Source organism: Peromyscus maniculatus, chromosome 11, assembly GCF_049852395.1.
Source record: "Peromyscus maniculatus bairdii isolate BWxNUB_F1_BW_parent chromosome 11, HU_Pman_BW_mat_3.1, whole genome shotgun sequence".
NCBI classification, from domain to species: Eukaryota; Metazoa; Chordata; class Mammalia; order Rodentia; family Cricetidae; genus Peromyscus; species Peromyscus maniculatus.
The window spans coordinates 64,030,818-64,094,437 of record NC_134862.1 but is presented as its reverse complement, the minus strand read 5'-3'; the positions used below and the strand labels follow the sequence as shown (position 1 = coordinate 64,094,437).

At 51.2% G+C, this 63,620-nt stretch overlaps 1 protein-coding gene, 2 long non-coding RNA genes and 1 other non-coding gene across 4 annotated transcripts; 2 read left to right on the top strand and 2 right to left on the bottom strand.

Moving 5' to 3' along the window:
• The first annotated feature begins 4,418 nt into the window (after positions 1–4,418).
• On the top strand, positions 4,419–7,176 carry Ier5 (immediate early response 5). Its single transcript, XM_006985648.4, has one exon. The coding sequence runs from the start codon at positions 4,782–4,784 to the stop codon at positions 6,180–6,182; it is 1,401 nt and encodes a 466-aa protein (XP_006985710.2). The 5' UTR covers positions 4,419–4,781; the 3' UTR covers positions 6,183–7,176.
• A 3,181-nt stretch (positions 7,177–10,357) lies between these two features.
• Positions 10,358–12,682, bottom strand: LOC143267811 (uncharacterized). Its single transcript, XR_013043341.1, has 2 exons — positions 11,953–12,682; positions 10,358–10,633 (listed from the first exon to the last, which is right to left on the bottom strand). It is a non-coding gene; the product is annotated as an uncharacterized LOC143267811 (long non-coding RNA).
• Positions 12,683–14,111: 1,429 nt separating this feature from the next.
• On the top strand, positions 14,112–14,218 carry LOC121821481 (U6 spliceosomal RNA). The gene has a single exon (XR_006062301.1). It is a non-coding gene; the product is annotated as a U6 spliceosomal RNA (small nuclear RNA).
• A 3,458-nt stretch (positions 14,219–17,676) lies between these two features.
• LOC143267810 (uncharacterized) lies at positions 17,677–21,577 on the bottom strand. The gene is made up of 2 exons (XR_013043340.1): positions 21,311–21,577; positions 17,677–20,076 (listed from the first exon to the last, which is right to left on the bottom strand). It is a non-coding gene; the product is annotated as an uncharacterized LOC143267810 (long non-coding RNA).
• Positions 21,578–63,620: the final 42,043 nt, after the last annotated feature.

Sequence of the window (63,620 nt, the reverse complement as noted above, 5' to 3'; positions counted from 1 at the left end):
GTGATTTGGGGGGAGAATTTTGTTCTTTCGAGACAGGGTCTTGTAGTCTGTGTAGTCTTGGGTAGCCTTAAACTTCCACTGATCTCCTTCTTCTGCTCACCCCAGCACCTACCTGTGTGGGGATTACAGGCACGCACCGCTATGTGCTGCCACCACACTATTAATGAGGCATTTTACGTTTTCTCCTTGATACTAAGTTCCTGAAACCTGCTGTGTATTTTATATGTGTCCCACACATCGCTTCAAAAATAAGACACAGTACATGGGTTCTTGGGAGGGGAGGGGCGGGGAACACATCCTGTTTTGATTTTTAAATTGATTAAAGTCAATAAAACGAAATGCTTAGTGTCTTCGGTTGTACTGGCCACATTTCATAGTCACTGCACCCCACCTTTCTGGCAGTAACAGCTTCCTGATTCCCAAGTGCTCGGTCCCTTGAGAGATGGATTCTGGAGAGTCCATTTTGTTGGCTCAGGATTAGAGGAAATCCTGACAATAGCCGCAAAAGCACAATTACAAGTTAGCTGACATTTGCTAGGCCCCCATGACGTGCTAGGTCCTGATGAAATAAAGAGGATAACCATAGCAACAGGTAAGACTTCCTAAGTGCTTAGATGGGCCACAGCCTGTACTAAGCAGCGCAGGTATCTTTATTAGTCCCATTTTACACAGTAGACTGGGGCGCAAAACTAGGGTGCAGTTTTCCCGTTTCACTAGAGGTGAAAGAACATTTTGAAGCTCACATAGAAAATAAATAGATCGAGGTATTACAGCCCAGAGCCTCACACACTCAAGTTTGGATCCCGACCAACAGCTCTGCGACTTTGGGAAACTGACTTCCCTTCTCAGAGGCTCAGTTTATTCATCTATAATGCCTGTAAGCTGACCATCACGGTGCCTGGTGGGCCTCAGGATTATTAGAGATTCTACATAAGTAATCCCTCTGGACATACTGCCATGGCCGCTCTAACTGTTACAGGGTCGGAATGACCCCTGTCCAGTGATGGGACATTTCCCCCAGCTCCTTCCCCTTCCTGCCTGTCCTACAGGAGCCTTCCATAGGCATTGAAGGGCTTTGGCACCTAGTCTGATTGTTGGTGTCTGTGTCCCATCTGTCACTCCGTATTTTAACTACCCCTGTCTTTGATGAGGGTACAGGCTGGGAGGGGTACTGGGCATAAAAGGAGGAAGTAAGTGATAAGGGCAGTCGAGAAGGAGTATAAAGTACATGGGGCTAATGGTGGGATAGTTCAGCTCAGATGGGCCAGAAAGACTTCTCAGGCCCCATGAGTAACCTGTGTATATCGGGCCGCATCCCAGATCATCACTTCATCATTGGGGTTTTTTTGTCTCTTACATGCGTGTGCGTGCGTGCGTGCGTGCGTGCGTGCGTGCATGCGTGCGTGCGTGTGTGTGTGTGTGTGTGTGTGTGTGTGTGTGTGTGTGAGTGCGGCTATGATCCCCTATGTACGCTTATAGGGAGGCCAGAGTCAAGCATCTTCCTCAATCACACCCCACCTAATTTATTTTTTTTATTTCTCTGGCAATTTCCACACACAAACACAAAGCATTTAGATCACATTTAAATTCCATTACCCCTCTTCCAACTCCTCCTGGACCCCCACATCCTCCTCTGAACTTTATCGTCACATCCTCCTCATCTTCAACCCACTGAGTCCAGTTAGTGTTGCCCATATGACCCGGGTGTAGGGCCACCAACTGGAGCACAGGCCACCCTACCAGGGGGCATTTCTCCCTCCTTCAGCAGCCATCGCTTGCCAAAAGCTCCTCAGCTTGGGGTGCGGCCCCATGGGCTTCTCCCCTATTCATGCTGGAGTTCCACCTTATTTTTTGAGATAGGGTCTTTCCCTGAACCCGGAGCTTGCCATCTCAGCTAGACTGGCTAGCCAGTGGGTCCCTGGAAGCCAGCTGTTCCTGCTCCCTGGCCCAGGGCTATAGGCATGCATCACTAGGCTTGGCTTTCTATGGGGTACACTGGGGATCCGAACTCTGGTCGCTGTGCTAATGCAGCAGCAAGCCTTGACTCACTGAGTCATCTTCACAGTACCCCCCTTTCTCACTCTTTCCAGTTCTGTCTAGTTCAGGCCTTCTCAATAATCCGTTGCCTCAACGTTCACAGAGGCGTTACAGTTGAATGGTCACCTGCATGCCGATTGTTGTAGAATCCATCCTGTGGTTCTCTTATTACGGGGAAATCTTTGGTCCCTGTGGCCCCATCTCCTCGTCGGGGCATCCACAACTTACTTCCATCACCTTGGCAACCTGACAAATGAGATACTTACTCCCTGTGCGCTCCATCCTTGCTTGGAGTCTGTGGATTCTACCTTAGGGCTCTTCAAATACCTCTTCAAACCCGCTTTCCTTACTCCCGTTTTCATCCGTGGTCCTTCCTCCTCCAGTCCCTTCTGTTACTCCCAATTCAAGTGTGGGGGAGCATGTTCTAATAACTGAGGTGTATTGAGAGTGAACACATACATGCCAGTGTTACGCTAGGAGTTTCGCATGTGTAGTAAGTGTTTTGTTCTCACAATGCTCTAAGAGGTAGGCACTGTTACTTTCTCTATAACCAAATGAAACAGACTGAATCAAAGAGAGGCGAAATAACTTTCCCAAGGGCACTTAAGCCAGTAAGAAGTGGAGCTGCGATTCTGACCGCAGCAGCCTGTCCTGGTAAGCATTGTTTTACAGTGAATTAAAGGCTCTCAAACTTGTCCCCGTTGATTGTGGGAGTCTGGTGAGGCCTAATGCCTTGGCCCTTCCAAGATGCTTCAAAGTCTTATTAGGAATATCTGGACCCCCAGGAAGCCCGACTATTTCCAGGTTTATCAGAAAAATTGGGCGGGAATAGGGCTGATGTCCTGGGACTTTTTTAATAAAATCAAAATAAGCACAGGCCTTTAGTCCCAGCACCGGGGAGGCAGGGGCAGGCAGATCTCCAAGTTCAAGGCTAGCTAGTTCCAGGGCAGCCAGAGCTACACAGGGAAATCCTGTCTTGAAAAAACAAAAACAAATAAATAAATCTTAAAAAGGAGTGCTGATAAGAAAAATAAAGCTTTGAAAGACCCAGGTCCTATACCTGCCCAGGGTGATTAGCCAACTCACTGAGTCCGCTCAAGATGGATTGTCAGTTGGCCTGTAAGTTTAAACAAACTGTGCTAGACAGGAGCACAGGGTATCACTGTACACCTGTCCAAGTACCACTTATTATGTGGCATCGAAAAATGTATCTATGAGATGCCCTGTTACCTGATACACTCTCTGTGTCTCCCTGAATAGGTCATTTGTAATGCAGTAAGCTCTATCAGCTCACTGAGCTGCTCTCCTTAGGAAATCTGAAGAATGCAGAGCAAAGTCTTCGTTGCTATAAGGGTGAGTGGTCAGGATTAGATGTTGACTTGGATTCCAATATTCAATAAAAATTTGGTTTTGTTTTTGTTTTCTTCAAGACAGAGTTTCTCTGTGTAGTTTTGGTTCCTGTCCTGGATCTCATTCTGTAGACCAGGCTGGCCTTGAACTCACAGAGATCCACCTGCTGATGCCTTCCAAGTGCTGGGATTAAAGGCATGAGCCACCACCACCCGGCTCAATAAATATTTGTTTAAAAAAAAGAAAAAGAAAAAGAAAGGAAGAAAAGATTTTCAAAGAAAGAAAATGGAGACCCATGTGTTATTAATGAGCATATATTACTGTTGCTATGCTATAATTATTTTCTCTCCTTCTCTGTGCAAGCTGAAAATTCCTAGGACAGAGGAACTCTGGGCTATAGCAGTAATAGTGGTCAAGGATAACTTGATCAAGCCATCACCCCTGAGGGCGCCCTGACTGTGACCCGCCTGTGGTCAAGCCCAGCTCTCACTAGTATTTACATATTGCTTGGCAAACCCCTATTGTGGGATCAGGGCAACTTTTCGCACAGATTCCATGAAAGCTGTGTTCAGTTTTATTGTGTGTAAGAGCTGTCACTTACCTTCCGCTAATAAAGTGCGTGTATATGTGCTTTCTCCTTTTCAGAATTGAAACCAAAAGACTGTGAGGTGATTTACAAAGTCATCAGGCACCAATACAATCTTGTGGCCCTTTTATCAAGGTACTTTCAAGACTCAGTGGATGGACTACATTGTTTGATGGACACTCTTCCCCATATTATTTTAGCTCGACATAAAACAAATTTACAACATCATTATGGGAATCAGGACTTCTCTATTTGTATTTTTAGAACTTACTAGATTTTCCCAAGGGTGGTTTAGTCAGTCACTGTGTGAAATCAAAACAACCCAAAACCAACCAAACAAGCAAACACCGAGGAGAAGTAGGTAACATCTTTTTATTCCATTTAATCTAGGTGACAACTGAGAATTTAGGGAATGGAGTGAAAGACGCCAGCTTTAGGTGAGAACCAACGACGTCGTACCTGAATGCTGTTCCTTGATAAGCTAGAAGCTTGGGAATTCCTAGACCCTCCCTTTTGTTTGTGGTCAAATGCTAAGAGTGTGACGCTCATGGGAAAGGGGCTGACTCGGAAAGAACATCTCAAATATCTCGTACAGTTTGTCGTTCAGGGTTGTCCCTGCTTGGTATTGCCATAGCTTCCATCCCTGCCAAGAAGTAGCATGAGCAGCTGGAAACGGCGCAGGAAACGAGTCGAACTTTATTATGCAGTAAATTCCAGCACTCTAAGCGAATGAAAATTCCAATAGTTCGGTTCCAGTGAGTTTGGCCAAGACAGCTCACAAATCGGAATCCCTAACGACAGACAAGTTATGTGGGCCTCACTCACCTACACCGCTGCCTGGGAGCCCAAATCCCACCGCCCTCGCTCCAGGGGCCGCCGGCGATCGCCCCCTTTAAGAGCTTGCTCCGCGGGACTGCTGTTTGAACCGGCCCTGGCGCCCCTCCTCCGCCTCCGATTGGCCGGGGGCGGCGCACGAGGGGCAGCGGCCCGCCCAGAACGGTTGGCGGCGCTTTGTGATTGGCGTTCGCGGAGTCTATATAAGGTGCGGTGTGGGCTGGCTCCGCTCAGTTTAGCGACCGGCCCGGACCAGGTCTGTTGTCTGAGGCGAAGGGAACGGAGAGGCGGCGGGGACTACGCATCACCAAGTCTTTTCTCCACCGAGCTTTCAAGCCGCCGGGGGTGCACCCCAGAGGCGAACCCGTTCCCGCCCCACTCTTCCTCTCGCAGCTTCGGAACGCGAGCCGGCGTTCACCCCATCGTCTGGGCGCCACTCTCGAGAAGCGGAGGCAGGATGGAGTTCAAGCTGGAGGCTCACCGCATCGTCAGCATCTCCCTCGGCAAGATCTACAACTCGCGGGTCCAGCGCGGCGGCATCAAGCTGCACAAGAACCTCTTGGTGTCGTTGGTGTTGCGCAGCGCCCGCCAGGTCTACCTGAGTGACCCATGTCCTGGCCTCTACCTGGCCGGCCCTACGGGTACCCCGGCGGTGCCACCGCCTCAGCAGCCCGTAGAGCCGGTGGCCGGGCCACCCTCCGGCTGGGGAGAGCCGCCCCCGCCGGCCGGCCGCGCCGCCTGGCCGGATCCCGAGCCGCAACCTCAGCGCCCCTCGGTGTGCCACACGCCGGGAGCGGGAAGCTCAGAGCCCGTGGCCACAGTGGCCGGCGCGGGGGACGCCCTCCGGGGCGGAGAGGTGGACTCGGCGACAGCTGCTTGGAGCCGCGTGGAGCGTCCGCGCGCGGCGGCATCGGGAGGCGGCTCGGACACGTGTCCCGAGGGGCCCCGGGCAGTGCGCCGCCCGTGCGGCTGTCCCCCAGCCCGGGAGGAGCAGCCCTCCGAGGACGGTTCTTCCCCGGCGCCACCCGCCCCGTGTCCCAGGAAGCGCGGCGCAGCGGGAGTGGGTGGTGGCCGCGCTGGCTGCCCGGCGCCCGGCTCGACCCCTCTCAAGAAGCCGCGCCGGAACTCGGAGGAGCAGCCGAGCACCGGCGAGGAGGACACCGACGAGGAGATGGAGACCGGGAACGTGGCAAACCTCATCAGCATCTTCGGGTCTAGCTTCTCGGGACTCCTACGGAAAAGCCCTGCGGGCGGCCGGGAGGAAGAGGAGGCGGGGGAGAACGGCCCGGAAGCCGCCGAGCCGGGGCAGATCTGCTGCGACAAGCCGGTGCTGAGAGACATGAGCCCCTGGAGCACAGCCATCGTGGCCTTCTGAGTCCCCGGGGCCCGAGCGGCTGGAGCTGGAGCAGCGGGCGTCCCCGAAGTGCGGCCGTGGCCTTTCCCGGCCTCGAGGACGAGCCGAGACCGTAGGCGCTGGGCGCGTAGGGGAGACTGGTTGCTGCCGGGCAGCACATCGCCCCGGACGGGGGCAGCCCGGCTGGGCCGTGGCTCTCGAGTCTCACGCAGAGACCTAGAGTTGGAGGCTTATCGGAAGAGGACGATCGATCGTTAACTTTTGTGTCTCTACTTGTGTGTGTGTGTGTGTGTCCATGTGTAAGTTTGTCTTGTGTTGAGACTGTTCTGTGGTTCTGGAATGCACCACCCCTTCCCCGGGGCTTGAGACTTTGGGGGCGCAGACAGGGACTTTCCTCTGCCAGCAGCACAGAAAAGGAAGCTGCTGAAAGGCTCGAGGCAGGGGAGTTCCCCGTTCGATCTTGGGGGAGAGAGGGACTTTACACACTCTCATGCAAGCTAGAACCTCATGGGGCGCGGAGTGGCGTTTCCTCCCAGGATTTCCTCAGACTAGAGGGAGTTCGTCTGGAGCAAAGACTTGTATTATTTTTCTCCCTCCCCACCTTTCTCTGGCACAGAAGAAGCGCTTCTACCCTGTGATTACTCTGGGACAGCACAACATTAAGGGACCTTCAATTCCCCAAAGGGGAAAAAAAAAAGCTTGGTGAACTTCACAGAAGAGTTCAAGCTTGGAAATACGGAGTTTATAGAGAAAAGATATATTTTTAAAAGCTCTAGCTCAGAACTTACTACACAGTGCTTTTAAAAAGTGTTTAATGAAACAAAGTTTACAGACGTGCTCTAAGTGGAAGGACCTTATGGTTTTGGTAGATACGGTGACTCCAGTCTTTGTTGTATAAAGGTTGGGGGAGCTGATAAGGTTTTTGTACAGTATTTTCTCCTCCTCTGTATTGATTTTTGTATAAAAATGTAACTTTACGTGTCTGACACGTATTAAATATTTTGAAGCAACTCCATTGCCTGTCTGTATGTAATCACCTGTCTGGGTTTTCAACACCGCGGGGGGAGGGGCAGCCAGGCCGGGAAATGGAAGGTGTGGTTCTTAGTATCAGTCATTGACAGACTAGGGACATTGTTGGTTGACTTGGGTAAGTATCAAGAGAGACACATGGACAGGGTTTTTTGTTTTTTTAATTTTTCATACACATCCCCATCTCAGAGGACTGCTGATAGATACTGGTATCAATGACTGGCAGGTTCTCTAGTCATCACAGGCCAGGAGGTTTTCAGTAGTCTGATGATGGAATCTTTAATGGTAAATAATTTCAAGTGCCAGGTTTTGAAGCCTTACCTGTCCTCAGATGTTCTCACCAAAACTTTCATCTCCTGTTAATTTATAGACCATGGATCAGTTTCTAGATTTAAATGTGTGTGTGTGTGTGTGTGGGGGGTTGGATAGATAATAACTTCGAAAGTCTATTAGGACCAAACATGAAGAAACCAATGAGATTGACTTGTCTAAATGTTCAGACCCATCTCTGTGTTCCACTAGATGTCAAGATTGAAGTTCTATTCCCCCCCTAATTTAGTTGTAGAAAGTAAACACATTGGTGAAAGTGAAATTATGTGTATCATCAAACCAGAGGAGGAAGGAGGCCAAGGAGGGTTGGGTAGATTTAATTCTCATTTAGCAGAACTTCCTGATTCGTTCTTGTCACCTCCATGATGACATAAGTGTTTTGGTCATGATAAACAAATGACAGCCAAGTCGATCTAAGGAGACCGTTTTGTCTAATGCAAAATGTTCAGTATTTAAGAGGTAGTGATCTCTTAGGAGCAGCCCAATTAGAGACTGTGTTTTAAAATATAATTGCTAGTACTTTAAAAGATGGCACCAGTTTCTAACTGAATAGAGTGCTTAAGAGACAGGAGAAACTGAGCAAAGAGACAAAGGCTGTATCGCCCTAGACAAAAGGAGCGTGTGACAGAATGCCTTGGCCCTAGCCTAAGTTGCAATTATATGAGCTGTCATAGTTAGGAGGCCATTGCTTTGCTCTTCTGTGAGACTGACTGGTTCTTTAAGCAGGGGAGCTGTTAGCTTTCTACTCCATCACTGTAATAATACATACATAGAACAAAACACGCCTTAATCGGGGTATTATTAAATTGCCCTGTTTTTCTTTTAGACATTAGCTACTTAAGCTCTCTTATAACTACTGAGGCTCCATTAAGTGACTCTTAACCGAAGGTGTCCAAGGCCTTAATTCTGCAAACATTTCCTGTTACTAGAATGCAGTTTTGCTTGAACAGCTGTCTCGATATGCTTTTATATTTGGAAGGGGTGTCACCTGGTGTGGAGAGAGCTGTGTGTTTGTTTTAGATGAGACTAAGGTCCCTCTCCATCCTTGGTTTTACACAAAGATGAACCACGGGACTATGCTTAATTTAGAGAATGGAAACTGGAAAAAGTTTTTACAGCATCTTTTTGTTGCACAAACCAAACAGTGTAATAGCGTGGGCTCTGGAGCCAGGGGGCCTAGATTTTTCATACCTTAGTCCTGCCATGGTTTTTTGAGGCCTTGGTAAAAGTACTTGAGTACTTGCCTCATAAAGTTGTAAAAATTACTGAGTTAATGTTCTTGGAAAGCATACCTACAAGGCAAAGTGCTGCTTGCAGGCAATCCCCAGCCCTTGGGAAGCTGAGGCAGGAGGTTCTCCAGTTTGAAGCTAGCCAAGGCTACATATTGAGACACTGTCTCAGACGCCAAACAAACCAAGTACCTCCTACTTGGAAAGCACTCAACTGTTAGTTGTTATTGTTGCTATAGAAGTGAATTATGTGTGTAAATCAGATGCTGTGCTAAGAGGCTTGTGTCCATTTGTAGGAAAGGAGGAGAAGGAGGCTTCTATTTTTAAACGATCCGATCAGCAAATATGGGTCCTTTTATTCTTTCTCTCCTCTGGACCCTTGGCAGGCATGAAGCTTTGTTCCACTGGCAGTCTGTTGCTGTGTCTGCCTCACACCAACCCTGTGACTTTCTTGGATTTTATCAGCTCTATTTTCAGGAAGGAGTAAACAGGAGTAAAAATTCACAAAGAACAAAGTTCTTGTTGACATACAAATGCGTTCAGTGATGAGTAAAGGAATAATAAAAAAAAATAGACCATAGAGCTATGTTTAGCTCTAATTGCTGGGCATACAATGTTCCTTAAGCCATGCTTGTTGCTAGGTCTGGATGTCTTGATGCTCAGGTAGAATTATCAGAACTGGAGAAGATACAGTGTGACTAGAAACCGGTTTTTTTTTGTTTTTTTTTTTTTTTGAGTTATCTAACCTTTTTGGAAGGGGACCACTTTGAGAGGGTCCTCAGTCTCTTCATTAAATTAACCACTCTAGCATTAGAAATTGAACCTAGGACCCCAAACATGTTAGATGGTCATTCTACCACAGAGCTGGACCCCCAAGTTGAAAACTCCTAACAGCTAAGCAAAAGGGATGTGGGGCAGGCTTGGTGGCACCTGCATTTAATCCCAGCATTCCGGAGGCAGAGGCAGGCAGATCTCTGAATCTGAGGCCAGCCTGGTCTACAGAGCGAGTTCCAGGACAGCCAGAGATACACAGAGCAGGTCTCATTAAAATAAATAAATAAAATAATAATAATAATAAAAAAATAAAGTTGTTTGACAAGTGCTCCAAGAAGATCACGTGAACAGAGAGTAAGTAAAGGTGACAGAATTTAGTTCAGCACCTGCCAGCCATGTTGCTTGCAGAAACCATCCTTTCTGTTTGGGGGAAACCACTAATGATGGGAAGCTTGAGCTGCTGCTCCCGAACGCTGCCTTGGTTCTTTCTCTCTGTGGCTACTAATAGCATTTCCCTTCCTTCCACTGGTGGTAGATTAGGTTCAGAATGGGGAGTTGTCAGGAATGTACCTTTTCACTTCTTCGGGAGAATACTCAGAATAAAACATGGGAGTGTGGCGAATGTCGTTAATGACAGAACCGACCTCATTTTATCCCTGGGTTAACCCGAGTCTCTTCAACTTACTTGGTGTGAAGACGTAGCTTAGAGCCAGTGTGCTGTGGTCTAAAGCCTCATACTGTGGCATAGAGTTTGACAGAAATGTATTTCTTTATAGTTATTATTTTTTTTTAGTAGAGTTAGTACAGTTCACTGAATATCCAAGAGACTTCTAGTCTTTTGCCCTAAATATTTTATTCTTGTCCTGTTTGTGAAATTTTCATTCTCCTAGACTCCCTTTTATCCCAGCAGTTCCTAAAAGAAGAGGAGATGAAAAGAAATGCTGATCCAACCTTCCGTGACTATGAAAGGAGCCTTTACCGTGAGCCGTAGTGCTCCGGTGGGGAGTGAGGCTGGCTTCCCAGGATTCCTGGCACTCTGGCCAGTAATGAGCAGTTTGTCTCTCGGCCTTTGAACCATTGTTCACATCAAAAGTTCTACCCAGTGGAAGGCTTTGGGAGGAAAGACAGTAGATGCAGAGTTGATGTTCGGAGTCACTTCTTAACTCACACTCTTGGACTTTTTCAGGAATAGTTCTTTTTCTTCTCTCCACCCCCTGCCCCCCTTACAAGATTTCTCTGTGTAGCCCTGGCTGTCCTGCAACTCACTCTGTAGACCAGGCTGGTTTCGAACTCACAGAGATCCGCCTGCCTCTGCCACCCAAGTGCTGGGATTAAGGGTGTGCGCCACCATACCCCAGCTAGTAAAAATAATAAGGGTACAGCAGAGAAAGACTATGGAAGAGTGTAAAATACATCCATCTGGTTGAATGTCTACTTCCTGATTCGGTCCTTCCCCCCTACCCCCACCCCCGTGTGTGCAAGCACCCCCACCCCCCAGTGGGAACGCAGATTTTAAAAATAAAAAGCCTCTCTAGCAATTTCTCTGTCCCCGAGGGATATAGCCCAAATCCTCTTTGCTGGACTGCATCCTGGGGTTTGTCTCAGGCCTTTGGAATCCTACAGGCAGAGAAGGGGAAGCCTCTGAGGACCGCATTCCTAAACCGGCCTCTCTCCGGTCTGTAGACCCACAGCAAGCTCCACCCCTGGATGCTGCCCGCGTGGGGTCCAGGACTGGCTGACGTCTGTGGGAGCTGTGGGAAGAACTGACTTCACTAGCACCACGGAGCATCTCCAACAGGCGACTCAGGTGCAGGGTAGGCCTGCGATGCTTGTGGGTAAGCCTGGACTTTCTTTTTTTTTTTTTTTTTTTTTTTTTTTGGTTTTTCGAGACAGGGTTTCTCTGCGTAGTTTTGCGCCTTTCCTGGAGCTCACTCGGTAGCCCAGGCTGGCCTCGAACTCACAGAGATCCGCCTGGCTCTGCCTCCCGAGTGCTGGGATTAAAGGCGTGCGCCACCACCGCCCGGCTCAAGCCTGGACTTTCTAAAGCACTTCCTATGATATGTTTTGAGACCTGGTCACCAGGCCGGGGTCATAAGCCACACCCCTAACTTACAGGTGAGAATTAGCGGTCTCTGACTCCTTTAACCAAGGTTAACATTGGTTCCAGCTCTCTGCTTGCTTTTTATCAGTTGGACCTCTGCCAACTTTCTCAGTCCCTAAGGCAAGGCTCCTTTCCGGGTTTTTTTTTTTTTTTTTTTTTTTTTTTTAAAAGTGCTCAGGGATGTGTTGGAAGTCCTGTTCCAACTTATTCCATCCATCCCGACCCTGCCTAGCAGGGCATCATCAGCTGGGAGCTTGTTTGCTCTGAGGTTACAAAGGGAAAAACAAAAGCAAGACCAAATTAAACCACTCTCTTCAACTCAGCAAACCTGGGTTCCATGGACTCCAAACACCAAGACAGAAGTTGCCTCAGGCTGCTTTTCATTTTGGCTTCCCTCTTGCATCCTGGATAACCATCCGGTAGGGCTTCTCCAAGTTGCTACTCACTGCCAGTATCATCCTGACCTTCACAGCCCAGATACGTGCATCCCTGCTGCAGGTGGCTGTGGCCCTGTTTGGCTCTCTGGTCTTCCCTCTCGCTCTCCTGGGAGGGTACTCACACTCTCTGAGGAAGTCTCTGACTGCTCAGGGAAGAGAGCTATGGTTAGGAAAACGACAGCCCGCTAAAAAAAAAAAAAGAGTGAAGATTAATATTTCCCGACCATGGAACTTGCAGAGAGTCTCCCAACACTGGCCGCTGGAGATCAAGCCACAGCTGTGCTGGCTGGAAGTTGTCAACCTTTCTCTGTGCCTCCTCCCCAGATCCCCAGTCCCTGCATAATAGCAGGGGTGGGTAAGGGAGTCTACTCACTGGAAACAGGAGCAGCAGCTGAAAGCCGGCTTGGCTGCTGGCCAGATGCAGGCAAGGAGAGGGAAGCCAGGGGAGGCCACACGTGGGCTCCCCAGCTTCTCCCCCAGCCTGTGCTGAGACTGCATGTGCTGCTTTATAGAACAGATAATGAACCTCAGGACCACTTGGATGGAGAAATCCAAAAGGCCTCTTTGCCTGGTACTCCCCCTCTGGTCTTTGATTGATCAATAGAGGCCCTTTTTTTTTTAAATGGGGAGAATGGCTAGAAGTGGAAGAGAGAGCCCTTATTTGCATTATGCACCCGCAGGAAGAGGCTTGTGAATCCAGGGTTGCGGGGGAGTGGGCAGTCACGGTGAGGAATTGCCACTGAGTCAAGTTCTCTGCAAGAGGTCTGCCGTGGGCCAAAGGAATTTAGGGCAAGCACACCCCGCCCACCTTCTTCTCCCTGGCTTTTCTTAAGCTGTACCTCTTTTCTTCAGACAGTTTCCAAGTTTTATTTTTGGTTTGGAAAAGGGTGAAAATTCCTTGACATCTGCATTCAGCAGCTCCCTTCCCCCACAACGTGACCTACTTTAGAGACGAGAGTGACTTTTATTTTTACGGCATGGGAGAAATCACTGAAAGCAGAGAAGCTGAAGTTGAGGGACTTGGGACATTGTCTTGGGGGGGGGGGGAGGTTACTGTCCTATGATTTCTGTAGGTGTCCCCCAGCTCTATCTCCAGACTTTTAAAGGATGCTTTCTTAGTGGCACTGTGAGAACAGCTGTAAAGATGTACATGTGGGTGATTCTGGTGCGGGCTGGCCCAGCTGTCCGCTGCTTCACAACCTCCTGGTCACCTCCGCATCAGGCATCTGGGCTCCCAACGTGGAGCTTGCTGATGCTCTTGGGGCTCCTGCAGGCCTCCATGAGAAAAGGGGAGAGAGCTGCTTCTCAGGCCAGACAGGATAAACGAGGTCACCAGCAAGCAAGTTGTACATCTTGAGTAGTCTAGGGAGACATCAAGTAAAAGCAGATTTCAAAGTCACCCCCACCTGGCGCCATGAGACCCTTCCGAGGAAAGGGACTAGGAACCCGAAACTGAAAAATGTGACTCAACTCAGGAAGTCATTCATCTCTTGGTTTCTGTTTGTGTGTGTGTGTGTGTGCTCGCTTTATAATTGTGATTAAAAGATAAGTTGTTTGTGAGGCAAAGTTAAAAATATATTTAGGAGGCACACACCTTTAATCCCAGCACTTGGGAGGCAGAGGCAGGGGGATCTCTGAGTTCTAGGCCAGCCTGGTCTACAGAGTGAGTTCCGGGACAGCCGGGGCTACACAGAGAAACCCTGTCTCGAAAAAAATCCAAAACCAGCTCACCAACAAAACAAAATGAAGTAGATATTAGGCAAAATACACGTAAAATAAAAGATAAGGAAATTCATGTTTAAAACGTAAAACAAAAGAAGCAGACATTTCTACTCATCTCACAATCAATGTGAATTCCTCGGCTTTCGGTTCCTGGGGGCCTAGCTCCCTCCTGCCATTCCTTCCTTCACAAGCTGCCCCCGGCCATATGGAATGATTTACAGTTGGAGAAACATTCCTGCAGGCTTCTGGACCTTTCTCTATATCTTCCTCATGGGGAATGTGGTCAAGTTTAGATACAGTCCTCTCAGAGCCACGAGAGTCAAGCCTCTTGCTCACGTCGGCAGCAGGTAGACTAAAATTGGAATAATACAGAGAAGATGAGTGTGGCTCCTGCCCAAGGATGACACGCAAAACCGTGAGGTGTTACATATTTCAAAAGAAAAGAAGCCCCAGGGAGAAGGAAGAGCAGCAAGCCAAGGCCCGGGGATGAGAGGGCCTGGAAGTCGGGGCTGCGGCAGGAAGAGGCCGCCCTCAAAGGGAACCGGTGAGGAGAACCAGGCGATGTACTGCCTCGGGAGGGGTGCCACAGCAAGGTCATGGACAACAAGGGGCGAAGAAAATTCCGCTGAGCCGAAGGTTGTCCTGGGTGAAATTGAACAGGTTCTGGTAGAAGATGAGAGAGAGAGAAAGAGATTAGAGGGTGAGTGGAGGGACAGCGGCAGCGGCGGAGGCTCTGGCTAGAACTTTCTTCTCCCCTTGAATTGGCATAAAAGTAAACAGGAGCTAAGATGGCAGGAAGGAGCCGAGGTCAACTGGAAAGGTCCACATAGTCTGAAGGAGAACCAGTGGAGGCAGGAACAGCCATACTGAGGGTGAATGGGGTTTGGATATGTGTGTGTGTGTGTGTGTGTGTGTGTGTGTGTGTGTGTGTGTATACACACAATTTTTATATACATACATACATACATACACATAACACCTAAGTATGTGTCTTAGCCTGAGGAAAAGGCACCCACTCTTCTGCCTTCTGTAAAATACCAGAGACACTAATAAATCACTCCAGGGACCTTGTTAGCTTCAGCCTACAGCCTCTTCTTCCCTTCCAGTCGATGAAGCCCCTTGTAGTTTACACTCCAGCATACCAGTCGGCAAGGTAACAAACTGCTCTAGGATTCTGGAAAATAAAGGGATGGTTTCCCGGAGCCCTACCTAGTACCACCAGCTACCACGCCTAAAGACAAGAGATTTCTGATGTACCACCCCCTGAATACGTTAAGAGTTTAAGACCTTGGAATGTAAGCATGCTTCTGGAAGAAGGCAGGGTTTGGTTTTCTCGCCTGCAGAAAGCACACACATATGTACACTCTGCATGCCCACGTGTGAGCACGCACATGCTTGTAAGTTATTCCCACTTGGAGAGCCCGTTATGGACGAAAATTTTCCCTCCCTTTCCCTCCCCACCAAGTCTGACCTCATCTGTCTTTTTCGGTGTTCTGGAGGATTAGTCGGAGGCTGAAAACAGGTTGAGACGTGTCCAACAAAGAGGCTCCGGCTACTGAGAGGGAAGTGAGAGGAGCCAAGCAGTGTTAGGTCGGCTAAGGCAACTGGCAGGAGAGGAAGGAGAGGAAGGGGGAGTGGGAGAGAGTAGCGTGGACTGGTGGAGAAGGCAAGAGAGACAGATGTCTGTGATGATTTCAAGAGAAACAAGACTAAAATAAGCTCGGAGTCAGAAAACAGGAGGAAAGTGAGAAGCAGGAAAAGGTAACAGGGCTGAACTGCAGATGGTGTGGGAGAAAAGTCCCGCTCAGGTGGAGAAATAACCAAGTCCCCTAGAGCGTAGGGCAAACATGTAAACGAAGGAATAGGTTCTCTTGGTAGTGGGACCATTTCCTGTTAAGATTATGACAGTGATTTACAAGCCGTCATCACTAGACTTCTGTCCGAGCGTTTTAAAAAGCGGAGGTGAGGTCTTGACTTGTCCGGTCTGTACATGCTTAGCCCACCCAGAGTCAAAATGAAACCTGGAGCTCGAAATTCCTCCAGTCTGTGTGCTTTCTGTCGTCATTAGCTGAAGCTATTTCTAAAAACAAACAGGTCGTCTCCTCTCCCAGATTCCACTGTCTGCATCCAGGGCCTTCTCTTGAATTTTGTCAGGCTCTCCTACTTACGTCCCTTCTCAGTACCAGGATTACAACACCTCTCCCCTCCCATCCCCCTGGCAAACCCATCCGACCCCTTGTTAAACTTACAGCATCACCTCCATGCTGGCGCTCATTCCCATGCCCGCTTCCCAGTTTCTGCCGTCACCACCCTTGACTTTGAACACCCAGGTCAGCCCGTTTTCCCGTCTGCCCCAACACTCTGCTCCCCAAGCTCTAATAATAACTAAGAGGTTAGTCATCCTGCAAAGTCATTTGGTGATATTATCGGTCTCTGACATCCCATATCCTCTATGAACCCTTCTGCCTGGCGGTCAGGCTTCCATTCAACCATCCCTTACTGCCTAGCCTATGCAGTCTATGCAGGAACGGGATACAAAGATGAAAAAGGAACTTGATGTCTGGACAGGAGAAAGGATAGAAAAATTGATGATTACAATTCAGGTTCAATACTACAATGATACAGGAATGTTGATGAGGAATGCTCTACCTAGAGAGAGTAAGTACTAAGGGAGGGGGGATTATTTTACTTCTGATTTCCACATGGAATCAGCTAAGTTGGGAGTGTAGGGAAAATCATTTCAGACTGATAAGAGTTGCATGTAGGAAGGCCCTGAGGCGAGGAGAGTGGTAGCAGTGTACCTTAGATGCTTCATTCTGATCAGGGTATGAATGGGGAGTGGAACGTAGATTCACAGGTTAAGAAAGATCAGACTACAAAAGGCGAGGTGTGCCAGATGGGGAGCATGGTTTCATCTTAAAAGATAATGGAATGCTTGCCTAAAAACAGAAGTGGCCCTGGGAGTCAAGGAAGACTTTGAAGAAAGAGTGGGACCCAGTTGGATATACATCTGGGTCTAACACTACGTGAAACCAGGAGTTAGGACAGGGAGATGAGGGGGCCAGGCAAATATCATAACAGGCCCCTAATAACTCAGTTAAGAAAGAGGCCTCAGTTCCTGCACATACTAGGCCTGGGCCAAACCCCTCCCTGAACACAGGTAATAACCAAATAAGGACAAAGGCTGGGACTTGTCCAGACTTGCCCTAGAATGGAGAAGCTATAGCCTTAAGCCCCGCCCCCCACTAGTCCTAACCAATTAGGAATGTACTAACATAATTGCCACTCATTAAAACCAATAGTAGGTAAAATGCCCTAACTGCCCTAGGAACTCCCTTTAGGTGTGCTTAAAAGGAGCTTATATGTGTGTGTGTGTGTGTGTGTGTGTGTGTGTGTGTGTGTGTGTGTGTGTGTGTCTGTCTGTCTGTCTGTCTGTCTGTCTGTCTGTCTCAGGGTCGTCCTCATCTTGTACAGGTGAGCAACCCCCCCATGTATGTGGTATAATAAACGCTCTTGTTGATTGCATCATGACTGGTGGTCTTTTGGGGACTTCTTGCAGACCCTAGGGGGAGAGAGAGGGGAGCAAAGGCTATGGCAGAGAGGAAGGGACAGCTAGAGTCTGGTCAGTAATCCAGGGAGGAAGCTGGTGGTTTATAATGGAATCCTAGCACAGGAAGCAGAGGCAGGAGGATCAGGTTTGGCACCAGCCTGGGCTAAGCAGTTAGACTGATTACTTAACAATTTTGTTACATTTTAATTTTACGTGTGGATGTGGGTCTCCCACAACACAGATGGGGAGGTCAGGGGGAGTCCACTCTTCTCTTCTACCATGTGAGTTCGGGAGACCAACCGTATTCCTCAGGCTTGGAGGCATTTTGATGGCCTTGAGACTGTTTTGTTTTTTTTTTTTAAAGAAAAAAATCCAGGTGAGAAATTAATGGGACCAAAACGAGCAGTGGAATCTACTATATTTTGTCTTGTATTGTCATTCGTGGACATGTTTGAATGTCTAGAAATTTCTTACCTCTCCTGAAACGCCACTAAATCATCAAGTCTTTGAAGGCAGTCATGGCAAGAACTCGGTCTTATCTAGGTAGAGGCCTTTCTGCGACAAGATCTGCACTGATGTCCGCAGAAGCAGAGGAAGTGAACCAACTGGGGGACGCGTCTACGAGCAGTAGGCCGGAGGCTGCTCGGAGCTAAAAGGGAGAATTGTGGGGGTTCTTTCACTCCGACCCCACACTTCCTGCAGCCCAGCTGGTTTCCCACTCCAGGTTCTGAGAAGCAAGTTCTGAGTCACCCCCCTTCTTTCTCAGCTCCTCTCTAGCAGAGAGAGCCAAAGGATATGGGCTATGGCAAGGGGAGCGTAAGAGCACACTGTATTCATTCTCCTTATAACAAAGAACAGCGGTGACAGCGGCCAGGCCAAGAATCCAGTCTTGGTAACGGTCTTCCTCTTACTCCTGGGACCCTGCTTGTGCTGGGGATGGAATTTCACTTGAAAGGCAGGAGGAGGCCGGTGGAATTAGCCCCAAGATGCTGGGGAGGAGGAGGGCTTGAGGAAGGCTCCGGCCTCTCCTGCAGGGAGTAGAATCGAATTAGTTAAGCTGCTTCTCTGGTTGCAGCTTTAGGCTCTCTCTCCAGTAATTGCTTGTTTACTCACTTTCCGGATCTCAGAGGCTGTTGGACTCCTGCTGCTCTGGGAGCTGTGGGCTTACCTGACCCCTCCTCTTTCCACCTTTCCCTCTGAAAAGAACCCGCTGGGAAGGAACAAAGACCAGAGTTCAAGTCCTAATGAGGTCTCCAGTGAGGTAGAGGTGGTAGCGTTCATTCAGTGCCAGGCAGGGAGCAGCTCAAATCCCTGAGCCAGACCTTAAATTGGCTGTTGGCCGGGTGCTCAGAATGAGTGCCCTGGGGAGGTGGGCAGGCCTGGGGAACTCAGTTTCTGGGAGAAGGGCTCTACAGTACAAACACCCCTGCTGGGGCCATTTCTCTCATAACCTATAGTTCCTCCCCTAGAGAGGGCATTCGAGCCCCGCGATGTGATAAATCCTTGAAAAGCAGAGTGGATTAAAGATGTGATAAGCACAAGTATGCAAATCGCACCCACAAAGAAAACAGAAGATAGGCGAATCTTCCCACCCGGACTATAACCGTAAGGGCTGGTACTGTGTTGCTCTCAAAAGGGGACAGATGTTTGTTCCTTCGTTAATGAAGGTCATTATCTGCATTCCTATTGTGAGGGACGCTCAAGCACTCAGTTCAGAAAGTCTGTGCCTCTGGAGGCCAGGGATTCTGTAAAACCACTGACCAAGGGGTAAGACCCTGCTAGCCAGAGGTGTGCACGTTTTACCTTTTAATTAAGGCACATTTTCACTTACTTACAAATGGCTAGAGCCGTAATAAACTTACCCTTGTGAGACCCCCGGTCTAACAAACAAAGGCAATTTACTACAGAAGTGAGACTATGAACCTAATTGAAGAGTTTCCTATTGCTTCCTTAGGGACACGAGTCCCTTTAGGCCTCTGCCTTGCTCTCTAAGTTTGATATCTCCCCTTTGACCAAAGCCCAAGGGAGGCAGGCCACCAGAGTCTCTGGCAGGGGAATGAAGAGCGCATCTCCAACGGCATCTGGGCTACATCCGCCCTTCCTTCCCTCTTCTGCACCCTGACTCCAGCACTACCCACGGCCCCCTCCAAAAGACATGTTTCCCTGCTTCCTCCACCTAGATTGACCTCCCCGCATACCCGCTGAATCAATTAACCCCAGAAGACGCCTCTGTAATGATTTGCTCCCGAGTTTCTCTTCCTGACCTGGCTGTGCCCTCCCTGCACCTCAACCACATTCATCTTCCCACCCCTCTGCCTCTGGCACTGACTTGGGGGCTGCCTGGCTGGCTGTTGTGCGAGGCGACCCAGGTCCTGGTTTGCTCCTTCGGGCTGATTCTCAAGCTATTGAATCTTTCTTAGCCTTAACTCCTTCATTTAAAAATAAATCTCACCAATCCCAGCTCTCACGGTTCTGAATTAAAAATGAGACAACGGTGGAAGCCCTGAACAAAACGCCAGGTGGCGGGGGTGGTTGGGAGGGGCACTCAGCTCGAAGGGGAGACATATTTGTCTTAGTCTGCTCTGGCTGCCATCATGGAGTAGTCTACACAGAAAGTTGTTTCTCATCTCAGTTCTGGATGCGGGAAGTCTGGCCTCAGGATGCTAGCTGGATGCACCCTGGTGATCACTTCACGGCTCACAGATAGCTGGTTTCTTCTCTTCTCCCTTGGCAAAACTCTCTCCTGTAAGAACACAATCCTGTTAGATTAGGGCCCCACCCTCATGACCTCATTTAATCTTTTATATCCTACAGGCTCCAGGTATAGTCACGTGGGACAGTAGGTCTTCAACATATGAATAGAGGCAATAGTAAAGAAGATTCATAGCCAGGTAGAACCCTTCAGACCAACCCCTCCCCCACCCATTTCACAACCACAGCCCGTGAATCTTGACTCGTAAACAGTTTGCAGATGTCTCAATAACTAAAGTATTCACATTGTGTGTCCTATGGCTTATGGAGACTATTCCATCCATTGCTCCATGCTCTCTTTACAATTTCAGATGAGGAAATGAGACCCGGATCTCATGTCTGGGTCCTCTACTTTCCGAGTCTTTCCACCACGCCAAGATCTCTCTGCCAGATCTACTTCAAAGGAACACAGGGCTCTAAGACCCGGAAAGAACCGAGTCCTTCCACTATGACCACAGCTGAAACGTTCCTCTTGAAGTTGCTTCTTCCTGGGTCCTTTCCTCCTGCCCTGGTATTTTATGTCCGAAGTAAAAAGCAGACCAAACAGTAACAAACAAAAACTATACATGGAATGACAAATATTGTTTTGAAGAAAGAACATTACAAATGCAAAGTATTAACATTTTATTACAATTTGAGGACAATTCCAAAGCACTCTGCACACGTTCTTAGTGCATTTCTTCCAGATGCTCCGTATAACCAAGACAACTGAAGATTTACTTGTACCTATTCGCTAAGATAAACATTAACTTAGTTTAGAAGCTTCCAAGTGTAAGGGCCTCTGACCTACAGGAGTTCACATTCCAATGTCTGTATATTCTGCTCCTTGGAAGCCAGGGTCTGCCCCCGACACTGACCTTAATCACTGTGGGGTCCGCAAAACTCCTATACTCAAAATGCGCGAGGGTTATAAATGGTCAAAACCTCAAGGATGGGAAGATCTTAGCAGGGAGAAGCAGGGTCTTGGGACCACCCACCCAGTGTACGGACAAGGGCTGGAGGCCCGCGTTCCTTAGAACGCAGGAGGATCCCAAATCCCGAGGGCGACACTTGCTTTGGCCCCCTGCGCTCCAGCCTTGGGCGGCATTTCCCCCTGGTCCCTTTCATCTGACCACGCAGGACCAGGATCCCGGGCCAAGGTCTCCTCCCATCCCAGGAGGAAGGGCGGGGGACCCCCGGGAGGCTCGGAAGGCGCCTGGAGGTCAGGAGGCTGCACAGGGACCTGCCTTGCGTGGGACTTCCTCCAGCTCCTGCTTTCCTGGCGGGGCCGAGGGGGAGGGGAGGCTTCCTGCGCCGGCGCCCGCGGCGGGCCCCGGTGCGGCCCCGGCGAAGCGCAGGCCCAGGCTGGCCAGGCGCCGCGGGCGGGCGGGGGTGGGGCGGGGCCGGCCGCGGTCGGAGTTTGAGCCGCAGCCTCCGTTGCCAGGGTTACCGGAGCGCTCGGGCGGAGGGGGGAGGCGGCCGCGGCGAGGGGCCGGCGGTGCGCGGCGGGCGGGGCGGGGGCGGTCGCTGCCTGGTCGCCATGGGAACGGCGCAGTTATTTCCAACCCCCGGGCCGTGCCAGTGGCGCGCTGCCAGGGTGCGAGGGTATTGCAGGACAGCGGCAATCTGCTGCGGCCGAGGGCGTAACAATGCGCCCCTTCTGGAGCGCGGGCCCCGCGGGCAAGGGGTTCCCGCTGATCGGCGGGGCCGCCCCCCGCGCGGCGAGCCTCTCGCGGGCGCTCCCAGCTGCACGTGCTGCCCCCGCCGCCGCCCTCGCCAGACAAAGAGGGCCTTCCTGGGCGCCTTTCTTGGGAACCCCCTTCCCTAGCAGAGCCTTTGATTCCTGTGCCTCCTGCCGTCTTCATCGCTCCCTTCTTCCCACCCCTCTCAGCTGCCTCCTGGAGTGCCGTCTTTTGTGCTTGCCACCTCAAGTTTGGCCTTCCCTCCAAAGCTGTCTTAACCAGGACTCCATCTGGCCCCTCCCCCAGTCCGTCTCTTTGGTAGCTTTGCACATTAGTTGTGAGGCCGACTGGGCTCCGTCTCTTTATGTGCTTCGGCTCCACGTTACCTTTTCTGCGGTCCTGCCCCCTTTATCGAACCTTCTTTCTATCCTCAGCCTCGCGGGACTCTTGCGGAAACTCTTGACATCTCTCCCGCTGCGTCTTCCCGCTTTTCCGTAGTTTTTCTCAGGGCCGGTGGGACAGAAAGATTGCAAATGCCCACCTAGGTTGAATCTTTTGCATCGCCCACTCTTTTCCCCCCTGCGACTCTAAAATCACTTCATTTGGGCTCTGTGAGTGGCGCTATGGGAATCTGTGGGTCCTGTGGTCACCAGTCTCTTTGCTTGGAAATTCAAGTAAAGGTAACTCCTTGGAAACCCTCCAGAGACTCTTGGAACACTCTGAAGGCTAAATGTTTCTTACTTCATCCCTGCTTCTCACTTCCTGCTTTGTTTTGCACCCCATCTGTCTCTTCTGGACTACACACACACCTCTGGACTACACACACACACACCCCACATTGTTCATCCTTTGGCACCAGCTCTACAAGAGGAAAGGGCAGGTCCCCCTCTCCAGGAAGGAAGGTGGGGCAGGGTAGCGCCTGCAGGAAGGGAAGGAAAAAGGAGGGAAGGAAGGAAATGGCCACCAAAGAAGGTGGAATCTGTTGGGAGGGCTTTTCATTGTTTTAACTCCTTTCCTCTTGAGCTATGGAAAGTCAAGCCCAAGGCCATCCCAAGAACCAAGGTTCTGCTGCCCTCTGCCAGGACCCCAGTGAGGGCTCCCAACATCATGCCTCAAAACTAGAGTAGAGGCCTTAAGGAAACCATAGACTAAAAGCAGACAAGGTTAAGGGAATGTGACACATTCTCTAAATCCTTTGAATCATATTCGGGTCCTTCCACAGCTAATAGAAGGATGCCACAAAGAACATTCTGGGCCCAAGAGTGTCCCAAGCTGTGGTATAGAGAGAAGCTATTCCAGGACAAACAGAGACATAAATCAACACACCACAGACAGATCAGGTCAGAAATTCAAAGTTATCCTCAGGTCCATGGCAATTGGTAGGCCAGTCTGAGCTATATGCCGCCCTGTCTAAAAAACAAAAACAAAGCTGGGTGGCAGCGGCGCACACCCTGATCTCTATGAGTCTGAGGCCAGCCTGGTCTACAGAGCTAGTTCCAGGACAGCCAAGGCTACATCACACACACACACACACACACACACACACACACCACACACACACACCAACAACAAAAACCCTGTCTTGAAAAACAACCAACAATCAAAAGGCAAATGCTAGGCATAGCATTTAATCTCAGTGCTTGGGAGGCAGAGGCAGACTGATCTATATAGTGAGTTCCGGACAACCAAGGCTTTGTAGAGAGACCCTGTTTCAAACAAACAAACAAAAGACTACGAAAGAGGAAAATGAGGTGGAACTTGAGCCTGGAGGAGGCAGAGGCCTACATGACCAGAGTCTGGTGTATCTTGGAATTTGTGGAAGTATTTACATTCAAAACAATATTACAGGGGCTGAAGGGTTGTCTTCCAGAGGACCCAGTTTCAAGTCCCAGCACCTATATGTAACAGCTCACAATTATCTGTAACTCCATCTCCAAGGGATTTGAAGACCTCTTCTAACCTCCTTGGACACCAGGCATGCATGCAGTACACATACATATACGTAGACAAAACATTCATACACATAAAATAGAATAAAAATAAGTGTTTTTTAAAAACTGATATATTTATCTAGGTGTGTGGAGCTCCTGTCATGGGGCATGCATGTGAGGCGAGAGGAGAGCTTACAGAAGTTGGCTGTCTCCTTTTATCATGTGAGTCCTGGGGATTGAACTTAAGTCTCCAGAGTTTGTGGTAGGCACCCAAACCCACTGAGCCATCTCATGGGTCCCACGTATTGTTGATGTGTGCATTTCCTTTTCTGCCTAAAGAGAGAGAAAAAATCGTAAGCAAAAGCTCTCAGCCTTAGAACTATGCTTCAGGTGAGGAAAATATCCCCAACATTTCCCGAGGAGCCCACACATCTGCTCTTATAGAGACGCTGTACGACTTCACACAGAGTTTTGTAGTGTATAAAGAGCTCTCACGCACCTCATGCCAACCATTATCACCATGTCTATTTTGGACCCTTTCCCTCATGTATTTCATTTTCACATCTTAATTTTTGGTCCTGGTGGTCTAGGGCCTTGGGGGATGCTAGGCCTGAGCTATCCTTCGACTTTACCCACAACGCTCACTCAGTAACTAAGAGAATGCAGCCATTCTGGAAATAAATCATCTTCAGTATTTGCAGGACCCGGTAATACAGTGATAGGCGTGCTGTCTATGATGATGTTAGCTCAGTGGTCCAGTCCCCCGAGTGCTCAGTTACAGAGCAGAAGAGATTTGCTTGTGAGGATTCCGTCCCACAGTGTCTCTTTGCTACCCTGTTTATACAACACACTGATGGGTAAGGATTTCTTGGCCAGTTTGCTGGCTCCATTAACAGCAGCTTATTTCTTGAAAGCCTCGGAGGTGATCAAAATTGACCTGTGTTTTAGAAGACCTTGTCTGAAATCTAGTCCAAGGTTAACCTGCTACTCTGTTCCTGCCTTCTTATCTCACCTAAACACTTAAAGCCTGGAGACAAAAGCTTGGCCTTGTTCTTTTCCTGTGTGTCATTTGAGGAGTTTTAGTAACATTTCTGGGGGGCTGGGGAATGGGTTAAGCTTTGAGGGACCTAAAACTCTAGGGATGTGTGTGTGTGTGTGTGTGTGTGTGTGTGTGTGTGTGTGTGTGTGTGTGTAGTGCTGTGGATTAAATCCCAAATGTTGGGCATGCTAGGCAAGTGGTTTTTTTTTGTTTTGTTTTGTTTTGTTTTTTTAAACCATTGAGCTGAATCTACAGCCTCTTTAGGACCCTTTTGTCTTTTTTTTTTTTTTTTTTTTAAATTGCTTCCTCGTTGTCAGAGGATGGAATGGAGGTGTGGACAGTGGTCTGGTTGGAATTAGGACAAGTGTGAGCAGAACTGTGGGGCTTGGCTTTCCTTCCTACTGTCTCCCTTCTCCAGTGAAGGCAGGTGCTCTATTGGAAACCCAGTAGTCCAGTGATGAGTGGGGCGTGAGCTAATGGCCCATTCTTCCTTCAAGATTCTGCAGTTTTGAAATATACTGGTGACCCAGCATGAAAGGAAGAGCTCTGGCTTTACCAGGGATTCCTTACATCTAATATTTAGTTTGAGCGTGTACTTTATATGGTTGCTGTGCTAGAAACCACAGGCTATTCAAAAATAGGAACAATGGGGCTTTAAGATCTTTGTAGAGGCCACTAGCACATGGGATAAAGTGAGGCAGGAAGGATTCCCAGCCAGATGAGGATTCCTGTCTACCCTTCCACCGACTACTCAACCAAAGCCCAAAGAATTGGCTTCCTTATTCTACTGCTCTTACGGATTCTTCCTTTTGACATGGCAGTCAGAGATCACTAACAACCATCTGGCTGCTTTGATCTTTAGTGGGGGGGATAGAAAAAAGAAACCAAAACTTGAGAGAGAATGGCAGAGTGAGAGAAATTATGTCTGTCAGAGTAAACCCTGAGTAAAGACTGAGCCCACCCTGTCAGCATATGCTGGGATAGAAAAAAGAAAACCAAGAGACACTCTGGTAGTGAGAGATGAAGGCAGGTAGGTCAGAAATTCAAAGTCATCCTCAGCTCTGTGGCAATTTGGAGGCCAATCTGGGCTATATGCCACCTTGTCTTAAAAAACCAAAACAAAAGAATCAGGAGGAAAATGAGGTGGAAATGAATGGGCCCCTGTAGGAGGAGGTAATGATGTGGATCAGACAGTCTGTCACTGAGCTCCAAGAAGAAATGGGGAGGGCTACCTGTTTGGGTTCTCTTTTAAAATAAGATGAGTTTGCTGAAGGGCCTGGACTTATGAAGACAGATGTGCTTGGTGGGTTCCTAGCAGGAGCCTAGGGATGACATTGATGGGTGTTTGTCCTGGCTGCCGTGGAAGACGATGAGGTCACAAACATTAGGGCAGTTTGCAATCAGCTCGGGATCCTTTGCTCTTTGACTATAGGAAAGGAGTCCTGATGAACCCCAAGTTTTTTCCCCCAGAACTGTGCTCAGCACCTCCCTCCCCTAGGTGTCTGTAGGGCTTATCAGGACCTCTGAGTCCGAGACAGTGCTGAAGTATGAGGGTTGAGGTGACGCTGAAGGATGATGAATGCCTGGAGTCCCTCTTAAAGGCTTCTGATTGGCTTTCCTGTTCAGGAGGCAGTTTCAGAGCACCCCGGGGATGATCTGCTTTATTGATTTATGTCTGTGTGTGTCCTGGAATAGCTTCTCTCTCCCACAGCTTGGGACGCTCTCTGGCATCATTCTTTTAGCTGTAGAAGGACCTGAGTATGGTTGGAAGGACTTAGAGAGCATGTCACATTCCCTTAATCGTGTGTCTGCTTCTAGCCTACGGTTTCCTTAGATTCACTGGTCTAGCTTTGAGGCATGATTTTGCGAGCCCTTGGATCCTAGTCTGCTGTAAAGAGCAGAACAATACTGCAGTCACAGCAAAGGGCACACCCCAAATTCCCTGAAGTCTTGGACCAGGGGATGAAAGGAGAGATTCAAACACCAGGGTTTGAGTGAGTCCTGCTTTGGGGTACTGGCTATAGGGTGAGGTGCCCATCTACCTCTGTAGACCTGTGCTGTGGCCCAGGTCATCCCAGGTACCGGGGAATCGGAGCGGGATTCTATTTTACTCTGAATTTGAGAATAGGCTGGTGTGTGTGTGTGTGTGTGTGTGTGTGTGTGTGTGTTGCTCTTGTCTGCATGCAGATCATCTCGGGGGTCTGTGAAGAATGAGCAGAAGCCAGGGGCTCCGTTTGACAAGGGCTCTGCAGGGGAATTGCAGGATGTAGTTGTGAGCTGCAGGAAGCTCTTCTCCTGCCTGGATGATGGATGTGACAGGCTTCTGTGAGAGAGGCAGCCAGCTGCCAGTTGCTGCTTTCCTGGTATTAGCTCTTACTGATGGGGTTCAGCTGGAAAGCCCTGGCGGGTATTATGCACAAGCCAAAGGAGGGCCAGAGGCACCTCACCTGAACCCACAGGCCCCAAGGGCCCTGACACTTAGGAGGAAGCCCATGGAGTACTACCAGCACAGCCAAGGCTGCAGAGGGAAAGGCTGGTTTGGGAGCCGAAGAGATGGGGTAGATGGAGAGACGGATGCCTACCTGGTGCATGAGGTAGAGTGCCCAAGGGTGAGGTCTCATGCCCCATGCACCTCATCAAGCTTTGAGAGCAGAGTTACTGACACATGGCCCAGGCAGTTCTGGTCCAGCCGTTCTTGGATATCCCCAGCTCTCTGAGCCTTCTCTGTGAGCCTCCTGCACATCCATCCCCCCTTGCCAGCCTTTGTCTTGGGTGGCTTGACAGTTCATCCTTGGCTGAGATATTTAAGAGCTAGCTGGAGTCAGACTTAAATGAAGGCCCAGCTTGAAATCCAAAACTGCATCCAAGCTCTCTAGCTGCAGGCATTTAAGCCTTTGTGTCTCATCCTCTCTCCTTCCTTCCTTCCTTCCTTCCTTCCTTCCTTCCTTCCTTCCTTCCTTCCTTCCTTCCTTCCTCCCTCCCTCCCTCCCTCCCTCCCTCCCTCCCTCCCTCCCTCCCTCCCTCCCTCCCTCCCTCCCTTCTTCTTCTTCTTCTTCTTCTTCTTCTTCTTCTTCTTCTTCTTCTTCTTCTTCTTCTTCTCTCTCTCTCTCTCTCTCTCTCTCTCTCTCTCTCTCTCTCTCTCTCTCTCTCTCTCTCTCTTCTTGTTTTAAAAACCGTGTCTCATATGGTTCAGACTGGCCTCCAATTCACTACGTAGCCGCAGATGACCTTAACCCCCCAACCCTCCTGCCTCTACTTTTCAAGAGCTGAGATTACAGGCATGTGCTCCCATGCCTAGCTTCCACTGCATTTTTTAGAAACTATCCAGCGTTTGTAGGTAGTGCCGGTCATCATCTGGGAATACTGTAGTCACCATTTTCCACAGAATTCTCGGCTCTCACCAGTGTCTCTAACCTGCGCCGGCCTCTCTCCCTGGAACACTCTCATCTATGCCTGGCTCGTCCCATGAAGCCTTTCAAAGAGCTTGTGTCTCATGTTTCCCAGAGGTCCTTTCTTGATGCCCTCTGCTCACCGGCCTGGAGGAAGGTGTCCCTTCTGTATCCTCCAGAGGAGTGTATGCAGACCCCAGTGTCCGTCTGTGTCCTCCAGAGGAGTGTGTGCAGACCCCAGTGTCCGTCCGTGTCCTCCAGGAGTGTGTGCAGACCCCAGTGTCCGTCTGTGTCCTCCAGAGGAGTGTGTGCAGACTCCAGTGTCCATCTGTGTCCTCCAGGAGTGTGTGCAGACCCCAGTGTCCGTCTGTGTCCTCCAGGAGTGTGTGCAGACCCCAGTGTCCATCTGTGTCCTCCAGAGGAGTGTGTGCAGACTCCAGTGTCCGTCCGTGTCCTCCAGGAGTGTGTGCAGACCCCAGTGTCCGTCCGTGTCCTCCAGGAGTGTGTGCAGACCCCAGTGTCCATCTGTGTCCTCCAGAGGAGTGTGTGCAGACCCCAGTGTCTGTGTCCTCCAGGAGTGTGTGCAGACCCCAGTGTCCGTCTGTGTCCTCCAGGAGTGTGTGCAGACCCCAGTGTTCATCTGTGTCCTCCAGGAGTGTGTGCAGACCCCAGTGTCTGTCTGTGTCCTCCAGGAGTGTGTGCAGACCCCAGTGTCTGTCTGTGTCCTCCAGAGGAGTGTGTGCAGACCCCAGTGTCCGTCTGTGTCCCCCAGAGGAGTGTGTGCAGACCCCAGTGTCTGTCTGTGTCCTCCAGAGGAGTGTGTGCAGACCCCAGTGTCCGTCTGTGTCCTCCAGAGGAGTGTGTGCAGACCTCAGTGTCCATCTGTGTCCTCCAGAGGAGTGTGTGCAGACCCCAGTTTCCGTCTGTGTCCTCCAGAGGAGTGTGTGCAGACCCCAGTGTCCATCTGTGTCCTCCAGGAGTGTGTGCAGACCCCAGTGTCCGTCCGTGTCCTCCAGGAGTGTGTGCAGACCCCAGTGTCCATCTGTGTCCTCCAGGAGTGTGTGCAGACCCCAGTGTCTGTCTGTGTCCTCCAGGAGTGTGTGAAGACCCAGTGTCCGTCTGTGTCCTCCAGGAGTGTGTGCAGACCCCAGTGTCCATCTGTGTCCTCCAGAGGAGTGTGTGCAGACCCCAGTGTCCGTCTGTGTCCTCCAGGAGTGTGTGAAGACCCAGTGTCCGTCTGTGTCCTCCAGGAGTGTGTGCAGACCCCAGTGTCCGTCTGTGTCCTCCAGAGGAGTGTGTGCAGACCCCAGTGTCCGTCTGTGTCCTCCAGGAGTGTGTGCAGACCTCAGTGTCCATCTGTGTCCTCCAGAGGATTGTGTGCAGACCCCAGTGTCCGTCTGTGTCCTCCAGAGGAGTGTGTGCAGACCCCAGTGTCCATCTGTGTCCCCCAGAGGAGTGTGTGCAGACCCCAGTGTCCGTCTGTGTCCTCCAGGAGTGTGTGCAGACCCCAGTGTCCGTCTGTGTCCTCCAGAGGAGTGTGTGCAGACCCCAGTGTCCGTCTGTGTCCTCCAGGAGTGTGTGCAGACCCCAGTGTCCGTCTGTGTCCTCCAGGAGTGTGTGCAGACCCCAGTTTCCGTCTGTGTCCTCCAGAGGAGTGTGTGCAGACCCCAGTGTCCGTCTGTGTCCTCCAGGAGTGTGTGCAGACCCCAGTGTCCGTCTGTGTCCTCCAGGAGTGTGTGCAGACCCCAGTGTCCGTCCGTGTCCTCCAGAGAAGTGTGTGCAGACCCCAGTGTCCGTCTGTGTCCTCCAGGAGTGTGTGTGCAGACCCCAGTGTCCGTCTGTGTCCTCCAGGAGTGTGTGCAGACCCCAGTGTCCGTCTGTGTCCTCCAGAGGAGTGTGTGCAGACCCCAGTGTCCCTTCTGTGTCCTCCAGGAGTGTGTGCAGACCCCAGTGTCTGTCTGTGTCCTCCAGAGGAGTGTGTGCAGACCCCAGTGTCCGTCTGTGTCCTCCAGGAGTGTGTGCAGACCCCAGTGTCCGTCTGTGTCCTCCAGGAGTGTGTGCAGACCCCAGTGTCCGTCTGTGTCCTCCAGGAGTGTGTGCAGACCCCAGTGTCCATCTGTGTCCTCCAGAGGAGTGTGTGCAGACCCCAGTGTCCGTCTGTGTCCTCCAGGAGTGTGTGCAGACCCCAGTGTCCGTCTGTGTCCTCCAGAGGAGTGTGTGCAGACCCCAGTGTCTGTCTGTGTCCTCCAGGAGTGTGTGCAGACCCCAGTGTCCGTCTGTGTCCTCCAGGAGTGTGTGCAGACCCCAGTGTCCGTCTGTGTCCTCCAGGAGTGTGTGCAGACCCCAGTGTCCGTCTGTGTCCTCCAGAGGAGTGTGTGCAGACCCCAGTGTCTGTCTGTGTCCTCCAGGAGTGTGTGCAGACCCCAGTGTCCGTCTGTGTCCTCCAGAGGAGTGTGTGCAGACCCCAGTGTCCATCTGTGTCCTCCAGGAGTGTGTGCAGACCCCAGTGTCCATCTGTGTCCTCCAGGAGTGTGTGCAGACCCCAGTGTCCGTCCGTGTCCTCCAGGAGTGTGTGCAGACCCCAGTGTCTGTGTCCTCCAGGAGTGTGTGCAGACCCCAGTGTCTGTGTCCTCCAGGAGTGTGTGCAGACCCCAGTGTCTGTCTGTGTCCTCCAGGAGTGTGTGCAGACCCCAGTGTCTGTCTGTGTCCTCCAGGAGTGTGTGCAGACCCCAGTGTCCGTCTGTGTCCTCCAGGAGTGTGTGCAGACCCCAGTGTCTGTCTGTGTCCTCCAGAGGAGTGTGTGCAGACCCCAGTGTCTGTGTCCCCCAGGAGTGTGTGCAGACCCCAGTGTCCGTCTGTGTCCTCCAGAGGAGTGTGTGCAGACCCCAGTGTCCGTCTGTGTCCTCCAGGAGTGTGTGCAGACCCAGTGTCCGTCTGTGTCCTCCAGAGGAGTGTGTGCAGACCCCAGTGTCCGTCTGTGTCCTCCAGGAGTGTGTGCAGACCCCAGTGTCCATCTGTGTCCTCCAGGAGTGTGTGCAGACCCCAGTGTCTGTCTGTGTCCTCCAGGAGTGTGTGCAGACCCCAGTGTCCGTCTGTGTCCTCCAGGAGTGTGTGCAGACCCAGTGTCCGTCTGTGTCCTCCAGAGGAGTGTGTGCAGACTCCAGTGTCCGTCTGTGTCCTCCAGGAGTGTGTGCAGACCCCAGTGTCCGTCCGTGTCCCCCAGGAGTGTGTGCAGACCCCAGTGTCCATCTGTGTCCTCCAGGAGTGTGTGCAGACCCCAGTGTCCGTCCGTGTCCTCCAGGAGTGTGTGCAGACCCCAGTGTCCATCTGTGTCCTCCAGGAGTGTGTGCAGACCCCAGTGTCCGTCCGTGTCCTCCAGGAGTGTGTGCAGACCCCAGTGTCTGTCTGTGTCCTCCAGAGGAGTGTGTGCAGACCCCAGTGTCCGTCTGTGTCCTCCAGGAGTGTGTGCAGACCCCAGTGTCCATCTGTGTCCTCCAGGAGTGTGTGCAGACCCCAGTGTCCGTCCGTGTCCTCCAGGAGTGTGTGCAGACCCCAGTGTCCATCTGTGTCCTCCAGGAGTGTGTGCAGACCCCAGTGTCCGTCTGTGTCCTCCAGGAGTGTGTGCACTCCAGGAGTGTGTGCACTCCAGGAGTGTGTGCACTCCAGGAGTGTGTGCACTCCAGGAGTGTGTGCAGACCCCAGTGTCTGTCTGTGTCCTCCAGGAGTGTGTGCAGACCCCAGTGTCCGTCTGTGTCCTCCAGGAGTGTGTGCAGACCCCAGTGTCCGTCTGTGTCCTCCAGGAGTGTGTGCAGACCCCAGTGTCCATCTGTGTCCTCCAGGAGTGTGTGCAGACCCCAGTGTCCGTCTGTGTCCCCCAGGAGTGTGTGCAGACCCAGTGTCCGTCTGTGTCCTCCAGAGGAGTGTGTGCAGACCCAGTGTCCGTCTGTGTCCTCCAGGAGTGTGTGCAGACCCCAGTGTCCATCTGTGTCCTCCAGGAGTGTGTGCAGACCCCAGTGTCCATCTGTGTCCCCCAGGAGTGTGTGCAGACCCAGTGTCCGTCTGTGTCCTCCAGGAGTGTGTGCAGACCCCAGTGTCCGTCTGTGTCCTCCAGGAGTGTGTGCAGACCCCAGTGTCCGTCTGTGTCCTCCAGGAGTGTGTGTGCAGACCCCAGTGTCCATCTGTGTCCTCCAGGAGTGTGTGCAGACCCCAGTGTCCGTCTGTGTCCTCCAGAGGAGTGTGTGCAGACCCCAGTGTCTGTGTCCTCCAGAGGAGTGTGTGCAGACCCCAGTGTCCGTCTGTGTCCTCCAGGAGTGTGTGCAGACCCCAGTGTCTGTGTCCTCCAGAGGAGTGTGTGCAGACCCCAGTGTCCGTCTGTGTCCTCCAGGAGTGTGTGCAGACCCCAGTGTCCGTCTGTGTCCTCCAGAGGAGTGTGTGCAGACCCCAGTGTCCATCTGTGTCCTCCAGGAGTGTGTGCAGACCCCAGTGTCTGTGTCCTCCAGAGGAGTGTGTGCAGACCCCAGTGTCCGTCTGTGTCCTCCAGGAGTGTGTGCAGACCCCAGTGTCCGTCTGTGTCCTCCAGGAGTGTGTGCAGACCCCAGTGTCCGTCTGTGTCCTCCAGGAGTGTGTGCAGACCCCAGTGTCCGTCTGTGTCCTCCAGGAGTGTGTGCAGACCCCAGTGTCCATCTGTATCCTCCGGGAGTGTGTGCAGACCCCAGTGTCCGTCTGTGTCCTCCAGAGGAGTGTGTGCAGACCCCAGTGTCCATCTGTGTCCTCCAGAGGAGTGTGTGCAGACCCCAGTGTCCGTCTGTGTCCTCCAGGAGTGTGTGCAGACCCCAGTGTCCGTCTGTGTCCTCCAGGAGTGTGTGCAGACCCCAGTGTCCGTCTGTGTCCTCCAGGAGTGTGTGCAGACCCCAGTGTCCATCTGTATCCTCCGGGAGTGTGTGCAGACCCCAGTGTCCGTCTGTGTCCTCCAGAGGAGTGTGTGCAGACCCCAGTGTCCATCTGTGTCCTCCAGAGGAGTGTGTGCAGACCCCAGTGTCCGTCTGTGTCCTCCAGGAGTGTGTGCAGACCCCAGTGTCCGTCTGTGTCCTCCAGGAGTGTGTGCAGACCCTCCTGCTAGTCTCTTTAATCGGATTGTGGTGATTCTATCCTTAGTCTCACCAGCGGGGAAACACTTTCTTCTGGGCTTTCTCGGTGTTTAGCCGAGAGCCTGATAAGAAACTGGAGCTTGCTCATTTGTTTAGTTGCTGATGGTCCATATCCTCTTGTCCCCAGCAGAGTGTAAGCTCCCTATGACCAAGAACGTGTTTTCCTCATTCTCTCTTAAACCTAGTGTTTAGTACAGCCTGCCACAAATATCTGTTGAATGAATGCATAGAAGTCACGGGCTATGATTCACTTTTTACTTCCCCCGGAGTGCCCTAGTGACCTCGTGTGAGGTCCTCAGCGTACCAGATGGTGCAGTGGGACATGTGTCCAGTGTTCATCGGCACTTCTGATCTCTGCTGGATTCTCTTCCAGGCTGTGCTGTGGTGCCCTGTCTGTGGAGGAGACCCAGCTCTGTTTAGAAACCGTGAAGTACAGAGCGGTTAGGCCTTGTGAGCATGAGCCAGAGCACGTGGATAAATCCTATCCCCCTTTCCCTGGTAGAGCCTCATTTTGAGATACACTTTGATTTTTTTTTTTCTCAAATGGGACTGGAGAGACGGCTCAACAGTTAAGAGGTCTTGCTGTGTAATTGTGAGACCTGGAGTTCAAATCCCAGCACCTGTCTAAGAAGCTGGGCATCCCCCCAAATGTCTATAATTTCAGTTCTAAGGGTTCGACACACCTGGCCTCCGCAGGTACATGCACCTCTTTTCCTGTTCTCCTCTCTCTCTCTTTCTCTCTCTCTCTCTCTCTCTCTCTTTCACACACACACACACACACACACAATTTTGAAAAATGTTTTTTCAGCTGGGCGGTGGTGGTGTGTGCGCCTTTAATCCCAGCACTCGGGAGGCAGAGGCCAGCCTGGTCTACAGAGGGGGATCCAGGACAGGCACCAAAACGACACAGAGAAACCCTGTCTCGAAAAACAAAAAAAAATTTTTTTTTTTTTTCTCAGATGGTTTTGTAGGAGGGGCAAGACCCTCAGCGTTGCCCGCCCTGGCTGTTCCCGGGTCCTGGCTTCACACCCTCAAAGGTATAGTCAGTCCTTAGGAGCTTTTGTTCCAGGCTCTGCTTTGGGAGAAACTGGAAAGAACCAGTTTCCACTTTGGGCTCCATCGCTAGTTCTAACTTGGTGTCAAGCCCTTCGGCCCGGCGTGCGTCTCTTTCCTCGGAAAAGTGAGTGCTCCCCACAAGTGGGTTCCGGGATATTCGGTCAGGTTCAGTCCCGGCCTGTACCGGAAGCAGGCACTAAGGCGAGCTCCGGGTGCCTTTCTTTTCTTCTTCGCTGTTTCTGTAGCATGGCTTGGCCTTCTGGCTGGTGAGGCCCGGGGAGAAATGTTGTTAAACACAAGCTCCACTCTGGTAGGAAGGCCGGGCCAGGAGCAAAGGGTGACTAGGCCGGATGACTCAGGGATTTGGCAACTGGATCATTCTTGGGAGCATTCTGTAAACATTGGTCAATAGAGTCTTGCGACATGCCTGGCAGGTGGGAGGCGGGGAGAAGCAAGGGTGTGGAGGATGTGGAGGCAGGGAGGAGGCCAGACTTGTTGCTCACAGAGGCCAAGGGTGACGAGTCTGAGATGTTCCCTCCAGCGCACTGGCAGGAGACACCTTCACAAGCAGGCTGTGGTGATGATGAGTTCTCTTTCTGGTCCCATTTCTTTCCCACCAACCTCACAGAATGCTTTGGCTGCAGAGAGCGGACCCAGAGTTCTTTACACCCCCTGCCCAGACACCTCATGCTCTGTGGGAGCCCGTTCTCGGGTTCCTCGTGGCTTTACCCAGCAGGTCCGCATAGAGGATGATCAGGACCACGGGCCTGAGTGCAGGTGTCTGAGATGGTCTGCACTTGGCTGTGCTGGGGGGGGGGGGTGTCTTTTGCCCCGCCCCTTGGCATCTCTATAAAAACCCTGGGGCAGAGACAGTTGGGGCCCATTTGGAAAAGGTTCCAGGCCCTCTCGAGGCTATCCTTTATTTTCTGTTTATCTCCACAATGAATCCTTCTATCTAATATTTCCTGCTGCTCACACTCAAGAAAACTCTGGGGAGCTGTGGGGTTGGTGGGTAAACGCCCCACAATGCTCCGAACCCAGAGAGTACCAGGAGTCCAATTTCCGGTCTTACAGGGGCTGGAACGAGGGTTTGGGGAGCAGGGCTCTGTCCAGCTTTCTCTTAGCTAAGATACTTGTAGACCTCCTCAGCCTGCAGGGTGTGGTTAGGTTCTGGGTGCTTTTTGCCCAGACGCTCCTCCGGGGAATCGCAGGAAACACTCAGGAGGGGTGGGTGAAATTTCCTGGCTTTTAGACATTACATCTCAGAGTTGCGAGGCCTCTGTGTGCTACCCACCATGGCTCAACAGTGAGAGATCACAGGGGGTTCTCTTTCCTCAGCAGCCTCCACCATCCCAAGACAATCACAGAGAGGAGATTGGGGCAAGGTGCATGGCTCTCCTGCCCCCCACACCGGTGGGCCCCTCCTCCCAGAGATACCTTCCTCTACCTCCAGGAAGTGATTCCCGTCCTCCTGGGAACACCTAACGGGCGGTGCAGAGGGAAAAGGGGGGTCGTAACCTATTGACAGCTAGACATGGCTTCTGTGTCTGCTCTTCCGCCTCCCTGACCCCATGTCCCGCCTTCTTTTTTGGTGGCGGCTAGAGGCAGGAGGCCTGAGGTCTTCTCCCACGTGGCCAGTGAGTCACTGGTCATACTCCTGCCTTCGGGGGCCTTGTGGTCAGGTGCCTTGGAGACCCTTTGTTCTGCGCTTAGCTCGCACCGATGGCCCCGGGGGCCTCAATTCCTCAGTCGCTAGACAGCTACAGACTGTGGAGGCACTAGAGGAGTGAGCCAAGTATATGGGGACTTTCTTTCCAGGGGAGTCACGGGCAGGGGAGGGGAGGAGGAGGAGGAGGATGGAAACTGGGGAGGAGACCGGCAGGGAGAGAACTGAAAGCTAAGTTGCCAGGGGATGGCATCCCTAAGGGGCAGTTCCAACGCTGGCACAGTCACTTCCAGATGAGCACACGAAGCGTCACACATGCCTCTACGGCTTGCAAGTCATCACAGGTGCGGGGCTAGCTTCGTCAGACTCCCTGAATTCCCCCCCCCTTTCCATCTCTTTCCCCCATCTCCACCCTCCATCCTATGGTCATGAGTGAATTGTGTCCCTCACCCCATGGTGGTTCTCAGAGTGTAGGGCCTGGGCCAGTAGCATCCACGCTTTAGCTAGGTACTGGAAATGCAAATACCCTGGCTCAGCTCAGACCCAGGGAATCCGACACTGTCAGGATACAGCCCAGCCACCCTAGCTTATCAGGCCCTCGAAGGGATTCAACCACTGCTTTGTCACCGTGTCTGCAAGAGTCCAAAGGAAACCCTGTCCGCAGCACAGAGGCAAGAGAGGTTTGGGTAAATGCTCTACCGAGCCAGGTTCCTGGGGAACACTATCATCCAGCCCTTTGCAAAAGTTCCTGGAGGCTCCTGCCAGCCGCAGACAACAGTGGCATCCAGGAATGCTGAGCAGGCTGTTTCCGCTGACGCTGCTCCTGCTGGGGGGGAAGGCACAGAGGTAGAACTGCTCTTCTTTTCAGAGCCTTGAAAGTGGGAAGGGATGGTAAAAAGAGACAGAAGACAAGAAAGAAGCAGAGGGGAAGTGACTTGTCCCTAAGTAGAGAGCTGCAGGAGGAATTAGCGCAGGAGTAAAGACGTGGTTGGTGGGCAGCCTCTTCTCTGGAAGGGGCCCCAGGAATAGTGTCACTTGGCTTTCTGGGTGCTTCTGAGCAACGGTGCCAATGTATGGAAGCATGGGGTATGGTAGAAGGGATGAGCAACCGGGAGAATCGGCATGGTGATGCAGGCCTATATCCTAGTAGTTCAGAGGCGGAGGCAGAAGGGTCCCAGGTTTCAGAGCAGCTACCTGAGCTAACATGCAATCCTATCTCAAAAAGGCAGACGAAAGGAAGGAGAAGGGGAAGGAGGAGGGAAGGGAGAAGGGAGGAGAAGGAGGAGGAGGGTGGGAGGAGGAGGAGAAGGAGAAAAGGAAAAGGAGAAGGAGGAGGAGAAGAAGAAGAGGAAGAAGAGGAAGAAGAGGAAGAAGAGGAAGAAGAGGAAGAAGAGGAAGAAGAGGAAGAAGAGGAAGAAGAGGAAGAAGAAGAAGAAGAAGAAGAAGAAGAAGAAGAAGAAGAAGAAGAAGAAGAAGAAGAAGAAGAAGAAGAAGAAGTCCTGAAAGATGAACAATTTGGACTCATTTGTTACAGCTTGAGGCAGGACATTGTGGCCTGTTTCCCAAACTATTCATCTGGAGTAGTAGTCATATCAACTTCATTTATCTGAAAGCAATGCTTAAATGGATAAGATGAGACCCTTGTAGAAAAAATCCTTGGAAGGTTAAACTATTTGGTACCTAACAATGCTAGGGTTGTGTGTTTGTGTGTGTGTGTGTGTGTGTGTGTGTGTGTGTGTGTGTGTGTGTGTGTTGAACCCCAAGTGCAAGTGAAATCAAGGCAGTCTGGGATGTTAGAAACCAATGGAATAGGAGTCAGGAAGTCTGTATTCTAATTTCTATTTTTCCTCTAGTCAGTATCCTGACCATGGGTCAGCTGCCATCCCAGACCTTTAGGCCTCAGTTTCCTGAGGGAGCCTTCAGCTAGACCATGCTTAATGGCAAGATTTAGCCGCCTGTGGGCCCAGGCATTTGTACAGTTGGTCCTCAAGGTCCTGACTTTCAGGTGAGCTCCCTGATCATCTTCTCCTTGCCTCATTGAGAGAAACCAAAGGGTGTGGAGGACGACGGCATACATTAGGATATTGTTGCTAAATCCGGGATTCAGACCCAAGGCATGAAAGATGGAGACAGAAGGCAGAGCTGGAAGGCTGCTGGGAAGGGTGATGTGTTCTCTGAGGCAATTTGCTGAGAGTCTGGGTGATTTTTTTTTTCCTTTTCTAAACCTCTGAAGCTTAGGTTGGCAACTCATAAACAAAGGAGTTCCCGAGAAAGGAAAGCAAGTGGCTGGCTTTATAGACTTTGGTCCTCCCGCCTCGCTGGCTTCACGACATGGAGATTTGAATTTCTTGTTTTTCTTTATCCCATCACACGTGACAACTGGAGACCAGAAGGGAGGTTGCTTACACTCTGCAGCGTCTCTCCCTTAGCTCGGCCTTATGCAGGCTCTTCAGAAGCGTGGTGGAGGGTGGACCACTGCCTGCAGGGAGGAAAAGGAAGAAAGCCCGGGTTCCCCTCTAACAGGCCCAACTCTTCCTGCATCCCAGGCATCATCTGTGGTCCTGGCCACCTGCCACCAATGCTCCCACCCAATCCAAGGGTGTTCACCCCAGCCTCACATACATTCTTTCTATTCTTCCTTGTTGGGGGCCACTCACGACTCTGGGAAACAGATTAAGTGGTCAAACCGGTATCAGAGCACCCCGGGGCCCTGTGAGGCTGTAGCCTCCTTTCCTGGGAACTGGGAACGGCCTGAGGCTATTTCAGTCCCTTAGTCAGCACTGGGCGGGAAGGGTGAGGGCCTGGGAACGGCCAGTGGCGTGAGCTTCTGTGGCAATTGTACCTCTGTAAACACAATAATAGCAGGGCCGGGATTATGGTTGTCACCCCTGATAATTATTAGCTACAGTGCCTTTCTCCCTAGGTGGACCACACCGAGCTCATCACCTCACAGGGGGCTGCGGTGTGAGTTCCAGACTTCCAGATCGCTTCCTCCAGTTGCTAGGCAACTGAGAGCATGTGCCGGGAGCAGGGATCTCATTTAGGAAAAATCTCCCCAGGTCTCCCAAATTACTGAAGTCTAAATTGATTGTTCTCCAAGTGGGGACCTTGCATGACTGACTGCTCCCCTGGGAAGGTCAAAGGCTGTTCTAAATGAAAGACAGGCTGGGTTGATACCAAGTGAGGGGATCCAGCCTATGCCGGGGAGTAGAGCAGGGAGGCCACTATTTCGGGCATGGGTCTGAAAATGTCATGCTGGGTCAAGGTTAATAGGACCCAGAGCAGTAGTCCCTGTTGCATCCTTGTGGTTGGGACGAGAAGCAGCTGTGTCTGTCTGTCTTGTCCTGGACAGAGAGGGCTTTGACGAGGAAGTTGGCTTGGTGTGAGCTGGCTTGTTTTGGTGGCAAGCCAACCCTGCGTGTGTGTGTGTGTGTGTGTGTGTGTGTGTGTGTGTGTGTGTGTGTGTGTGTGTGTGTTAGGGGGACAGACCCTGGTATGTTTTGTTCCACCCCCAGGCTCCCTGGTACGGTGTGTGTGACCACGGGGAAAGGGGAGACTCCTGGAGCTGCCTTGATGTCTTGCTGAAGGTGACGTAATTTGGCTCTGCTCCTCACACTCCAGCCTCCCACCGCTGACTGCACTGTGTTAGGCACCACTGTTTGGGACCCTGTTCCTGAGATTCTTAGTTTCTGCATCACATGGTGGGACAGAACTGTGAAGAAAAGGAAGGAGTGGGAAGTATTGGTCCTGGTTTCTGGTGACCTCGACCCAGCATGTTTTCCTGTTTTTTTTTTTTTTTTTTTTTTTTTTTGTTGTTGTTGTTGTTTTGTTTTGTTTTGTTCTAAACAGATTCATGCTATGTAGCCCAGGCTGGCCTTCGCTTCTATTGGATGTGTGTGTGTGTGTGTGTCCCCACATGTGTATATGTGTATGGGTACATGTGTATGGAGGCCAGAAGTCAGTGTTGACTGTCTTTTCTTTTTACCTTGTTTCTTTTCTTTCTTTCTTTCTTTTTTTTTTTTTTTTTTTTTATTTGCAGCAGGCCTCACACTGAACCCAGAATTTACTAAATAGGCTAAACCTAGCTGGGATGTGAGCTCCGAGCATCCTCCTGTCTCCCCTGGAGTTACAGTTGCCCACTGCCATGCCTGGCTTTTTACGTGGGTGCTGGGGACTTGAACTCAGGACCTCATGCTCGTGCCCCAAGCATCTTACCCACTGAGCCATCTCTCTGTCCACTCCTGTTAGATCTTTAAGAAGATACCGTGTACAAGGTGGAAGTTCCCAGCTCTGAAGAGAAATCAAAGACAAAAGCATTAAGATTTGTCTACACTTCCTTGCATTAAGGCAGGCGCGAGGGAGGACCAGGAGGGAGATGAGGAGCGGCGTGACCCAGTTCTGGCTCTCAGGGAGTTCACGCTCTGACCAGGAAGCTGTCACATGCTCTTCTGCAACTGCAGGTCATTTTTCTTCCTGGGAATGAGCTGCTCACAACAGCCAGAGGTTGAGGCTTTGCCTAAGGTGGAGGCAGTAAGAACCAGTTTGTCTTCCCAGAGAAAGACTTGCTTGGGGCCTCTGCTCACCAGACTGAGCATGCTCAGATTGCCTGAGTCAGGCTGGGGAGTACCTTCTAGGCTCTGGAATCCTGCTCCGGCAAGTGGCTGTTGGGAGTGGACAGAGAGGCGAGCCGTTCCCAGGGATGGGAGCTGAGGAGGTGGATGTGAAAAGCTCCTAAAAAGGTGGCTGGGTGCCAGTTGGTCCTGACCAGGTCTCCACCTATTGCCCCGAGGAGATGGCGATTAAAAAAAATTGCTCAACCGCTTATGGTCACTGTACTTAAAGGTTTGTCAGAGATCATCATGGTCACCTCCATTCGTATTCAACAAGTGTGACCCAGATGTCCTTCACATCTTTCAAAACCATCTTCTCTGAGATCACTAGTCCTGATTTGTGCCGTCTCAGCTACCGGCAGGCAGCCTTCAGTGGCCTTTTTTCCTGGGTGCCTCTATTTCTCTCCTTCCTGCTTCCTATCTCTGCTTTTCATGCCACCAAAATATCTCTCGATCCCACGCCTGGGTCACTGGCTCAGTCCAGGCAGTAATTCGTTTGGTCATCACAGTGACCTCCAGACTGATTTCGTGGGGAGCCCTCTCAATCTGCTGTCAGAGAGTGCCTCTCTGGGACCTTCAAAATAAAAGCAAAACCAGTACTTTCCATGAGAGACCCCCCCGGAAGCTGGGCCAAGTGTATTTGTGGTACCTTCTCTCATCTGGTCTTCACACAGACAGACCCCTGTTCCCAGCACAAGGCCTGCAGTGGATCACGTGCTCCCTCACCCACCGTTGGCTCAGCTTCTTCTTTCCTCTTGAGGCCTCCCCGCCCAACCCAGGTCCTCTGTTTTCGTCAGCCCTTCCAGATTCCCTCGCTGAGGGTATTGCCTTCCCAAAGCTACCTGTCTCCACCGCAGCGCGTGAGTCTCTGATGACTAAACAGGAAGTTACCTCACGCTTGACAAATAACTGACAAGTGGAGTTGGTGTTTGGCAAAGGGGCAGCCTTCAGAAATGGCATTTTAGGAAAGGAGATGCAGAAGCATCCCAGTTACGAAAGAAACTTTACAAAGCTGTGTGTATACATGTTATGCAGTTAGTGTTTGTCGAGGCCGACTGTGGACTGTGGACTGCGTATGTCAGGTCCCTTAGTCAACAGCGGTGTGGGACTGGGTGGTTCAATAATGCCCACTCACCAGAGACTGTGGCATCAATGGTTCAAATCTAGGCAACTGCTCTGCTCCATCCACCGCCTCCAATCGTCTGTCCTGGTTAAAGCAGCCTTTTCAGGGCAGAGATTATCTTTCGGATATTTGGGTGATCTACAAGGACTAATTCAATGGATGGAACAAGGCCTAGGGGTCCAGAAACAAGAGGATGTGTAATATAGATGACCTAAAGACCCATCGCTAGCTCAACCTGCTGGAGTACAGGGCTTGCCTCTGTCACACCTTACTGTGACTGTCCTTAAGCTCCATTCCTGAAGTTGGATTGCCTCAAGCTGTCTTAATGCTGAGATCTCTGTGACTCTACCGTGTTCGGGGATCAGGCACATTGGGCCTGTGCTCCAAAGGCCATCGTCATCAACATGGAGAGAAAGAGAAACAGGGCCGCCTGGAGTAGGAACACATGCGTCCATCACTCTCTTTCCTCTGGTAGAGTATCGGGCACCAGCTGGTACTCGGGACAAGACACTATACAGGTGAGGGAATGATTGAGTGATGTCCAGAAAAAGACCTTTTCAGGAAGAGCCGAGGGTTTTCCTTCTTAGGTACCCACCCCTAAAGTTGTTTAATCCCAAGACATCCCAAGTACTCCATCAACGCTGTCCTCCTCCTCTGCCCTTGTCCTTCCCAGTTCCGGCCCACTGGGATGTTAGCACCCTTCCCTCCCAAAGTTCTTGAGTTCACCTCAGGAATAACTTACTGCCATTTTTACCCATCAAACGTTATTAGGTATTTCCTCTGTGCTGAGCCTAGGGAAGGCTCCGTGGGAATCAAAAGGATGGGACGCGGGTCCCGTATTTAGGAGTTCACGGGTAGTGGGGCAGCCAATGGGAAACAGGTGGTTACAGTGTCGTTTGATGGGATGTGAGGAGCATCCAGTAAAACCTGGGTGGATGAGATTTAGGGAGTTTCTTGGAGGAAGTAACAGCTAAACTGAATGCTGAGTGCTTATCAGCACCACTGAAATCAAATGCCTCCCGATAGTTCAGGACAAAGGCATCTGCCTGGCTTCACCTTGGTCACAGCCCTGGTTCTCAGGATAGATAGAGGTCGGCAGCAAAGGTGAAGACAGTGATGGCCAGGAAGAGCATTCCACACCAGGCAAAGCCGTCTGTGGCAGAAGGCAGAGTCAGTGTTCCATCGATCCTTCATGTCTGGAGAGTCAAGGTACGTGTGGGGGTGCCTGCTGGTGCCTGAGCCACACCCCCCAGCCAGATCACTGTCCTTATCCCCCCATGTCACCAAAGCTCTTGTTGGGAGACAAGGTAGAGTTATAGGTAATTGACGCTAAGAATCACAGGTTTTGATATCTGCCGTGATACTTCTCAACGTACCCGCCAGAGCAAAACAAAAACCAACCAACAACAACAAAAAAGCTGGTGCTGGAGTAAGGCATTGCTCTAAGCCACTTACACATGTGAGCTCAGGCGGTTCTACGGAGCTCCTGTCGGGCCAGTTCTGTAGACGAGGGGACTGAAGTTCAGGGATCCTAGTGCTGCGGCCTCAGAACCCATGCACACAACCACTGCAGCATCCTTGTTGGTGACAGCTGTGAACAAGAGGGAGAGTAAGTCACCACCTTTCGGGGTGCTTACAGCCGTGACTACAGGAAGACTCGTATTTCACCTTAAAAACCCACGTGCAGTTTGCATATATTGCAAAATAAAGCCCCTGTTTGTTTCATAAAAGCATCGCCTCTGACCACGTAACCAAGTAAAGCTGCCTGCTGCTCAGGAGAAACAGGCAGGTTGCCATTTAGCTGGAGGTACTGAGGAGTGTCCTTAGGGACAGAAACCACAGAGGGAGAAACCCAGACAGGCACAGGTTTGGGGGTTGGAGGACAGGCGATCTTCACCCATCGCCCTCTCCCTGTATCTATACTCAGGCCTTTCTGAAGCCGGGGCGTCTGCAGCGACTGGTGAGCTTTTCCTAGATCGCCTTCATCATGAAGGTCTCCTAGCAATGGCTGTTCCCTCGCCATGGCCGCTGGGTTCTCCAGGTGACAGGAGCCGATGCTTCTCCCTCCCGTTCCTCCTCTTCCTCTCCTTTGGTTTTTCTTCTGTAGGCAGCCTCCTTGAGGGTCCTGGGAACCCATGTGTCCAAGATCAGACTCAGGCAACCTCTTTCACGTGAACTCACATTTCATTCCCTTCATTTTTCCACGTCCTTTGTTTTCTAGATGTTTGTCCGTGTTGAGCCAAGGCAGAACTCCCCTGAGTGGTATTAAAAACTAACCACCACCACAGAACTGACGTTTCTTTCCTTTTTGTTTTTGTTTTTTGTTTTTCGAGACAGGGTTTCTCTGCGTAGCTTTGTGCCTTTCCTGGAACTCACTTGGTAGCCCAGGCTGGCCTCGAACTCACAGAGATCCGCCTGCCTCTGCCTCCCAAGTGCTGGGATTAAAGGCGTGCAGTTGTGAGCTGATGTATTGGTGCTGAGGCTCGAACCTGGGTCCTCCGAGAGAGCAGCCTATGCTCTTAGCCACTAAGCCATCTCCCCAGCTCCCAGAACCAATTTTCCTAAAGACAGGCTTGCATGTATCCTGAACTGGCTTCAAACTTATTAGGTAGCTGTTGTTGACCTTGAACTTTCGATCCTCCTCCCCCAGGGCTGGGGTTACAGGTATCAACACATGTTTTATGTAGTGCTGGAGGCTGAACCCAGGGTTTTGTACATGCTAGGTAGATACTCCTGTCAACTGGGCTACATCCCCAGGCCCCAACATTTCTTTCTTTACCTTTCCAGTTTCCAAAGATATTTCTGTCCTTAGACAGGCCTTGGCTGTCCCCTTTATGCTCCAGACCTTAGGTGCCATCTCCCACCGCTGCTCAGCTTTCACACCACAGGTCAGGCTGCCCGGCTTCCCTCTTCTCTGACGCTTTCAGCTTTTCGCTTGAGTCTCCCCAGCATGGACTGTTCCTTGAGTCACCCACTGGGTCATTCGTGAGCACCTGCTATTGGCGGGTTCGTTCCAGGAAGAAGGCTGCCACGAGGAAGGGGGCCAGAGTATCCTGTGACCTTTCACAGTGACCAGCAAAGACAGATGAAACAAACAACTAGAATAAAAACTGAGACGTACGTGTGATGAGAATAAAATCATACACAGAGTGACAAGATGAAAGGAGAAACATCCAGCGACAAGAGCCCAGGTTAGGAAAAGGCTGGAGGGAAGAAGAGGAGGCCAGTGTGGCCAGTTGTGTGGCTGAGGGGAGGGGAGGGGAGGCCCAGAAGAGGCAGGAGTGGAGCCGTGGCTGAAAGGGTGGCTGGTGGCTGGCACTGGGTACCGAGTGGAAAGGTCACAGTCACGACAGAACCCAGTGGTACCTTTTAGAGCTTTATTTGGAGAAGAGAGAGAGAGAGAGAGAGAGAGAGAGAGAGAGAGAGAGAGAGAGAGAGAGAGAGAGAGAGAGATGCAGAGGGAGAGAGTGTGGGCTTTTAGGCTGGGACACTGATGACGTAATAAGGCGCTGGACAAGACCCCCGCCCCCCCCCCAGCTGCACATATACAGAATCGTTACAGTGACCAGATCACATAGTCTCATTTGCTCAAAGGAGTTTGATTTTTCTTCTCTTTGCTGCAGGGGAGTGTGAAGAAAAGGACTTCCCTGGCTGGCGTGAAGACAGGCATTAAGGACCTTGACTGGGAACGAGGAGAACTATTAGGAGACTGTTAGAGTGCCCCAGGAGAGTGGCAGTGGCAGCTTGGATGGTGACCCTTGGAACCTTGGAATGAGGGCAACGAAGAGGGAGAGATAAATAGACCTGAGATAGGTCTTAGGAGCAGCCATGGCAGGATAGAAAATGCTCTAGTGTGGGATCCCGGGACTGAAGCCCAGGACAGTCCTCATTGATAAAATGAAGACAATGGCCCCTGCCCTCAAATTCTCAGGATGGAGAGTGAATCGGATGGTGCCCCCGCCCCCAGCATGGTGTCCATGGTGCATGTTATTTGGGTGTGGGGGGCCTACCCATTTCTCTGTGGGAGGCTCGCTCCCACTTTTTCCCCCAGGGTACTACTGAGGAGGGAGGAGGGAGAAATATTTAGATAGAAAGATACAGGGGAGAGAAACAGATAGAAACACAGGATAGCCTCGGGAGGGCCTGGATCATTATCCACCGGCCCCTTCTGTCTCTTCTAAAGGGCTTTTTATAGGAATGCCAAGGGGTGGAGCAAAAGACCTCCCCTTAGCACAGCCAAGTGCAGACCCTTCCAATCACCTGGTAACCAAGCATGTGGTCAACCAATCCTCTAATGCAGCCCTACTTGAGTAAAGCAAGCTCAAATCTTACTAGGAAACCTTTGTGGGCCTCCACATTTGGGAGAATGCCAGCAGGTTTGAATGTGCTCTGAACAGGAAGCTCAGAACAGCACAGCTCAGCAGGCATTTCCTGGACCCCCCCTGAACCTAGTGTTTCTCTGTGCAACAGCTCTGGCTGTCCTGGGAACTCTCTCTGTAGACAAGGCTGGCCTGGAAACCATGGAGATCCACCTGCCTCTGCCTCCCAAGTGCTGGGACTCAAGGCATGCGCCAACATGCCCAGCTCCTCTTCTTCATTGGAAATTGAAAAGGAAAGATTCTAACGCTCAAGGTGACTTAAAACTGGCTCTGTCAACAATGAAGGGTGCAGCTGGGGGCCTTTCATTGGCATCCAAGCGAGACCGTGGGCGATGGGTTGGAGCTGGCGGGTGCCCCGTGTCTGTGTGAGAGAGTGACCTGAGAGGTGATGGTGGCTGGACAGGGCAGGAAAGCCCCACCTCAGGGCTGAACCTGTCACTGTGCTAGGGGCAGTTGGTCTCTGTGGCTTTCAATGTCAGCCCCTTAGTGGGTCAGGGAAAGAAGAGGAGGAAGAGGAGGAGCGACAGTTAGCACAAAGGCCAGGCTTCCAGAAACTCAGCCTGGCTGGATCTTGACCTTCTGTGGGTGGAGCAGGTCGATTCCCAGCCCTTTCCGTGAAAGTTCTAAGAGCAGAGGTCCCAGCCCTGGAAATCCCCGGCCTACACTGGCCTGCGGCCTAGTTTGCCCTGTAGCCCTATGAGAGCTAGCTGGCCTAGGGACAAGGTACACAGACATTTATGAGGACCTGAATCAAAGGTCAGTGGAACAGGAGAGTGAGAGTCTGTTGTTGATCTCCAAATGTGGACCCTGGACTCTCAGGTCTAGAAGGAAGTGAGAGAGCTGATGTCAACAGGGAACCTACAGCGTGCTGTTGGCAACAGGCCAAGTGTCTATATATAGCACACTGTTGGACTCCAACTTCATCTCCTCTTTTCTTCCTTTTTTTTTTTTTTTTTAGAGAAAGGCTCTCACTATGCAGCACAGGCTGGTCTCAAACTCGCGATTCTCCTGCATCAGCCTCCAAAGTGCTAGGTGTGTCATCCACCCGTCTCTCCATTTGTCTTCCCTGTCCTAGGACACTGAGGCTCTGAGTGTCTTTCTCTCTGTCATGGGTGGGTGTTGCTGACTGACTTTGCCCAAATGACCCCGGAGGACCCTGGTGGTAGACCCGGGAGCGCGTGATGTGGGAAAGACCTCACTAGTATGTGCTGCGTGTAGCAGGCTTGGAACCTCCCCTCTCTACTCTGAAGCTTTCCCGAGGGAAGCCAATTTCTAGAAGATTAACCTCTCCGAGATTCAGTGTCTTTGTAAAATGGGGTTAACAATCCTTACCTTGCTGGTCGGTCTATTGTAGGATTAGGAATTTTACTGAATAAATGATAGCCACTAACATACACAGCACAAGCTGAATAAATGATAGCCACTAATATACACCACATCGTTAAACCATCTTTTCACGGCATTTGCGGAGGGCTGGCAGCCTCTCCGACACCTCTCTATCCCACGGAAATCGCAGTCCTCCAGCCGCTCCTCTTCACCCTTGTGGGAAAAAGCTGTGTTCTGACAGGTCCCCGGGCCCATGCCCATGATGCCTGATGCTCAGACATGTGGTAGCATCCTTTGCTTTTCAGCTGGCAGGCATGGCCCCCTTCCTGGGCTGGCCTGGTGCTGAGGACTGGCCCTGTGCCCTGCTCCTCTGCCAGCTGGGCGGCTGGGCCCGCAGCAGCTTGGACAAGCTTGAAGGCCCAGCAGGGCCTCTGTGAGTGGCAGCCTCCCTGTCCCTGAGCCCTCTGTTAGCACTGGGCCATCTGGTGCCTCTGTCCCCTTTTGTGTGCCCGGGGTGGGGTGGCAGAGGCGGGGGGGGGGGCAAGAGAGGAGGGGCAGGGGATGCCATGGTCAGCTTTCTTCCCAGTTGAAGGAGGACGAGTTTGAGGGAAGCCAGTTTGAGGGAAAGAGGTAGCCGCCGCCACCGCAGACTCAGGAGAGACTAGGCAGGGTGGTGGTGGTGGTGGTGGTGGTGGTGGTGGTGTGTGTGTGTGTGCGCGTGCGCGCGTGCGCGCGTTTCTATAGAGTCTTGATAGATGCGAGGAAAGGAAGACAGTGGGATGCAGGAACAAAAGCTGAAGGCAAGTGCTGGATGGAGAAGAAAGCATGGCGCAGAGCAGGAATGGAAGTCACCAGAAAGCTATGAAGGGGCCTGGGGACGTGACCTAGTTGGTAAAGTGCTTGCTACAGAGGCATGAGGACCCGACTGAGCTCCCTAGCACCTATCTGAAAAGCTGGGCATCCTGTGTGCCCGCAATCCCAGCACTGGGGCGTAGATACAGGAAGACCCTTGGGGCTTCTTGGCTAGTCTAGCTGAGCTGGTGAGCCCCAGATTCAGTGAGGAGCCTGTCTCAAAAAAATCAATAAGGGTAGAGAGTGATTGAGGAAGGCGCCCCACATCATCCTCTGGCCTCTACATTTGGGAACGCATAGACATTCACACCCCTGCCCTAAGAAAACCGTGAAGCGGAGGCGCTAGCCAGTCTCTAAGGGAAATGTATGTGGCTGCCCTCTTTCTGCCCAAGGAAAGGGGAAGTGAGAGAGTATGGTTGGGGTCCTTCCCTGTTTAGGCGTAGGGGAGAGAAGGTGGCTAGGACCCGTGGGTAGTCCTCGATTAGAGAAGCCTGGGGTCCCAGGACCTCCATCCACAGCTCCGGCTTGGGTTCCTGTCACAACTGCTGTTAGCTGTGGATGTCAAGATCTGTGGGAGTCTTATCCCAGCAAGAACCCTCAGGAGGGCTGCAGTCTCGGGGCTGGGGAGAAAAAAAAAAGTGCCCCAGACAAACATCCGCCCTGTTTGGTGTGGTGCCCAGGGCATTGGAGGCTGGGGTGGGCTTTGAGGACCTTAAGCTTTGGGTCTTCACAGTGGCGTGGCCTGAGTAACAGTTACAGGTACAAAGAACCACTGACGACAAGATCCCTGCTTCACATTTCTCTGGAGCTGTTGGAATTGGTCTCCTTTTCTGTGCTCAATAAACACTTTTCTTGGGAGCTGCACCAACTGACCTTGGGTTGGAAGCATCTCTTGCTGAAGATACTGTTCTCAAAGGCCACCTGTTCTAAACAGCACCTCACTCTGGGCTGCACCTATCTGAGGTGTGGTAAGCCCTTTCCATGCCCTTGAAGAGGCCCTGTCATTGAAATCAGCATCCTTCTTCCGGTCCCATCTGGTCACCATCGCGGTCTCTGAGGCAGGAAATCTCTTCTAAACTGATTCCTGATGGAGCTGCTGGGGGAGCACCTTAGGCCGTGTTGGAGCTGAGTGTGATCGATTCAGCGCATGCAGAGTCGTTTAGTGTCAACCAAGGCCATGGTTTTTGTTTTGTTTTCCTCCCATCATTACAGTCACCTGAAGAGCGTGGGTTGGAAGCTCTAGGGAACACTCTACGACTCTGACGGTGAACTGGGGGTGCCCCAACCTGCTCTCCAAATGGGCAAGTGTGTTGTGGTTCCAGCCCTGCTGAGCTTTGGAGGTGGACTGCAGTGTGAGTGGGGAGTGCCCCTTGCCAGAGTCGTGTTCACCTTGAGGAAGGTCAGGCTGCGGCTCAGAACATCTTGAAGGTCACCAGAGGAAGCTGAAAATGGACAGAGCTTAATAGGTAGGAGATGCCCAGTCGCATGTGTCTACAGACAGGCTCACAGCTGGCTAACTGGAGCCACCCGAGGGAGGCGTAAAAGTGACCTTCATCAACTGCATGGTATAAATTGGGCAGAGTATCTGCAAATCCAGCACTTGAGAGGTGGAGACAGGAGAATCAGAAGTTCAAGGCCATCCTCAGCCTTATAGTGAATTCAAGGTCCAAGTGAGATATATGGGTCTCTGTCTCAAAAGGAGGGAGGGAGGGAGAGAGCGAGAGAGCATGCCATCTCTCCAGCCTGAGCAGGACATTGATGTTTGGAAAGCTGACATGCGTTTCTTTTAAGTGGAGAAAATAACAGGCACAGAATCACAGGGCGGGGCTGACGAGATGGCTCAGTGAGCAACAGTGAGGATCTGAATTTGGATCCGAGCCCACATCAAAAGCTGGGAATGGATGCACCTAAGCCTGGCAAAACTCCAGAGCCATGGGGGGCAGAGGCAGGAGAATGGTTGCCAGCCTAGCTCTAGCTCTAGGTCCTGTGCAGGCCCTTTCTCATAGGAATAAGACACCCGATGTCCTCGTCTGCTGACTTCCTTGTGTGCACGCACACACACAGACACACACACACACACACACACACGCAGAGACACAGACACACATAGACACATACACACAGACTCAGACAAACACAGATACACACACAGAGACACAAACACACATACACACACAGACACAGGCATAGACTCAGACAAACACAGATACACACACAGAGACACAAATACACATAGACACACACAGACACATACATACACAGAGACACACACACACATATACATGAGACACAGACACATACACACACGACAGACACACACAACACGAGACACAGACATACACAAACACAGACACACACAAGTATATATACAGACATACACACACAAGACACAGACACACACAAGACACACATGCACAGAGACACATGCACACACAGACATACAATATGACAGACAGACAGACAGGCAGACAGACAGACAGACAGACACACACACACACACCCGAGGCCCATTTCAGACTGTGGGCAGAACACAGAACATGGAGAGAGGGTGTTGGGGGCTATTTTGTGGCTCGCGTTTCTTCTGTAAGGGTGAGATCCAATGAAAGCGCGGATGAGGGGAGGCAGGCATGCGCTTGAAGCTGTCCTGTCAGTGGCGGGGGAGGGGACCACTAAAGGAGAGAGTGAGAGCATGGAGGCCAAGGAGAAGGGTGTCGTGGAGGGGTGTGCGAGGACACATCCACAGAGACATTGGGAGGCTGGGGTGAGTGGGAGGGATGACACGTGACTGGAGCTGGCTGGGAGGGTGGTGGGGTTATTTATAGAAATGAGGAAGTCACTGGCAGGAGGTGTTTTGGGCAGGGGAGGGGACAGGAAGGGGGAGGAGGGGAGCAGATTCAGTTTGGGAGCACAAATTGGTGTCTGGACGGCTAAGGCGTGCCGGTCAGCAGCAGGGGTCCCTGACTGCTAACCTCAAGCCTTCTTGAAGAGGGTGTGTTGGGTGGCCTCACTGTCTGAGGTGGACTCCCTGTTGAGGATGCTTGGCTCTCCACGAGTGTCTCCTGGTGGCCTCAAAAGCCTGAGTGTTTTGGGAGGTGTGGGACTGTCATCGGCCGGTACTTAGAGACGACAATGAAGGGCCACCTTGCCACCGGCCCCGCTCGGTTGGTCCTTTAGACCTTCCGAGAAGCCACAGTGGCGGCCTATCCCAGGAGGAGTCTTCACACAGACCCAGGAAGGCCAGCTCCACCTTCCCTCATCCTTCACCGCCCTGCCCTGGCACCGGTGGCAGAGTTAGAGCCCAGCCACAGGACCAGGGGAGACATTCTGGCTCACGAGGCCGGGCAAAGCTCTGCCAGGGAGGAAGTCAGGACCCATTCATCCTTCCCCTGAGAAGGGAGCTGTCTGGATAGTGATGAATCCCGGATCCTCCATTCACCAATTCTGGACCCTTTAATCATCCCACAGGGACAAAACACTATGTGATTTTTAAAAAAAATTTTTAGAACTAGGTAAATTCCAAGTTTTAGGGGAGAGAGATGGTTCTATGAAGAAACACATTACAAAGGAAATAAGATTCACTCATTCCATCTTTTCAACCAATGGCGGTGACAGCTGTGCTCATGTGACCCCAGCCCTGCCCGATCAAGGGCTAGGATGGTGCTGATGTTGGTAGTGCTGAACAAACACACCCCAGGAGGAGCCTCACCTCAGGTTTTGGGAACTTGAGGCATCATTCCAGAGGAAGTGATGTCTCAACTAAGGAAAAAGATGAGCCCAAAACTGTAGCGGTAGCGCCCGCGTTACCAATACCCGTTCACCATGTCCGAGCGAAGGGCTGCGGATTAAAAAATAGAGACAAGAGACAGCGAGTCATTCGTACGATTGGATGTCGAATGCCGTTTATTGAAAGAGGGAAGAAACCTTAAATACCTACAGGCTTACAGCACAAATGGAGGAGGAACCCCCGGAGGGCAGAAGTTCGCTGTCAATGGTCTACATTCCAGACTCAAATGTTCTACAATCTAGCATCTAAGTAGTTAACGCCCAAAATACAGGATACACAACAAGGAACTTCCCTCAAGCATTCAGAAGGGTGGATATCGGCAGGGAATCCGAATAGGGAGGACATCTGATCAAGGTCAAGCAAGCAAGGCTGCAGCCACTCCCAGTCGGGGGCCAGGGCCCATGGCGCCCACAGTTCCCCCCTTTTTATTAAATGAGCTTCTGACTTAGGTTGCGTGGGACCAGCAGACCACCTTACCCGTCATAGAGACACTTGCCCAGGCCACACAAGTGCTCTGTCTTAGGTTGGTGGCAGCCGCCCAAGCATTACCCGTCTCTGAATACTCATTATCATACAGACTCAACCATGTGAGCTGTAGAGTGACTGCTGCCAAAGATCTCAAAGTGGCACTGGGCTTGCAATCTGTGTGACACAGAAAAGACCAACAGAAGTCTGAACCCACCCATAGCCAGGAGGCCAAGGGCAATTGAACCATTCCCTTCTTAAACGAGCCTTACTGCAAATTGGAGTCCTTGTAAGGTGGTATCCCATAAGCAAATGGAACTTGAGTTTTAATAATTTTACAACTTTCAAAGCCAATTTTAATGTATAATAGTGGAATTAAATTTATCATGCCCAATAAGAAGAAAGATTAACTAACTGTGGTAGCTACTTTTGTTGCCAGGGTCTCCATTGTGTTAGCTGTAGTAACCAATTATGAAATAGCAATCCCAGAAAAAATAGCAGCAGTGACCACCACTGTTATAACAGCAACAACGGCAACAGCGATGTCAGAGTCTCTTCTGGAGCGTGTGAGCATCATCTGTGTCTAGCTGCCACGGTCCACTGGCATGGACACGGCTCTAGGAACACGAACCACCAAGGCCCATTTTTTTTGATCCCAGCACTACTTAGGCTGGCAGGTCGGGGGCCAGGGCCCATGGCGCCCACACAAAACTGTCCAAGAAGGGGAATGAGACTGCTCTGGGCCACAGGAACACCAGGATCCAAGACCTAATGGGGTGGGTTCCAGCTCCACCATGACACCAGAAGGCCACTCTCTTAAGGGGGACCAGATGCCGTTCAAAGACGCCGCCTCAGTGGGACTCAACTGGGAGTGTGCTTAGAATCACATGGGAACTAAAAAAAAAAAAAAAAAAAAAAAAAAAAAAAAAAAAAATCCCCAAACCCAAAACCCAATGCAGCCATCAGGCTCCACCCACCCTCTGACATTCTGGTTTGCTGGGTTAGAAGAAAGAAGTTGGCGCATTGGCTGAATATAAAGATCCCCGTATGATGCCGGCATGCTGGGCTGGCTTGGTTTGTTTCATGTTCAGTTTGACACAAACTAGGATCATCTGGGAAGAGGGAACCTCAGTGGAAAAAATGTCTCCATTAGAACAGCCTGTAGGTTGGCCGGGCGGTGGTGGCACACGCCTTTAATCCCAGCACTCGGGAGGCAGAGAGAGCCAGGTGGATCTCTGTGAGTTCGAGGCCAGCCTAGTCTTCAGAGTGAGTTCCAGGACAGGCACCAAAGCTACGCAGAGAAACCCTGTTTTGAAAAGAATGTCCTGTAGGCAAGTCTCATTTCCTTTAATTATTGGTGCAGGAGGGGCTCAGGCCACGGTGGGCGTCTAGAGCCACTCCTGGGCAGCTGGTCCTGGGAAGACTAAGAAAGGTAGCTGAATGTCAGCCGGGAGAGCAAGACCACATGCAGTACTCCTCCGTGGCCTCTGCTTCAGTCTCTGCTTCCAGGTCCCGGCTCTGACTTCCCTCAACGAGGCACTGTGATGTGGAAGTGTAAACCAAATAAACCCTTTCCTCCCCCCCAGTTTCACTTCATCCTTGTGTTTATCATAGTGATCGAAAGTAAACCAGGACAGGTGCAGGCTGAATATCACCAGTCACCGCGGGCCTGTTTGCAGACTTTTGCTAGCGTACAGTCTGGTTGATCTTCTATGGAGCAAGGACTGGAGTTCCGTGTGGCGTGACCAGCCGGGAAGAGCAGTGGTTTTGAGGGTTAGTCTGCCTGGGTCTGAGCCCCTGGCTCCGTTCCCCTCCTTTCCCACCTCCCCATTCTTGGCCGCCACCTTGAACCAACCCCTGTGTCTTTTCCTGTTATCAGTCTTATCCTTGACCCTCCTTCAGGGGAGACAAGAGACGGCTTCTGTAGCATCCAGGTGGGCTCCAGGCTCGGCTCCAGGCTCAGGTAGGCACTCCTTCGCTCGGTGCTTTAGACCTCCTTTCCCGTGCCTTTCACAGCTCCTGTTATTAGTTTCCACATCATAAGAACCCCCACACTTATGACGCCCCTCCCCCCCCATTTATGCTTCCTTTCCTGGGATGATTTCCTCACTTGCATCAAGTTCCTCTTCTTGTCCATGTGCCAAGACACCTGGATTAAAGCAGCTTGAGGTAGGAGCGGATCGTTTCGGCCCCTGGTTTGAGAGGACATGCTCCACCGTGGGACGGAAGTGTGAAGCAGCTGGTCACATTGTGTCCACACTCAGGATTCAGAGAGAACACCACGCGGGTGTTGAGAATCTCAGCTCCAGTCTCATTCCTCCCACTCCAGACCCCGCCCCTCAGAAAGCCCGCCAAGTGTCGGCTCCTCCCCCAGGGCTGCTCAAGACCCCACCTACAGGGTATTTAAGACTGATCACCAGACCTGCCAGGTGATTTTCTCTCCTGTCTCCGAGAGTCACCCGAAAGTCGCTTTGCTTATATTAATATTTTGTTTATTAAATCTAGTCTTATTAATTCGGCTTGATTTGGCTTATTGCATCAGCAGAGGACACCCAATAACTGGGGATCCAATACTTAGCAGCAGGCGCTTGTTGGCTTCTTCCTTTCCCCCTTTTTAAAGGCCCTAGTCACGGAATGGTGCCTGCCCCAATCTGGGTAGGACTTCCCTCCTCAGTGTCTGGAAACACTCTCACTGACACAACCAGAAGTGTGCGTCCTAGGTGGTTCCAAAGCCGGTGAAATGGCTAGTGAGAATTAACCATTATACCGCTTTTTCTGTGGGAATGCCCTATGATCCTCCACCAAGCTTAGGGTAACCCCAGGAAGGTTTTTACATGAATTACGGGCACTAGCGTGTCCTGTAGCCTCTGCCCTGTGTGCCAACAGATATGCATGGGAGTCCTGAACACAGACCGCACAAGCCCAGGCCTAAAGCCCAGCACTCAGTAAACGAGGACTGGGAATGGACACTCTCCACATGGAAGGCCTTTTAAACCACAGGTTTGGAAATGGGGGCCTCACGTTTTCTTCTGTAGTGATACACACTTTCATGGAGGCTGTGTGTAGGAAATGGGGGAGACTGCTGTGTTGAAACTATCTTTTTTTTGGTTACCTACCCCTCCCCCAAGTCCTTGTGTCCCCCCACCATTTTTCTCTCTTGAGATAAGAGTCTTACTATACAGCCCTGGATGACCCCGAACTTGCTCTGTAGGACAGGCTGGCCTGGAACTGGCAGTGGTCCAAACTGCCTCTGCCTCCCGAGTACTGGAGTTACAGATGAGAGCCACCACCAGGTACGTCTTTCCCCACCTTTGCCTGGTTGTAGCCCAGATCCTGAACCTCTTTGGCTTTCAGTGGTGACATTTCCAGAGGATCCTTGACAATCTCAGAGACCCCGGAAGTCTCACGCATTAAATTGCTCTCCCTGCTGGGAACCAGTTTCTTCTGTACTCTGTTTCTTCTGTACTTTGATCCTCTAGCTGGGATCTAGTGATGGTCACACCCTCCAGGAGAAGGGGACAGAAAACGTCAAGCGTGTCGTGATGCGTTTCTGTTTGTGTATCCCTGCAGGTCTCCACTGTTTGGCGACAGTCCAGCGTCAATTATGAGTGTGGAAGACATGCCCGGGCATGTCTGGTGGATAGGCTGGCCAGGAGCCCATAGGCTGGAAGACCAAGTCGATCCTTAAGAGGGGTGCTTGGCTTCTACAGCAAGGTGACCTGGGCTTGGACTAAGGTCTGAGTTAGGGAGGGAAGGCTCTCCTGTGCGCACAGGTGAATATTAACCATCACGGCGGCGGCAGTCGTGGCAGTGAATGAAAAAAAAAGAAACTAAAAGGAGGCCATGACGGCTCCTAGGTATGTGGAGGAGAAAGTCTATTGTAGATATGAGGGAGAGCACAGCCAGAGGCAGAGACATCTGGGAGAGTCCAGAGTGAATGTGACCCTGGGGAGGGGGGGGGTGACAGTACTGGATGGGACTGGGTGGGGGGAGAACATGTGAGGAGAGGGATATGGGGGGGGAGGGGAGAGCCAGGAGACCAAGAGACAGGGAGGGAAAAAGGGTACAAAAGACAGGTGTAGCCAAAATGGCTGGATTATATAAGGAAGAGTAGCCGGGGGAAGGGCAGCCTAGCCTCTGGGCTGGAGAAGTTTAGGGTACGCAGTGGGCTATGCCAGCCAGGACTCATCAGTAACAGGTAGGGACTGAGGAATTCTGGGAGAACCTGGAGGCTAGCATCTGCTTTTCTATGCTGAGAGGCACCCTAGTTAGCATTTGTCCCAGGTTTGGGACCTAAGAGTAGGCAGCTGTAGCATGAATCTTAGAAGTTCTTATTAATAAAAATCAAACCTGAGCCAGTTATTGGGGTGAATGCTGGAAGGTCAGAGAAGCAGAACAAGCCACAGCTATCTTAACTCGCCAGATCCTCAGCTGGTCTTGTTTCCTCGGACTGGAGGTCTCTGAGTCCTCATCCAGAATGGGTCTCAGCTGAACTGTGCTAGAAACCTGAATGCTTATCCAGCTAAATGCTTAACCAGCCAAATGCCTCTAGTTCCTGGTCCTCACGCCTTATATACCTTTCTGCTTTCTACCACCACTCCCTGGGATTAAAGGCTCACTTTCTGGGATTAAAGGTGTGATGAGTCACCATGCCTAGCTGTATCCTTGAACACATGGGTTTCTGCCTCTGGAATGCTAGGATTAAAGGCGTGTGCTATCATTGCCTATCCTCTATGTTTAATATTGTGGCTGTTCTGTCTCTGACCCCAGATAAGTTTATTAGGGTGCACAATATTTGGGGGAACACAATACCACAGGCAGCACTTTCTGAACAGGTAGAAGCCTGGACCCCTATTCAAGTCTTTTTCAGGCCATTTCCTCCCCCAGGCCAGTACCAGAAAGTATTTCGAGATTTTATATTATTTTATTTTATTATTAATTTTAAAAATGGCTTTATGTGTACGTCTGCTTTGTCTGTGCACCACATGCAAGGCTGGTGGCCCTGGAGAACAGAAGAGGGTGTTGGATCCCCTAGAACTGGAGTCACAGATTGCTGTGAGTCACCACGTGGGTGCTAGAAATTGAACCTGGGTCCTCTGGATGAGAGCAAGCAGCCAGTGCTCTTAACTGCTGAGCTGTCTCTCAAGTCCCTAGATTTTCGTATTTTAGAGACGAGGAAAACAAAGCTCATGCCATTAGCTGTCTTTGGAGTCCCCATCTGTCTGAGCTGTGACTCTCTGGGGACTTCCAGAAATGTTGGGTGGGGTTTGGCAAGGGATGATTCAGAACCAGCCAAACATGGACTTCTATTGTTCTTGCTCTTAGACTGGCAGGGTCTGGGAAGTCTCAGGTTACAGTAATGAGGTTTTAAAAACTGGAATTGTGTTCACTCTCCGCTCTAGTATATCATTTCTTCAGTCCTCGCTCGTGAATAGGTATGGCTTTCTCTAGCATACTCCTTCAGAACCTATTTCCTGTCCTGGCTTCTCCGGTCCACTCTTTTTCAGTAGGCACAAAAACTGAACTATAGGACAAAAACAAACATTGAAGTGTCGTAGTTGGCCACAGCTGAATGTGGTTAGCATCGGAGCCACTGATTTGTAAGGCAAGTCTGATCCATGACAGTATGGTATGCGAAAAGGGAACCGACCTCCACCCCCACCCCCGCCCCCGCCCGGACAGGGCAGAGTGACGTGTGCATTGTGTCCAAGTGTTTATTTATAGGTCACTCGGTAGGAACTGGAACCCCCCTTCTTTGCCTAATTCCTGTTAGAAGGAGAGGCAGCATTCTGAGATTACCCAGAAATGCTCAGCGGTGGCTGGGAACACCAGGTTTATGATCAGACGACAGGAGAAGCCAGCCACTCTGCTTCCAGGCGCAGCTGACTTCGCTGCTCCTTCGTTATGACCTGGAAGTGCACTGCTGGCTACATTAGGTAGGGAGCGATGAAGGCATGGCCAGAAACACAGCTTTCTTTAATTTTCAGGTTGTTAGGACTTGGCAAAGGCCTCTGCCTCTTTCCATCCCCACCCCTGCTGGATTTTTTTCTGGAAGCTTTCAGGCTTTCCTCCAAATCCTATGCACACACACACACACATACACACACACACTCACTCACTCACACGTGGCACAGTTACATGGAGTATAGCAAGACACACTAGCGTATCTTTTCCTGGACTTCTGGAACCCCTTCTCCCCAGGGTCAGTTTGTGAGTCCCAGTGGGAAATGCTCCTCCCTGTAAAGACTGATGACATTGCCATGCTAATGTTTATACGGCTACAACATGCCTCCCTTGAGAGTGTATAGCCACCCTTCCATTGCTTCTGTCTTCTTCCCCAACACCTACCGTCACCACTGCTCATTCAGACAAGAGCAGCAGTCTGATGGGCTTCTTTACCAACCCTACCCTTACTCAGTTCCAGCTTCCTATGGTAGCTGGACTGAGCTTCGAAATGCTCCCCAGTACCTGCCACCTCCCACACACCTGCAGAGAGTGAACCAGCTCCTGTTCTGACGCTGGCCTCCCGTCCCCTCCCACCTCTCTTCTCACCCACATGGCCCTGGCTGCGAAGACATCTTACTAAGACCCTGACTCTGGGCTCCTGCTCTGGCCTCTTTCTGGGTCTGGGATGCTCTCCCGGACTCTACCTTTTCTCATCTGGTAGCTGTCAGTTGGAACCTAAGGGCCACTGTAGAGAAGTCCTCCTTGATCTCTCTTTCTAAAGTGGACAGCCTGGGCTAGACTCTGTCACAAACACCCCGCTTTTGTATCCATCTTAAGAGCCTGGAGAGCAAAATAGCTAGAGTGAAAGAAACTATAAATGCGTCGGCACTCACATATGCTAATTAATGCCTGAGTAGAAAGCACAGGGACATGAGCAGATGTCGGCACACTTTACCAGTGTGACCTTGGTGCCACAAGATGGGATGGCAAAGAATAAAACGGAATCCCGACCGCTAACTTAGAAGTGCATTCCTGAACAGACAAGTAGAGGTCTGGGAGAGAAAGAAGTCAGCTGTGTGGAGGGTTTAATGGTGAGGATGAAGAATAAACTGGATGGGAGACAGAAACGTTGAGCCCTTGTAGATTCTGTCTCGGGCCACGTGAAAGAAGTGAAATTAGATCTGAGATTAAAAAACAATGCGTTTTCACTCTCAGGAATCAATCAAGATGCTCCTGGTTCACCCACTCAACGGGCTTGTGGTTTCAGGAGAGTCCCAGACAGTCTAGAACAAAGAACTCTTGCTCAGCTTTGCATTTCGAACTTGATTCCCCCCTCCCACCCTGCCCGCCCCATAGCTAGTGAATGCTTAATATTCTCAGAGCCTGGTTGCTGACAGAGAGAAGGCTTCCCATGTTTCAAGGAGATCCTTTGTCTCTATCTAGAAGAGCGGCTTGGGCAGGCGAGCATAAAGAAATGTGTTCGGCTGCAGCATTGAGAACATAGGATTCAAGAAGAAAGGAGTGTGGGCCCTGAGGCTGGGAGAGAAGACTGCCTCGTGCTGTGTAAGGCTTGGCAGGAGGCTCAGAAGGGATGGGGAGGCAGAGGAAGTTGCCACGTGCCCCTCCCATCTACCCAAAACCTCGGGGTGGAATGTCAAGGGAGTAGACACAACCCTTCACAGGAAGTTGGAGGTTGAGGGGGTAATGCTCCACTTCACATATGGGTCTCTGTGACTCCCTCGATGATGTCTTTCCATGGCAGCCTAGCACTGTAGAAATACTGGCAAATCCCTTTTTAGCAGAGAAAGGGTCTGTGGCAGCGGCCCTTGCTTCCATGTTGCTTGTATATAAGCAAACTTCCTAAGTGTTTGGAAATCCATAAGGAGGCTGGGCATGGAGTCAGAGTCTATTGTGAGGTTACTAAGCCAGTAGAGGTCCAGAGCTGGGCCCAGAGAGAGGACAGGGGCTGAGTTCTAGGAGCCTGGTGACAGGGAGCAGTGAGCTAGCTAGCCAGGAGCATTTGTTAGGACTTGTCTGCATGCTGAGAACAAGTCATGTATAGCCCAAACCCAGCTGGACAAGCCACAGGGGAGGATGTGGCTCAGGGACAGCACATGAGACAGGCATTTAAGGGTTCTCATTCATGATAAGGTCAAACAAGCCCACTGCATATCGAGTGTGATCTGGTCCCGTTCTCCTCTGAGCTGGCTGGCTCCCTTTGAAGGGTTATACTGCTGTATCTGTTTATTGCACTCAAACTGAAGTCTCACTTTGAGACTGAACAGACAAGGCAGACCTCACACAGAGCAGAGTGCTGAGCAAAATCCACAAAGGAGTACATGGAGAGATCCGAGAGTGCAGTTGAGAGAAAGGGCATTCAGGGCGACCTAATGGCTCAGGTCCGGTATGATCCCAAGAGCAGATACAATACATGGACAATATAGGGACGTTTGATCTCCAATCCTGGCAAACTGGTGCACATGCCGAACCAGGAGACTTCCTGGATTTGGTACCTCCGAGCAGAAGCCAGGATGCTGTGTAGGAGACTTGGACATCTGTTTTGGTCACAAACCTGGACAACCTTCAAGTCCCCAACCCACTTACCCTCACCTTAAGACTTGGTGATTGCCGAGTGAAATTCTAATTTTATCGTTGCTGACTCAGAGGCAGAGGAGGCTCTTGCTTTGAGTCAGAGCGCCCATGTGGAAAGACCTCGCTTCTTGGAGCTGGCTTTGAGGCTGGCTCTACCACTCACCAGCTGTGTGCCCTGGACCACTTCCTTCACCTCTCAGATCATGGTGTTCTTGCTGGTAGGACGGAGATGTTTACCCAGGGTTAGGTTAACATTTAGTGCATCGATATCATAAAGAGTTAGGACGTGGCAGATCACGTGGCAAGCAGAGGGCCTTCACCGTGCTATAAAACTGCTTTACTGCCCACGGTTTGTTTTCTTCTTCCTCAGAGCAGCTCGTTGGTTGAGAGAACGTTGTTGAGTTCAGTGTAAAGGTGGGGCAGATGCTGATGGGTAGATGGAATCTAACTTGAGCTGTCCTAACAGAGAAGAGGATGTCTGAGTGGGGGAGGGCACTTCGGACTCACTGGGAGGAGAGGCAGGAGGAAGTCATCACCGAGGGCCACAGAGGGTCCCCCTCTTACTCTGTCCTTGAGCTTCCAGTCGTGGGATGAATTGAGCTCTGGAGATGTTCACCCTCTTTAGGGAGTGGTTCTGGACAGATCTGCTTATCCCTGTGACTGTAGGTGATATCTGATCTAGACTAGCTTGTGGCTGTGAAGACATCACAGGTTTCAATTAGTGTCAGCCTTAGCCTCCTGTGTTCATTCTCCTAGGCTCAGCCTCATCTGGTCTAGCCCTGTCCCAATTCTTCCACAACAATCTTTCCCCCTTAGAAATAGCTCCTTGTTCACAAGGAGGTGAAGGATTTCTGCCTCTCCCCAGGATGCTCCGTACTTCACTGGCTACCGGGGAGAGCCTGAGTGAGGATGAACGCGGGCAGCCCCACGCTGCTGGGCTTGTGGGCGTGAAGCTGACCCACACCGCATGGGGGAGGGGTGGCGGGGTGATGAGAACAGGCCCACAGCCCTGCCCCCGTTCCTTGCCTTCTGGCTGAGGAAGTGAGTCCAGCCTGGGGCCTCAGCAGCTGACTCAGTGGTTCCTGGAAGGTGGTGATGTCATAGTGACAGAGCGGTTCCCCTCCCCCCTCCCCGCCAAAGCTAAAAAGTGAGTGACAAAAGTCTCTCCCAGGTGCAGAGGCCTGAAGCTCTCTCAGGAAGTCTGTGTCCACTGTTTGTGTTGGCCACTTGATGCCATCTTTGGTAACAGTTCCCTTCCTCAGAATCCCACATTTCTTTCTTTCTTTTTTTTTTAAATAATTTATTTATTTTTCTTTGATGTGCATTGGCATTTTGCCTGCATGGATGTCTGTGTGAGGGTGTCAGATCTTGGAGTTATAGACAGTTGTGAGCTGCCATGTGAGTGCTGGGAATTGAACCTGGTCCTCTGGAAGAGCAGTTGGTGCTCTTAACCACTGAGCCATCTCTCCAGCCCCAGATCCCCACATTTCTCATCCTTGTCCCTATGATGATCCTGTATTCCGGACTTCTGGGAAAGTCTTGATGATATTTTATTTTATGAGGGTCTCTTGTCTTCTAGATTGGTGTGGTCTTGCTATGTAGGATCCCTGCTAAGGATGACTTTGAATTTCAAATCCTCGTGCCTCTACTCAAGGAGTGCTGGGGATTATGGGCATGTACCACCATGCTGCGGAGAGAACCCTTGGGTTTGTACATGCTAAGCAAGCACACTGTCAACAGACCTACAGTTAAAAATCTTGATAATTTTAACAATTTTGTGTCTTTGTTCTCATGTATGAATAGATGCAGAAATTGTAGAATATCATCTTCTATCTGGCCATGCGTGGGGGACTTTTGGGATCCAGAACTATCATGCCCACTTAAAAACAGCACATGATGATGCACGCTCCTATTTAGTTTTCCAGTTTTACATATTCACTTCTTTTTTTCAGTACCGATGTCAGGGGCTGTGTCCTACCAGGTTGAGTGGGGAAGCGAGCCCTCAACTTTCCCTTGTCAAGGATTTTCCCATCACCACCCTGTTGAGGGCGTATCTGCAACAAGAGTGGGTGGGTGGGAGACCCGATATAGCTTGACCTGGCATCGGCACTGTAACGAATGCCAAATGCGGTTCTACTGTGAGGCTTTAGGGAAACTCGGGTGGGCTGGCCAGGGATTCTTTAAAAACAAAACAAACAACACTCTCCCTTGCGCATCAAAGACTCAACTACCTGGAGACCTTGAATCAGACCCACAAGATGGGTCGGTCCTTTGTCAGCTGGAGTCTGGTCCTCCAGCCCAACCTTGAGAATTCAGGGAGCCCTGGCATCGCCTTGCACTGCCCGATGCTGCCCCCTGCAGGGAGCTCGCGCGCATCGCCGACAGGGTCCCCGTGTCTCCCTCACCTCTATGGCCAAATGGTGGTTCTTCATCACCTGAAGTTGTCAGTGAAGTTAATAGAGCATGAACAGGAAGAAAATTAGGCTTTTCTGAGTGAACCGGGACACTGAGATAAATAGCAGAGGCAGTGAGAATGATTGATGGACGTTCTCAAGTTTCAAGTCATTTGA

What these genes read in the sequence shown, in the direction of transcription:
- Ier5 (XM_006985648.4), top strand. Translation starts at nt 4,782, where the DNA reads ATGTGGGCCTCACTCACCTACACCGCTGCCTGGGAGCCCAAATCCCAC.